Source organism: Peromyscus eremicus, chromosome 10, assembly GCF_949786415.1.
Source record: "Peromyscus eremicus chromosome 10, PerEre_H2_v1, whole genome shotgun sequence".
In the NCBI taxonomy this organism is placed as follows: domain Eukaryota; kingdom Metazoa; phylum Chordata; class Mammalia; order Rodentia; family Cricetidae; genus Peromyscus; species Peromyscus eremicus.
In genome coordinates this window covers 71,243,063-71,315,151 of record NC_081426.1, presented here as the reverse complement: position 1 = coordinate 71,315,151, position 72,089 = coordinate 71,243,063, and the positions used below count along the sequence as shown (strand labels likewise).

At 37.4% G+C, this 72,089-nt stretch overlaps 1 protein-coding gene across 1 annotated transcript; it reads right to left on the bottom strand.

Moving 5' to 3' along the window:
- Window positions 1-34,961: 34,961 nt before the first annotated feature.
- Window positions 34,962-58,510, bottom strand: LOC131920416 (glutathione S-transferase alpha-4-like). Its single transcript, XM_059274749.1, has 2 exons — window positions 58,005-58,510; window positions 34,962-35,124 (listed from the first exon to the last, which is right to left on the bottom strand). Exons 1-2 carry the CDS (start codon window positions 58,508-58,510, stop codon window positions 34,962-34,964), a joined length of 669 nt encoding a protein of 222 aa, XP_059130732.1.
- Between the last annotated feature and the right edge of the window lie 13,579 nt (window positions 58,511-72,089).

Sequence of the window (72,089 nt, the reverse complement as noted above, 5' to 3'; positions counted from 1 at the left end):
TCTAAGTAAAAAAAAAAAAAACATACAAAAGGTTTATCCACAGCATTGAAGGATTTTAAAAGGATGATTACTTTGTAGAAATTTGGCAAGGTTGTCTTTGAGATGGAAAACAGCATAAACCTGTGTATGAATAAGACCACCATTGATGAGTTTTGGAAAATATTCTTGATGACATGGCTGGGAAGCTTTGGGGATTAGACCAGAAACACATACCTGAAGAAGAGGCCAAAGCAAAGGAACCTCCAAAAGATGGACAAAGGAAGTAACCCCCCAAATTCATTGAGGTCAGTTGGACCAATGCTTTTGTTGACCAGAAGTCCTTCTCAAGCTGAGAAATAAGTAAATTAGACCTGAAAGGTTATCATTAATAAAAGGGGTGCACTCATTTTCTTACATACAAATTTGTGGTAAAACAAATAAAATCAAAGAGTCACTTGAGAAGAATCGCAAGTACTCAGTGGCCCTCAGCAATTTCCCTCAGAGGAGTGCAGAAGGAGACAGCAGCTCCATCTATCTATGCTGCTTTTCCAGAACCTCTTAAGAACACCAAGCCATGAAGGTAAAGGATGCTCATGTAGATACCCCAGACTTTGTAGAGGTCTAGACTAATAATATAATTTAAAGTTTTAGATTTCAAGAAAGAAATATTTCTACCCACAAAAGAACAATTTTTAAATTAGAGAAAATGTACAAAACAAGGATATAAAAGCACAGAATTTTAATACAGCTCTACAAGGTTCTTGTATTTTAATTTCAGTGTGACTACAAGAGTGAAACATTAAGGCCAGGCGGTGGTGGCACACGCCTTTAATCCCAGCACTCAGGAGGCAGAGCCAGGCGTATCTCTGTGAGTTCAAGGCCAGCCTGGGCTACCAAGTGAGTTCCAGGAAAGGCGCAAAAGCTACACAGAGAAACCCTGTCTCAAAAAACCAAAAAAAAAAAAAAAAACATAAAAAAAAACCAACAAACAAAAAAAAGAGTGAAACATTAAACAAGTGAAGTTACAAAGTAAATGTTACAGTCATATAGGGTCAATTTCTAGAGAAAGAATCCCTTCATGCATTGCTGTAGCTTAGTCATATAATGTATACAAAGTTTCCAGTGATATACAGCAGTGCAGTAGATGTATGATTACTGATTTAACTCCAGCAATGTCAAACCTACCCATTTGTTAGTAAAGCTCTTTACTAACATGCAAGTGTTCACCCTTTAGGCTGTATTTTACAGTCCTTCTATTAAAGACATATCTATATACATAAATGCTTTGCATCATGCTGTGATTAACTATATTGTTTGGTGTGGCTATATGCTACACACTTTTGTAGTCTAGGAGCAGTAAACTATACCATATTGTCTAGGTGTGTAATAAGCAAAACAACCTAATTTTGAGAAAATATGTATTCAAGGATGTTTTCACAGAAACAGGACCTCTAATGATGCATGTTTCAGACAGTGTCACTGTTATTATGCAATAAATAGTCTTTTGTTCATTTTCTAATGGACTCATTTCCTTCAACCAAGGAAGTATATTTGCCTCAATGAATTATGTAAGTGAATCTTTCTTCCTTCCTTTCTTTCTTTTTTCTTACTTTCTTTCTTTTTTCTTTTCTTTCTTTCTTTTTTCTTTTCTTTCTTTCTCTCTCTCTCCTTTTTTCTCTCATTCTTTCTTTTCTGAACACAGGTTGAGAAACTAAGCCCCCAAATTCCATCAGACATTCATTTTATAAAGTTTTACTGGAATAGCCAAACCTGTTCACTTCAAAAGTGTTGCTAGGTAACTTTTCTGCTACAAAGAGAGAATCAAGAGAATATATTGAATAAAGACAAAAATATGTGACATATTCATGTTTACAGAAAGTGTGTATGCTAGTCCTTAGTTTTCAAAATTTCCCTCAGTTACCTGAAATATCCAAAATTCAAAAGTGTGGATTCAAATTTCAAAAGGTAATTTCCAGAAGATGGAATAAAGCTGTATTATTTTAAGGTAGTATGCCCCAGTTTTACCTTGTCTAGCTATGGAAACCTATTTCAGTTACTGCTTGAGTTCTGGCCTCAATAATTCTTAGGTAATAATAATAAGTGGTTGAACAGAATGGACACAAGTATGTCTTACAACATTTAGAAAATGCTAGCAATGTTTTCAAGGGAGTATTTTTGTGCTTGAGATGGCACTGTTCATGTTGAAAGCTTTTCTAAATATTAAAAAGGCCAGAGTTACTTCTCTCAAGCTTCGAAAAATATATCCTTGGAACAAACTACTAAATTATGCAAACTGTGTGGGTTTTACAGTGTGACCAGATAGGCTGTTAGAAAATTAACTCTCAACTAGTTTTCCAGTTGAAGCAACTTATGCCTTTTAATGGCAAACTCACCACATCCCACTATATTTTGCATAGAGAATAATGAATTCAATAATTTTGGCTTCAAAGGCTAATGTGGTCATGAAAATTCAGTGTTTGTAGCCACTCAAACTAATTGTTCCATTGAAAATATAATGAAGAAGCCATAAAGGAATTTCATAGATTTTTCAAAGTACTGGAGCAATAAATGATCCCTTGTGGTTCCTCTTTGAAACGCTATTTTCTGTGCTTCACAGCTCTTACCGAACGAATGAGAAAAATTCAAGATGTATGTATATATTAAAGGACTATGGACATTCCTGGCCAACACACAGATGGTGAGAATTCAAGTTCATTCCCAGGGACACAATTCAATATATGAAGATAGAGAAGCTGATAAATGATGTTAAAGAAGCTGACTGTGGACTGTGAAATTTTTTAAGAAAAATGTGGAGCTACTGCAGCATTAGCAAGTGACTCTCCAAATACGCTTTCACATACCTTTTAAAGGATGGGTAACTTCTATTTTAACCTATAAGATTCTAATGTTTATCCTGTGCTATTTAGAATGCAAAGGAAAGTGCACACTAGGCAATATGAAACCAGGTATAAAAGCTGAACTGTATGGAGATAAGGGGTTATAATCCAGTTGGTGCTTTAGTGAAGCAGTTGTGGAAACCAGATATTAACAGTCTTCATTTAGTCAGCCTGATCAATTGGTAGAATCTTGTTTGTGGTCAAAGCATCCTCTTTTTTTCTGGCAACAAGTAAGGTGAGGCATAATGGTCTGATTATATTTTTCTTTGTTTACCAATTAGTAATGAAGTTGATTTGGCACTTTTGTATAAAATAAAATGAAAAGTACACAGCACTTATTTTTTTCAGATTATACACATGCATTATGCATCAGCTACATATTTAGCAAAGTGGTTTTTTATAAAGGAACAATAGCACTTATAATAACTGTAATATAATGATGTCCTCAAAGACAAATGTGCTTGAAAAACTGGTTGGATTTGATATACTCAAAAGTACTAAACAGAATAGCATATAATTCCAGTGATAAATTTATGTTTCTTGGTATAGTACTCTTTAGAAAAGAAGATGATATTTTAGTAACCCTGATTTAACCAAGAAAAATATTAAAAGAATATACTCTGGCCATCAAGATAGTTCAATGAATAAAGGCATTTGTGGTCAATTTTCTGGATCTGAGTTCAATCCCCAGGATTCACATGGCAAAAAAAAAGAGAAATAACTTCTTCTATATATTTTGCTTTGACCTCCACGTAGAAGGCATTCCACATAACCCCAGTATATACATAAAATAATTATGAAAAAGCAAATGTACCATCCAAAAGAAAAACAAAACAAAGATTACTAACCATAAAAGACTAAACAGGTTGTATTTATGTATTTAGGAAAATGTATGTGTATACTTATAAATACACATATGTTACAACAATTAATGAAAAAGGAGGCCATAAATTTTAAAGAGCGAGCAGAGGTTTGGGAGGGTTTGGAGGTTTGAATGGATGGGGCAAATAATGTAATTATAGTCTCGAAACATAAAATAAATAATTTTAAGTAAAAGAGCCTTTCTCAGTTAAGAGATATAAATCTGGAGAATTCAAATCATGAGAGAAAAATTTCCAGTTCTCTCTCTCTCTCTCTCTCTCTCTCTCTCTCTCTCTCTCTCTCTCTCTCTCTCTCTCTCTCTCTCTCTCACACACACACACACACACACACACACACACACACACACACATCTGTCTCTCCATACATACACACATACACACACACACACACACACACACACACACACACACACACGTAACATTCTTGCAGAAGACCTGCAGGTCTTTCTCATAAATACATCTGGTGGCTCACAAAAATCCTATAACTCTAGGTTCAAGAAATCTGCCTCCCTTCCTAGCCTCCATTCATTCTGAATATGTATGAATAACCAGTTGAACACAGTAATTTTCCTGGTTCAGTCTTGCTCACATATAGTTACTCTTCACCTATTCTTTGAGTTCCAAGTATCAGGGATCCTGTAATACTTACACCAGAAATCTCCTAAAATGACTGTCACTTTCAGCAAAGTGACAGGTTAAAAATCAAACCCTATTTTATTTTCAGTTCTAATAAATGATTTCTTATGATCAAAACTGTAAAATATAAACACATTTTTTATCTCTAGTTGTCAAATATGCCTTTTTCTCTGTTTGGTAAAAGCTAACAATCTTTGGAAGAGTTTCTGGAGTTTAGAAGACATAACTTTAAGGTTGAGATTCATGTGTCCTTTGCATAATAAAGTTTGCAGGAGAAAATGAAGAACAAGAGTGTTGGATTGTGGGCATGATTTTTCATACTGTGCTTGAGGGATTAAGAAGAAATTCCCTGGGTGAAAAGAGAACCTTTATTCAGTTATGGTTTGGTTGCAAACTGGTTCAGATACTCTGGAATCAGAATGGAGAATTCTCAGAAAGTTAAAATTCTACCACATCACCCACCTATATGATCCCTTGGCATATCTCTGAAAGATTCCACATTGTACTGAAATATATGCTCAACTACATCCCTTGATTTTCTAGTCACAATAGTTAGGAAATGGAAGCTATCTAAATGTCCTTCAACAGAAATGAACAATGAAAACATGGTACATACAAAAATGGAATAATATTCAGCCTTAAAGAAATACAAAATCTTGAAATTTGCATGCAAATTGGTGGAACTAGAAAAGACCATATTGAGTGAGGTAACTCAGCTCTGATTCAGAAAGACAAACTTTACATGTTATCTCTCATCTGACTCTCCTAGCTCCAAATCTTCAGAAATGAGTGAATACATATTGTGAGGCTACTTTAGAAATCAGAAAAGTAAAAAAAAAAGGTCCATAACAGGGATGGAGTAGTTGAAAAATAGAGAGGAACAGCACAGTATGAAGTATGAGTTATCAGATGGGGTAAATGCAATAAGTGGAGGGAGGTATAATTTGGGAAGGATGCTGTGTCCCTGGGAGTGAGAGAAGTAAGGTAATGAGGAAAGGACAGACATGTACAATGCAACTGAATATATATATACATATGGAAACTGATCATATGGGCTTCTCTAACCACCACAAGCCAGAATGCCACCATGTTTATTAGGAACAGCAGCTAATCTGGGTAGGAGCTGTCTTTAGCTAAGTAGTCTCAGGATCTAAATACCCAAGGGGAGAAAGCTGCAGTTGCTAGTCTTGGTATGCACTGAATAATAAACCTGAATAAATAAACAAATAAATAAATAAGTACATAAATAAAAAATAAATACATAAAGCACAATCAACCTGAACTCTCAGATTCCCAAAGAAAGCTTTACTATACTTTTAGAACCTTATCCATACAAGTAAAATTTGGCAATTTGACATGGATCAGGTGGTTTTAGAGACCTCTACAAAGTTTGTTCATGCAAAAATACACATTTACTCAAGTCTTCCCTCATTTAGGGATTTCTGTTTGCTACAAAGGCTTGAAGGATATAAATACAGAAGACAGTAAGAAGGATAAAATAACAAGAAAGATATATTTAAACAGTCATGAGAAATCATACTATTAACTATCTACCTAACAAAAACCATGAAATACACATAAATCGGTGTATAAATATACTTATATAATTTAAGTTAAATTTTATCATCTGAACTATCCATGTTCATGCCAAGAGACAAAGATAATCTAAGTAAACTCCCTGTACTGTGTGGTTTTGTGTGTCAACTTGACACAAGCTGTAGAGTCACCAGAGGAAGGCACCTCCACTGACAAAATGCCTCCTTGAGATCCAGCTGTAAAACATTTTCTCATTTAATGATCAATGGGGGAGGAAAGGCGCAAAGCTACACAGAGAAACCCTGTCTCGAAAAACCAAAAAAAAAAAAATTGAAATATTCATTTCCTCATTTTCATGTATGATCCTTCTTCCTCATTGTCAAATTATACTCTATATTCTCTATTTGTGCTCTAAGAAAAATCATTCTGACACTCTTAGTTATTATCTGCGTTATAACAGTTACGATTGTAAGTCCATTAGGTCACCAAATCTTTAAGATTTTTGTATAGTTTTGGAGTTAATAATTTCCAGTGCTGTTGGAGTTTTATATTTTAAGTCTTGGCCTTAATGGTGTATTGAATTTTAGAGACACCCCTGTGTTTGTTGTCCTCGGCCACACACAGTCACATAACTGTTTATAAAAGCTCAAATGTTGCTGGGCGGTGGTGGCGCACGCCTTTAATCCCAGCACTCGGGAGGCAGAGCCAGACGGATCTCTGTGAGTTCGAGGCCAGCCTGGACTACCAAGTGAGTTCCAGGAAAGGCGCAAAGCTACACAGAAAAACCCTGTCTCGAAAAACCAAAAAAAAAAAAAATAAATAAAGCTCAAATGTTAAAAATGTATTTGAACAATATGGGAGATATGAATGTCTCAGGGATGCAAATGATAGTTGTGAAGGTAGAGGGGAGAATGGAAACACAGATGCAAAAAGAAAAAGCCACATGCGGTTTCAGTGAGAGAGTAAAGGACTTCTTCAAATAATATGGTGTAGTGAGGTCATTGGAACTAAGGAGAAATTTCAAGGGGAAAGGTAAAAGGATAAAAGGGAGAGCCTGAGTGGCCTTCTGCATGCAAGTTCTCTTGGTAATCAGGAATCACAGTCCACGGGTCACCTATGAAGACTCAAATAGTGTCATTTGTAGACTTATTTGACTTTTTCTGGCAGGAGCCATGTGACTTCTTTGGGGAAAAAGGCCTGAGAACATAATCAGCTTTCCTTGTGGCAAAAACCTGGAGAACCTGATCCATAGTGGCAAGGACCTGTGGATAGTTTGATGCATAATTCAGAGCATAAACCCAGAAACGTGTATGCTATGTGCTCTCCCTGCATTCACTATGCTGGACTTACTGCTGGCCCGAATGAGTCAAAGTAGGTCATGAAGTTTAATATTACATATTTGAATACCTGTTCTGGAAAGAATGGTTTTAAACATAAGAGCTTTAAGGAGTTACTGGGAACATTCAAAGAATGTACAGGGAATGAAACAGAATCATAGAAACCCACAGTTCCCTCATTTCTAATAAATGTACCAATACATCCAGAAGTTAAGGGAGATAGACATAAGAACAAGGCATAAGCAATGCCAGTTATTAAGAGAAAGTTTCCAAGTTATGTTGCCTACAGGATGAATGGAAAAACCTGGTAAGCCCCTAGAGGAGATAGAATAGTCCAAAATGTAGAATGGTTTGATCCTGCTTTGGCTGGTAAGTTGATCTTGAAAATCCAGACCCTACTGGACAGTACAGATGTAAATATTAGTCACAAGAGACAAAACTGTCTCTTGCTGAATGACGTTGTAACCTCATGTGCTGTCAACTGTTCTACTGTAGATGTGCCTAGTTAGAAAAGTCCCTTTGTGGCTTGCAAAACTGTTTATGCTTCTGACGGTAGAGATAGAGGTAAAAAAGGTAATGGCTACTGGTGAAAGAGTTAGAAGAGGGAAAGACCAAACTGATAATTATTGTAACCATTTTTAGAAACTTAGGAAGTAAAAGCTCGTTGTAAAATTATTCATAAAAACTGTTGAAACTGTATAAATAAAGATGGTTCAAGCTATCAGTGGCAAACTTGCTTGAACAATAGGTGGCCATAGTCTCCTCATGGCACCAACTTTACACATCCCTCCCAGGTCACTGAACCTCCTGGAGCAGGCCTCCAGCATTTTACACTGAGACCAAAATTTCTTAGGACTTTTTAACTAAATCATAAGAAAATAGATATTTCCAGACTTCTTGAGTACTTGTGAAAGAACAATGTCTAATGCACTTGCATTTCAAGGCATCCGAATTTGCTTATGATATTAAGCATGTGGTAATTTCCAGTTTTAAGCTGTTTAAGTAAGGCTTTTGCAGACACAACTAAACATAGTAAATCTAATTCCACCCAGCATGCAGGTGCACTGAGGATTCTGTGAAAGGGCTGAGCAACTTGTCAAGGAGATCCAGAATGAAACACACTCTCAGCAACATTACTGAGGATATTTTAAGATCGAAGAATATAGTAAGTCCATATGCAAACATTACCTATGCCCAGAGGAAACATTATATAACAATTTATAGAAAAGGGAATTTTATGGAAGTGGAAATAGAAGGAAATACTATCATGTGGAACAAGGAGGCAAAGTCTGGCTCAGACCAGAGCTGTCTGCTCCCATTTAAAGCCTTGTAGAGATGTCCCTGACATTTACAGCAGTGTAATTTTAGAAAATCACTATAATTCAGATGTAGGCACCAGTTGACACAAATGTGGAAAAGTCATCAGAAAGCAGAGTCTATAAGATAACTGAATTCTAAATGTACTAATTCATTGTGACAAAATTAAAATCCTTGGACTAATTGGTTTGATGATAATGAATTAATCAATGAATCAGACAAATGGCACAAATAACCTGGAAACCAAAGCATTGGAACTCCTGGATTATGGGTAAAATCAGAGAGATGCGGGGGTGTCTCTGACTCTTTTGTCTGCTTATGGGACCTTTTCTTTCCTACTGAGTTTCCTTGTCCAGTTTTGGTATGAGGGTTTATGCCTAGTCATATCTCATCTTGTTATGCCCTGTTTGTTTGATATTACTGGGAGGCCTGCTCATTTCTGAAGGGATGAGGAAAAGCAGTGGATATCGGGGAGAGGAAAAGTGGGGAATACTGGGAGTAGGGGAGGCAGAGGAGACTGAATTTGGGATGTATTGTCTGAAAGAAGAATAAATATTAAAAACAGAAAGAAAGAAAAGAAAGAGTTGAAAGCATTCAATTAAAGGCACACACAAATTGCAACGTAGCAAAGGAAACTTTTCAAGATTGAAGCCATAGCACAAACAAGGAAGAAAATGCTGTTACAAGTGGCAGGGGATGGGGGTCGGGGCACATATTGAAACTTATACCAGTGCTTCCGTTATTATTTAGGACTTTGTTTTATGGAATTCAATTGAAACTGCAGGGGTGGGGGTGGGGTTTGAATTAGCAATCAAGAGTACATAGTGCTGTAGCAGAAAACCTGACTTCAATTACCAGCACACATATAAGGCAGCTAGCAACTGCCTATGACTCCACCTCCAGTGTATCAACACTAGCGTTTTGGATCTAAGGGCAAATCATTCACATATACATATCTATAAATAGACTCATTAAAATAATAACAATGAATATCATTAATATAGAAGGTACAGTTTGGTTGATAAAGATTAAAGCATGGAAAGTCCACCCAAAACTCTTTACACCCACAAAATCCACTGTTTTCTTTTTTCAAGAACCCCCAAATCTCACTTGTGCTACCTGGGTGTGGTTCCATCAACTAGAGCATGGTTGAACTCTCAAGAGCCATACCTTTAAAGAAATCTGACATTCCTTTCTCAAGAAACCGTAACTCCTTAGAGTTCGTGGGTCTCATACAGAACTTCCTGTTCCACGTGAGAATGGTGACTTTTTGAACTTGTTACACATCTTATTTAGGCATCTACAGCTGCTGTGAGATCGTGACTACAGCAGCCATGTCTTGGTCATAAGAAACTAGTTTGGTGCATTCCTAATTGACCTCTGTCTCTTGCAATCTTTCATTCCACTCTTGTGTAATGTCCTCTGATCAATGGTGAAGGGGTGCTCTGTAGATGCCCCATTTCTGGATGAGCACTCCATATATAAGAGTTATGTGCACTTTAACTTGTGTGTTGCTATTTTATGCATCATCTACTGAGAGGAAAAAGTCCCGGATAAAGTTAGAGACTTACAAAAATCTACAGGTAGAGGGAAATGAATCTCCAAGAAATGATGATAATTCGTGCATTTAGGAAAATGATAGTAGGTCTGTAAGCTCCAATTTTATTGGTTCTTGGTCACAGATGCAGTACCAGGAATGTTTCCTACTGTGGAGTAGGACTCAAATCCAATCAGAAAGCATCTGGTTAATCTCATTATAATCTATGTCAGTATTGTACTCATGGGTGTGTATTTCCATGGTAGACAATGTTTCACCTCATAAGGTTCGAGCCGGGCAAGACTATTGCTGAATTCCTTTCTCTTAGCAGCCTGTGTAGCACCATCAAATACTATGAGAAGTGGCAAGCAGGGAGGAAACTTCCTGTTCAGTACAGGCTTTAATCCTCCATGTTTTGTAACCTGTATTTGTTGTGTTTTTATCAATATGGTTTTGCCATCAAGTTCTGGTGGGCAAAAATGAGCAGTGGGTATAGTCTGAATTGTTCTGGGTGGTTTGTAGGACACATCTGATCAACAACTAGAGGAGAGAACCTATATCTTTTACCGAAAGTTTTATTTAGAAACCCTTGGGTTTTGAGAAGAATATATTTGTGCATGTAGCTCCAATTAAACACTTTTATATAAATCTATCTATATCTGTATCTCCCCTTTTATACATATATAAAGCTTATAAAGTAAGTTTCTATTTTGCTATTCAAGTATCCTTAGTGTTAATTACCCCCAAACCCTTCTTTATGCTCACATGCTTTTCCATACTTAAACTTCCTTTCCCATTATAATTCTTTCTCCCTTCATATTACCTACATTCTATTATCCTCTCTCTCATTTTAGATGCTTCTTCTGCCTCCTACAAATAGTCTATTTCTAGTGTAATATATTTAACAGATATCCTGAATTAAACACACAAGAGGATGGAGGACACCAGGAGAGCACAGGCCACTAAATCAACTAAGCATGGCTCATATAGGCTTACAGAGACTGCAGCAGCAACCGCAGCATCAACCGCAGCAGCAACCAGGGGGCCTGCATGGGTCTGCACCAACTTCTCCATAGATAAGTTACAGCTGTTAGCTTGGTATTTTGTGGAACTCCTAACAGTGGGAGAGGGTGTGTCCCTGATTCTTTTGCCTGCTCTTGGAACTCTTCGCGTCCTATTTGGTTGCTTTGTACAGCCTAAATATGAGGGCTTTTGCCTTGACATCTTGTATCATGTTTTGTCCTGTTTGTCTTCCCTTGGAGGTGTGCTCTTTTCTGAAGAGGAAATGGAGGTAGAGTGAATCTCCGGGAGAGGTGTGTTAGTGGGAGCTGGAAGGAGTGAAGGGAGGGGAAACTGTTGTGGGGATATATTGTAGGAGAGAAGAATCTATTTTTAATTAAAAAAAATTAAAAAAAAAACCATAATATTTTGACGCTAAGGTTCATGAGTGAGGCCATGAGATGTTTGCTTTTCTGGTGTTTATTACCTCACAAAGTCAAATGTTTGCTAGCTCCATCTGTTTACATGCAAATTTCACTTGTGCTTAGAGGTGTTTAAATCCCATTGTATACAGGAACCACATTTTCATTGTCTATTCATAGTGATGGGGAGCATTAAGAGCAAGAGCGAAGCTTTTAGGAAAACTATTTACAAGGAAGTCACTAGGAATTTAATTCGCTGCAGCAACTATTATATTCTGAAACACAGGATTGAGGAAACACGTATACTTTAAAATTTTGCCCTAACTTCCATGTTATAATTATATTTTGTATTCCTATAGCAGAAGTATCTGGACATCATTTTGCTAAAATTATTTTCTTTAATTTTAAATATCTTTTCTCTGGATGCATCCATTACTCAACTATTTATTGATGCCCATTTCATATGCACAATGAATGTGCCCACATGCATTTTCACAGTATATCATTTCCTTAAAGTTGACTTAAATTGGATCAATGAAATATTTTGTTGTTTAGCAGAACTCTCAACTATTGCTACGAAAGTGTCAGGAAAGCAATGACCTAGAAATTCTTAGTCTTAAACATATATTATCTTTGTTTTCATACTGATTAATTTATTAAAACAGTGGTTCATAAAGGTTAAGCTCAGCTGGACATGACTCCAAGCTAAAGGTTGTTACTTGTCTTTTCCTTAGGTAGATTACCTTTTCCAGACCATAGAGTAGACTTGCAATTGTAAGATGTAATTGAGAGATAGAGAGTGAGACATTGAAGAACATCCATGGGCATGGAATGATTTCACAAGAAACTACAAGATAAAAGGGTAGATTCTAGGTCTTTGGAAGGTCCATTGGTATAAGAAAGTGATAAATGTTATCTCAAATCAGTGAAGCAGTAATTGCATTCTATTTTTTTCTTTTCCTTTTATTGAAAATAGATTTTTTTCCCTTTACATAATATATCCTGATTACAGTTTCTCCTCCCTCTATTCCCAGTTCCTCTTCACATCTCCTTTCATTCAGATTCACCCCCTTCATGTCTCTCACTAGAAAACAAGCAGGCTTCTAAAAGATTATATATAATATAACATAGTATGATAAAATAAAAACTAATGTATTAGAATAGGACAGAACAAACAGAAGTAAAAGAACCCAAGAAAAAGCATAAGCAACAGAGACCAGTTGCTCTCACACTCATGAATGTCATAAACACACTAAACTAGAAGCCATAATATATTTGCAAAGGACCCATAAGAAAATGAGAGGAAAAATATACAATAAATTAAAAGATAAAATTTTAAAAAAGAAAAGAAAATCCCTGGCATGATATTACAAGAATAGGAATCTATAAAGATGTCCTTGGGTTCATTTTTTGTAAGTCTTCTACTGCTGAGCATCAAGCCCACCCTTCAGATTAGTTAGTTTCCCCAGTGTAAATTCCCCTGTAGTAAACTAAACTTCCATTTTCAAGTGGTTATGTATTGGAGATTGCTTCTGGGGTAGGGATGGGGCAAGGGGTCGACTTCTCCTTTCAGCTCTGGGACTCCATCTGGAATAGAGCTGTGAAGACCCTGTGCTTCATGCCTTCGTTTCTGTGAGTTCAGGTGTGCACTGAACTTTTTTATTTAGAGGGAGTTGATGGCCTCCATCCCTTCTGGTTCTTAAAAATCTTTCAGTATCCTGTTCATCAAGCTTCCCTGGAATTCATGGGTGTGGGGGTTGGGGGTTGATGGTAACATGTCATTTAAGGTTAAATACTCCAGTGTCTCTCAGTCTCTGCTTAATATCTGACTGTGGGTCTCTGCATTTATTCCCATTTGCTGTAGTAGGAAGCTTTTCTAATAATGGTTGAGCAAGTAAGGCACTGATCATGAGTATAGCAGAATGTCATTCTTGTTTTATTATAAGCTATTTTTTGTTTGTCTTTTTTTGTTTTGCAACAGTAGCATTTGGTTTTACCCTAGTTCCCCTGAGTATCTAGTCTAAGGTTCTTGGTGAGTCAAGCAGTATCAACCACGAGTTCAATCTCCTGGAGTAGAATTTAAGTTTTATCAGATATTAATTTGTTACTGCTAAAAGTTTGTGCCACCATTGCACTGGTATATCTGAAAATTCCAATACCATCCTAAAGTCAGAATACCTTTGTAGATCAAAGCATTTGTGGCTGCATTGCTAATGTTTGTAGTTGAAGGTTTTCCTGTGTCCTGCCTGGTCCTGTAGCTGCTCAGAACCAAATAAACACACAGAAGCTTATATTAATTATAACTGCTCAGCCATTAGCTCAGGCTTATTACTGACTAGCTCTTACACTTAAATTAACCCATAATTCTTATCTATGTTTAGCCACGTGGTTTGGTACCTTTCCTCAGTTCTGTCTTGTCGTCTTGCTACCTCTGTCTAGCTGGTGACTCCTGACTCAGCCCATCTTCTTCCCAGAATTCTCCTTATCTGCTTGTCCTGCCTGTACTTCCTGCCTGGCTACTGGCCAATCAGCATTTTGTGTATCACCCAACCAGAACAACATATATTCACAGCATACAGAATGACATCCCACAACAGATGTTGTTCCTCCTTTGATATAATGCAGAGTACCTTCCTTTTTCCAAAGATGCTAGTTCTTAGAGATGAAAGCTTGATTCAGGAACCTCATAGACATCTCCAAACTCAGTAAGTTTTGTAGGTGTTACTTTCGGTGATGACACCTTGCTGTCAGTGTGTGGTGAGTAACCTCTAGTCTTGGCAACAGCCAGAGTTGTTTGGGGATTCCCTTTGGATCCCTTTAGCCCAGATTTCAAATAGGTATAATCCAATCAACACTGGAAACTGCATTTGATGACAAGAGATGGCTGATTGTGGCTTTAACTCCCCCTAATTTGCCAATTTCATTTAGATTGGCTTGATATATGTACATATGTTAGAAAGCTCAGACTGTATTAGGTTTCCATGCTGCCACTCAAATGTACCTGGTTTTACCTGTCTGTCTTCATATCCCCTCCCTCCTCCAATTTTATGCTGCCCTTCTCCACTTAATCCTCCTTTCACAGTCCCTTCACCACCCATCCATAGCCATTGATTTCATTTCACTTCTGTAGGGAGATCTATGCCCCTTCCCCCACTCAGTCCTTTATTCTATAACTAACCTCTGTGTTTTAAGAGATTGAGGCTTGGTTATCATTGGAGTGCTGGCTAATATCCAAAAACAAGTGATTATACAAAATATTAATCCTTCTGTTTCTGGGTTATTTTGTGCAGGATGATTTTTCTTTAACTGAGAATTTCATGAACTCTCTTTTTTAAATGGATGTGTAAGAATCTGTTGTGCAAATGTAGCACTTATCCATTCTGTTGAGGGACATCAAGATAGATTGCAATATTACGATCTAATGAAAAGATCAGCAGGTAACATGGTTGAGCAGTGTCTTTGTGATAGGATAAAGCATCTTTTGTGTAATGACCAACAATTGTGTAGGTGGATCTTGATGTAGATTGATTCCAATCTTCCTGAAAAAAAAAAATGCCACACGGATTTCCACAGTAGGTATGCAAGTTTGTACTCCCACCAACAATGGAGTGGCCAACAGGAGTTGTCACTAGTTTTACTGATCTTAATCATTCTGACTGGTGTTAGAAGAAATCTCAAAGTAGTTCACATTTGCATTTCTCTAATGACTAAGAATGTTGAACATTTAAGTGTTTCAAGGCCATGCATTTTCTTCTTTAGAAAATTCTCTATGTATGTACCCCATTTTTAATTCACTTATTTGATATCATGAGATCTAGTTTATTAAATTATTTATTTTAGACAGTAGTCTTCCATTGGATGCATAAAGGATAAAATTTTTTGCCCATTCTATAGATTGTCACTTTATCCTTATGATGGTGTTCTTTTAGAGTCACTTATGTATACTATCATACAATTTGCAAATAAATATACTATCACTTCTTCCTTTTCAATTTGTATACTTTGATCTCCTTCAGTTGTCATATTGCTTTAAGACTTCAATTACTACACTGAATAGGTATGGACAGAGTGGATAACGTTGACTTGATCATGATTTTAGTGGAATTTCTTTGAGTTTCTATGCATGTAAGTTGATGTTGGCTATGATCCTGCTGTAAACAATGTTTGTTATGCTGAGGTATGGTCTGTGCATTCCTAATCTCTCCAGAACTTCTATCATGAAGAGGTGTTGATTTTGTCAAAGGCTGTGTCTGCATCTAATGAGATGTCCATATGTTTTTTCTTTTAGTTTGTGTGTGTGTATATATATAATATATTACATTCATCAATTTATATATGTTTAACCATCCCTGAATCTTTGGGAAGAAGCCTACTTAACCATGGTGGATGATTTTTTTTTTTGATGTGTTCTTCAGTTAGATTTTCAAGTATTTTATTGAGAAGTATTGCATCTATGTTTGTAAGCAAAGCTGGTCCGGGATTTTCTTTCTTTGTTGTGTCCAAATGTTGTTTAGGTATCAGAGCAGCTGTGGACTCATGTAACAAATTGGGCAATGGTTCTTTTGTTTTTATTTTGTGGAATATTTTGATTAGTACTGGCATTAACTCTCCTTTGAAAGTATGGTATAATTTTGCTTTAAAACCATCTGGTCTTGGACTTTTTGGTAGGGAGATTTTAATTACTGATTCTATTTCATTGGGGTTTATAGATCTGATTAAATTGCTTATCTGATTTTGATTTTACTTTGCTAAGATATTCATTGATAAAATTGTCCACTTTTTATATTTGCAAATTCAGTGGAGTATAGGTTTCTAAATTATTTCCTTATCATTCTCTGGATTTCTTTGGTGACTGAATTTACTTGGGTGACTTTGATCTGCTAGATTATGACCCCCTTTTCATGTTCAATTTTTTTTAAATTGCATATTTTCTTTCTGCCTTTTAGTTAATTTTGTTAAGGGCTTGTCAATCTTATTGATTATTGCAAAGAAGCAATTCTTTGTTAATTGATTCATAGAATCTTTTTGTTTCTATTTTATTGATTTGAGCCCTGAGTTTGATTATTTCTTGCCATCTACTCTTTTTGAGTGTGAATTCATCTTTTTGTTCTAGAGCTTTCATGTGTATGTTAAGATGCTAGTATGATGCCTTTTCAGTTTTTTTTTTAAATGTAGGTACTTAATTCTATGAGCAATAAACACCCTTCATTATATCCCCTAAGTTTTAATATGCCATGTGTTCATTTCTATTCAATTTATAAAGTCCTTAAATCCTTTCTTAATTTGTCTTGACCAATTTTTCATTTGATAGTGAGTCATTCAGTTTTCCTGAGTTTGAAGTTTTGTTGTTGTTGATATTCATCTTTAATCTGTGGTGGTCAGATAGAATGCAAGGTGTTATTTCAATTTTTTGGTATCTTTTTTATTTTATTTTACAATACAATTCAGTTCTACATATCAGTCATGGATTCCCTTGTTCTCCACCCTCCCGCCTCCCTCCCCTTCCCCCTAGACCACCCCCAGTTCCCATGTCCTCCAGGGCAAAGCCTCCCCAGAGGACTGAGATCAACATGGTATACTCAGTCCAGGCAGGCCCAGTGCCCTCCTCCCAGGCCGAGCCAAGCGACCCTGCATAGGCCCCCGGTTTCAAACAGCCAACTCATGCAATGAGCACAGAACCCGGTCCCACTGCCTGGATGCCTCCCAAACAGATCAAGCCAATCAACTGTCTTACCCATTCAGAGAACCTGATCCAGTTGGGGGCCCCTCAGCCATTGGTTCATAATTCATGTGTTTCCATTCGTTTGGCTATTTGTCCCTGTGCTTTATCCAACCTTGGTCTCAACAATTCTCCCTCATATAAACCCTCCTCTTTCTCGCTAACTGGACTCCCAGAGCTCCACCCAGAGCCTAGCCATGGATCTCTGCATCCAGATCCCTCAGTCATTGGATGGGGTTTCTAGCATGACAATTAGGGTGTTTAGCCATCCCACCACCACAGTAGGTTAGTTCGGGCTGTCTCTCGACCATTGCCAGCAGTCTATTGTAGGGGTATCTTTGTGGATTTCTGTGGGCCTCTCTAGCACTTTACTTCTTCCTATTCTCCTGTGGTCTTCATTTACCATGGTCTCCTATTCCTTGTTCTCCCTCTCTGTTCTTGATCCAGCTGGGATCTCCCGCTCACCCAAGCTCTCTTTCCCTCGACCCTCGCCCTTCACTACCCCCACTCATGTCCAGGCTGTTCATGTGATCTCATCCATTTCTCTGTCATTGGGCGATCCCCGTGTCTTTCTTGGGGTCCTGTTTTCCAGGTAGCCTCCCTAGTGATGTGAGTAGCAGTCCAGTCATCCTTGTTCCACATCTAGTATCCTCCTATGAGTGAGTACATACCATGTTTGGTATCTGTTCAGCCTTTCATTATGTCCCAGTATATGATCAATTTTTGAGAAATTTCAACTTCAAGAACAAGATACATTCTTGTGTGTTTTGGTGAAATGTTCAGTAATACCTGTTAGGTTTCTTTAATTTATAACTTCACTCAGCTCCAGCATTTCTCTGTTTAGTTTTTGTATGGATGACCTGCCTATTGGCAAAAGTGGGGTACTGAAGACTCCCCATATCAGTGTGTGAGGGTCAATGTGTGATTTAAGCTGTGGTAGTGTTTCTTTTATGAACTTGGGTGCCCTTGTATTTGGTGCATTGATGCTATGAACTGCAATATCCTTTTGGTGGAATATACTCTGATGAGTACATAGTGTCCTTCTCTATCTGTTCTGATTAGTTTTGAAGTCTGTTTTGTCAGATATGAAAATGGCTACACTTTTGTCTTCTATGATTAATCTTTAAGATTTAATCTTCTAAGATTGGTTCTTAGGTTCATTTGCTTGGAACATCCTTTTTCATCCTTTTATTCTGAGGTTATATCTATCCTTGATGATAAAGTATGTTTTTGGCTGTAGGAGAAAGATGGTTATTCTGTTAGTCAATGTCCTTTCATTTGGGAATTTCAGTCATTCACGTTGAGAGAAATCAATGAGCCATGTTTGTTGATTCCTTTTATTTTGTGCTGGTATTGGTGGTGGTACTAGTGTGTGTGTGTGTGTGTGTGTGTGTGTGTGTGTGTGTGTGTGGTGTGTGTTTTCCCTCCTTTGATTTGCTGGTCTTTGATTAATTATTCCTGATATTTTCTTGGGTGTGTTTAATCTCTTTTACTTTTTTTTTCCTTCTAGTGCCATCTGTAGGGCATTCCCACCTCCTCCAAGGCAAGGTCTCCCATGGGGAGTCAGCAGAGCCTGGTACATTCAGTTGAGGTAGGTCCAAGCCCCTCCTCCCTGCACAAAGGCTGTGCAAAGTGTCTCACCACAGGCACTATGCTCCATAAAGCCAGCTCATGAACTAGGGACAGGTCCTGATCTCACTATGTGGGGCCTCCTAAATAGTTCAAGCAACTGTCTTGCTTATCCAGAGGGCCTAGTCCAGTACCATAGGGGCTCCTTAGCTATTGGTCCACAGTTTATGTGTTTCCACTAGTTTGGCTAGTTGTCACTGTACTTTTTCCAGTCATGGTTTTGATATCCTTTGCTCATAGAATCCCTCCTCTCTCTCATTCATTGGACTCCTCAAGCTCTGCCTAGGACCAGGCTGTCGACCTCTGCATCTGCTTCCATCAGTCACTGGATGAGGGTTCTATGATGACAGATAGGGTATTTAGCCATCTAATCATCAGATTAGGCCAGCTCAGTCACCCTTTCAACTATTGCCAGTAATCTATGGTAGAGTCATCCTTTTGGATTCCTGGGAACCTCCCTAGCACTCTGCTTTTCCCTATTCCCATGGTGTCTTCATTTATCATGGTATCTCTTTCCTTGCTCTTCCACTCTGTTCCTGTTCCTGCTCGAACCTCCTGCTCCCCTAAGCTCTCATCCCCTGTCCCTTGCCCTCTATTACCCCCCTCACCCCCAGTTTTCTCATGTAGATCTCATCCATTTCTCCATCGCTGGGCAAGTCCTTCCTAGGGTCCTCCTTACTAGGTAGCCTCCCTGGAGCTGTGGGTTGCAGTCTGGTTATCCTTTGTTTTGTATCTAGTATCCACTTGTGATGAGTACATACCATGTTTGTCCTTCTGAGTCTAGGTTACCTCACTCAGCATGATATTTTTATCTCTGAGATTCCTGTTCATGTTACTAAAATTTTTGTTTCCAAATTTCTTTCAGGGTTTTTTTTAATTGATTTTGTTTTTAATTTCAGCTATTGAACTGTTTTATTCATTTACTTCCACTGTGCTTTCAAAGATTTCTTTAAATCAATTATCAATTTACTGTTAAAGAACTTCTTTCATATTTATAAACACTATTTTGATGTCTTTGGCTTGCATTCCAGATAGGTTCAATTCTCAGGACCTACTGTGAGTAAGGTTGCGGGGCTCCAGAGAAGAAATATTGTTATGGCTGTCAATGATTATGTTTTTATTCTGTTGTTTAGGTATCTGGGTTAAGGACAATTGTAAATAGAGTTACTGATATCTGGTCTTGTCTTTAATGGGTGGATATTCTGCTCATTTATTTTTGTTGTCCTCACTGGTCACTTAGGAGAGTGTGATAGCTGTGCATTGCCTGGTATGTGATCCTTCTGAGATCCTGATAGGTGTGGCCACTGGAAATTTGGGTAAAATGTTTTTAGGTATTGGGAGCTGATAAGTGGGAATGGTGATTGGCTGGGGAAGTGAAGAAGTCTAGAGGAGGGAGGAAAATCTGGGTTTTTTTCCACCAGGATCTGATTCTTCTCTCCAAGGAATGGGGACAGAGAACAAGGAGAGGCCACAACAGGTAGTCTGCTATAGCACTGGGAAAGGGACTGCTGTATAGGATATGGACAAAAAGAAAGAGAGTGAAGATCAGAGGCTAACCTACTTGCTTTTCTGACAGACTTGGCTGGTAAGTTTGCAGAGAATGCCTGCTGGTTTTGGGGACCGTAAGAACAACGTGAGTGGAGAGGAAGGTTGTAGAAGATCTACATGAACTATTGGATATAGGGGCAGAGAGGCAGTGGAGGCCACAGAAGGTGGTCTGCTACATAGCTGGCCATGGTACTGGGGTTTGGATTTTGAGGAGAGCAGGGAGAGGTGAAGATCTGCAGTTAGAATACCAACTTTTCTAATAAGAATTAAGTTCTATTTTTTTTCTCAAGACAGGGTTTCTCTGTGCAGCTTTGGAGCCTATCCTAGATCTCCCTTTGTAGACCATGCTGGCCTTGAACTTACAAAGATCTTCCTGGCCCTGCCTCCCGAGTGCTGGGGCCACCACTGCCCAGCAAGTTCTATTTCTAATGGGAAGAAAAACAATAACACAAATAGACCATAAGCATAGTGAAGTAATTCTAATTGTGACCAATGTTGTTAAGTTATAGTCATCAAGTGTCTTTTACTTGTGTGTGAAATACATGCATACATATATGTATATAAAGACACACACATACATACATGTATATATGGATCATATATATGTGGATTATGATATATAGATATAGATATAGATATAATTTCAGCAGCTCTCAGCTCATTTCCTTAGCCTTTATTCCAAATAAACTAGAAGGTTTATGTCTGAGATCATTTCTCCTCTCAGTGTTATTCACTGTGCCCTTCATACTAGCTGGCTGTAGCTGCCATTTTCCTTCACATTAGGTACGATTGTCTCAAGCTTGTTCTGTGTAGAGTTGATTTGTCTTTCCACACTATCGATTATCTCCTTTCTGCTTCATTTCCACTTTATGGCATTCAATTGTGTTATTTCTCCTTAATTTATTCCCTCAGTTCGCCTGCCTCACTTGTCATTATATTTAGCTGTCTTGTCCTATCTTTGATTTCAGGGTTGCTACTTTTAGTGCCTTGGGGAATGCATGTTAAATCCATACTAAATCATTTTGGCCTCAGGTTTTCTTTACTTTTACATGTTATCCATATTTTCTTTTGGATTACTTCATTTTATGTGCTGAATCACCTTCTACGCCTTGTTCTTTTTTATCAGGATTTATCTGGATGAGGATTGTTCTACCTATATCTAATTACAAATATTAAGTGTTTAGCATAATCAAAGATTCTTTCATGATATGGTTTTCAACTGGATAATTTCATGAGTCATATTTGTTAAAATCTCATAAAAATAGAGTGTTCTAGGTTCTGGTAATTTTTAAAAGAATTATTCAATTTTGTCATATTAAATTGCTAATACTACATAGTGAATTTATTGTCTAAACACTGTTGAGAACTTTCTATAAAAATGGAGGGTGTTTTTAAGCTTTTAACTTACTTCTCCTTCAGTCTGCCTATGTCATTAAACAGAAGTATTGCCACCTCAGAAACCAGATATGTTCTTTTAATTGTTATTGAACAACCATGAATTTGATAGACATTATTCTAATTGTTTAGTTGAAATTGCAACCATTGTCTATCAAGTCCTATAGTATAGATAATTCTTAACTTTTTTGTAATTTGCTGTCAATTTCACAAACAATATACAATAACTAAACTGCAGCTTACTTTTTCTTGCCTCAGTGGTTTTACTGTAACTTTTCTACATAAGCTCTGAGTTTGTCCTGAATATTTCAAGGTTAAGTTATTGGGCATCTCAGTTTTTTTTATAATTTATTCAAACAACCTTAGCTCTGTACAATGTTAAAATATGTTCTATATATGATTTCTGCATTAGGTTTATAGTTGCTGTTAGAGAATAACACAGACTGGGATATAATTGATCAAAAATGTGGTTCCAAGTGGAGCTTGGTAGAGGTTGGAAGCCTAATAAATAACTTGACTCTTCCAGCTCTAGCCAGTTGTGGACAATACTTCTCTTGTGCCTATATAAAAAATAGCTCAAAGCTGAAATTACTAAAAATACTTTTGTTTTCTATTTCCACATAGTCTTGTGTGTGTTTGCCCGAGTGAATATGCGTGGTGTGTGTCTGTCTGTTTTTTGTATGTATGTACGTGAAAACTCCAACTGTAAGTGGAGAACACTCATATGAAGATACAAAGCACAAATGAGAAAAAAAAAACTTTTGATGTTTGCTCTTCTACTTTTTGGTTAAGTCAGTCAGAATGACTGATTCCAGTTCCATCCAGTTAGCTGCAAATTTGATATTTGTCTTAATATCTGCATTATAATTTTTTGTGTAAATACCCTACATTTTCAGTACACTTTGATCAAGTGATGGACATCTAGGCTGTTTACAGTTACTGGCTACTGTAACTAAAGTAGATAACCCTGGAGGAGCAATTATCTCATAGTACGACATAGAATCCTTTGGTTATGTCCAAGGGTTGTAAAGCTGAACCTGTGGCAAATCTACTTCTTGCTTTTTAAGGTACCTCAGACTGGACTTCTATAGTGACTGCAAAATTTTGCATTGCCACCAGCAGTGAATAATGTTCCTCTTTCCTCACATCAATCAAGGGCAGGATATTTTGTCATTTTTGTTTGTTTGGGTGGGTGGGTATGTGGGTTTCTGTTGTTGTCCTTGATGTGTTTTTTTTTTTTTATTTTAGTCATTGTGACTGAGGTAAAACTAACTCTCAAAGCAGTTTGAATATTCATTTTAATGGCTAAGGGTATCAAACATTTTAAAAATGTTTTCTAGCCTTTCAATTTCATAGTTGACAACTTTGTTTTGTTCCTTACTCCATGTACTTACTGATGAAAGTATACTGAAAATATACTGCATTTCACAAAGAAATATGATACATATATTAAGGAAAAATATGAAATTTGCAGGATTTTTCTTTATGTTTAGTGGTTTTAGTTCTTTTTATTTTCTATACCTTAACCCCCTGTCGGATCTATAGGTGGTATGGATTTGTTTCCTTTCTAGAGGCTACCTGTTCCACTCAAATGATGTTATCTGTGGCTGTACAGAAGCTTTTCAGTTTCATTAGTTCCCATTCATTAAGGGTTGGTGTGGTTGTGTGTACTACCAGTGCCCTGTTAAATTAAGCATTTTCCTGTACCAACAAATTCAAGAATATCTCCTACTTTCTTCTCTAACAGATTCAAAAGATTATGTCTTATGTTGAAGACCCTGTTAAGTCTGGTATCCAGTCTTGTTCAGGGTGAGAAATAAAGATCTAGTTTCATTCTTCTACATGGAGCTATCTAGAGTGTGTGTTCCATTAAGGATATCCATAATGTTCAGGACGTTAGTAGGGGGCCTTAGGAACATGGATAGAAAAACAGTGATATAAATGGTTAAAGGTGAATATTGGATTAGGAAGGGTTAAATGAATGGAGGATGGGGGTGCAGAGAAGATGGAATGTTGAAAGGGGTAAGTAAGAATAAAACATTTCAAAAATAATCTGGAAACCTATTACTACTCTAGTATATTCTATATATATGGAAGATACATGCATACACATATATATTTCATACATTGTAGCAGGAATCTTAGAGAGTCTTATTAATAAAATCAAACCTGAGCCAGGTAATGGGGTGAACGCTGGAAGGTCAGAGAGACAGAACAAGCCACAGCTAACCTCACCTGGCCTACTTGTCAGCTGGTCTTGTTTCCTCAGACTGGAAGCCTCTGTGTCCTCATCCCAATGGCTCTTAGCTGAACTGTGCTTCTCGAAAGCCTGAAAGCTTAACCAGACAAATGCTTCTAGTTTCTGGTCTCCACGCCTTACATATCTTGCCCTTCTGCCATCACTCCCTGGGATTAAAGACTCACTTCTTGGGATTAAAGGCGTGTGTCACCATGCCTGGCTGTTTCCAATGTGGCCTTGAACTCACAGAGATCCAGAGGGATTTGTCTCTGGAATGCTAGGATTAAAGGTGTGAGTACCACCATTTTCTAGCCTCTGTATCTAGTGGCTGTCTGTTCTCTGACCCCAGATAAATTTATTAGGGTACACAATATTTGGGGGAATACAATACCACCACAATACATACATGAAAAGCTTAAATATAATTACTCTATAAGGGTTTAAAACCTTCCTAACAGACACTACAAAGTAACAAATAAGAAACCCATCACCAAGAATAGGCTGCCTCTTTTGGATGTGTTGACTACCCCCAAATAGTACAGGATATCGCTAATGCAGACACTGTTGCTGAAGACACTATATACTTGAGTCATAAAACTTGGAGAAATCAATCCACTGTAGGCCTGTAAGCTTCATCCCCTACTGATTTTCTTTGATACTTCTGAAAGTGCTTCATTTGGTATTTGCCAAAAAAGAATAACCACCCCATAAGTCCTACGAGCTACAGTAACAACTGGCCTGTAAATCTTGTGAACAGGTGAAATAATGACGTAAATGCAATAAGAGTAAACAATCCCTTTTTAATTGGATTCAAGGCCCAGTCCATCAATTGAAACCCCTTAATGACACCAATATCAGGGCAAAAATCCTACGAATAGACAGGTAATAGGCCAATGGGAGAATCTATTATTATTGCAATTCTAAACAGGAATGAGTACTAAAGTGACTCTCGATGCCTTATTTACATATTCATAGATTAATGCATCTCATAAGCCTCATCCAATAATCCTGTTTTGCCAGTAGATTGTGAACAACCCAGAGGCCAAAAGCTGCTCAAGGTACAAAAAATACGAGAGGATGAATCGGGAAGGCAATGATGTATCTGGAAAGAACTGGAGAAATCATTATCATAAAAATGTACTTTCCAAAATCTTCAAAGAATAAATAAATTTATACAATAGAGCCTATGACTCCCTTCAATTAGAATATCTGTATTTTATTGAAGATCCATCCTTATAATTCAGCATGTGTCCTTATAATTCAGCATGTTCTTTTTAAGTCTAGATCCTTAAATCAATAACACTTCCAAAGATACTTTATTGTATTTATTTGCAGCATGTGAAAGTTCAGAGGATTGGTATCTAAAACCATTGGGAGGGCATTTCTCAGGCATGTATGTCTTGCCTTTGCCACTCCCTGTAACTGAAGTAAGGCCAGATGTCTTCTAAGCTTTCCCCTTTGGACACTAGCTTTCTGTATATGAAAGGTCAGATTTACCTTGTTGTCCTTTGAGACAATGAATGAAAACAAACTGGCTCAGCCAGCCTTAAACTTATTTAGAAATCCTTTTTTTCACAACTATATCATTATCCTAAATGTAGTGCTTAAAATAATGTTATTCTAAGTTTAGGCCATTATATTGAATAAAATGATGCCATATATCAGCTCTTATAGATACACTATACATAATTTATTTATTTTTGGACTTATGTCATTTTTCATAAAATTAATAATATGTTTATCACTTTATATGTAACATTTGGTTTTGTAACTGAGTACTTTAAAATGTGGATATGCTTGTTTACTTTGCTACTACTGGATTAATTTAAAAGTGAGAGAAATAAGGTTTATACTCAAAGATGAAAGACTCTGTCAAAAATAATTGCCATAAATGACTATATTTCTTATATAGATGTTTGTCTTGTTGATTTCCTTTAAAGACATAATATAGATTTTAAAAAAATGTATCTAAGATATCAACTTTTCAGACAAAATATCAAGTGTTTTTAATTTAACCAAAGCACACAAGAAAGACCAAAGATAATATGTAGTTGGTGAAAATGTGCATTCTGTTTTTTTTCTTAAATTGCAATTATCATGAATTTCTAAGGATATATTTTAGAATTGCTTATGAATGTTTAAATATTATAATACATAACCAGGGAGGTAGTGAATGTGCTTCTAAGATTTTGTACTTCCATTTCCTTTAATCTACCTCTCTCATTAGTGTTCATGTGTCTGTTCAAATCTGTTATTTTTCCATTGTCATCTCTACTCTAAATAATAAACTGAAGACTCAGTAAAGACAAAAATTCTATCCATTCTGTGTCAATAATAAAGATTTGGTTAAAATAAATGTAATACTTTAATAAGAAATCAGTTCTATACCACTGCCATGAACACCAACCTCCAGCAGCTCACGGTTTGAGAGAGAGCCATGCAGTCAGAGAATTAATCACTCAACTTGACTTTTCTATGTGAGAGAGTAAAATTAGACTCCATGGGGGCCAGCAAAAAAGGGAAACACACACACACACACACACACACATACACACACACACACACACACACACACACACACATCAACATGTCAGGATCTCACCTAGGATACTGATGAATGGCAAGCCTTCAGCAGGTCAGAGAAACTGAAGAGGAGATGCAGAGCAGGTGAATTACTGGACAGACAAACAGACACATGAGGACTTTTCTGGGGGCTAAAGCTTAGTTCTTCATTTTATTATTTTTACTGTTGCTTGTTCTTCTGATGTTTCCTTTCTGTCTATCTTGATGTCTTCTTTCTACATCTATTCTATTGTTTTCTTTCTCTCAGATCTTTATTTTTTCCCTTCCAGCTTATGTACCCCAGTAGAATCTTTCAAGCAATATAAAAAATATAATGTGGTTACAATCTACTTTTTTTATTAAGACAAATTCTTTATTCATTTTGCATATCAATCACAGTGCCACCTCTTCCCTCCTCCCACCCCTCCAGCCTCTCCCCCTACCCACCCACCCCCATTCCCTCCTACAAGAAGGTAAGGCCTCCTATGGGGAATCAGCAGAACCTGATATATTCAGTAGACGCAGGTCCAAGCCCCTTCCCCTGCCTCAAGGTTGTGCAAGGGGTCCAACTGTAGGTAGTGGTCGCCAAATGTTTTCTTTAAGATATAGAGTTGAGAGACTCATGACATAATTTAACTATTTAGTCAACAATCATTTTTTTTTTTCTTTTTGGTTTTTCAAGACAAGATCTCTCTATTTAGTCCTGGCTGACCTGGAACTCACTTGGTAAGCAATGTTGGCCTTGAACTCACAGAGATCTGCTTGCCTCTCACTCCAGAATACTGGGATTAAAGGCCTGTGCCACCATGCCCAGCCAAATGGTTATGTCTTAAAAATATTTTTTAGGCTTGGTCTACTCATTATCCCGTCACTTAATTTTTTTATTAAGAATTTTTTTTCATTCATTTTACATACCAATCAAAGATTCCCCTCTTCCTTCCTCTTGCCTCCCAGCTTCCCCCTCCCAACCCAACCCCCATTTCTCCAACAAGAAGGCAAGGCCTCCCATGGGGAGGCACATCCAGTAGAGGCAAGTCCAAGCCCTTCCCTCTTCCTCAAGGATACAGGCGGTGTCCCATCATAGATGGTGGGCTCCAATAATCCCACTCATGCACCAGAGATAGATTCTGATTCTACCACCAGGGAGTCCCCCAAGCAGAAAAAGCTACACAACTGTCTCCCTTCACTTTGTTAATGTAATTTATCAGAAATATTGAATAGCTCCCTCTTCTGGCCTGAATGTCCCACCCCATTTTCAAACCAATTATGAGCTTGATCTGATTTAATGCTCAGAAAAAAGTTAATTTGCAACAACTTTGGGTTTCGACATTTCATAAAATCGTAACTTGATGACTCAAGGACACTGAAGAAGGATATCGCGCTATACTGCTTGCTTTATGTTAGCTTGACACAAGCTAGAGTCCTTTTAGAAAATGGAGCCTCAGTTGAGGAAACCCTCCCAGTAGACTGATATGTGGACAAGACTGTGGGGCACTTTATTGATTGATAATTGATATAGGAGGGTTCCACTCACTGTGCAATGCCACTTCTGTGCTGTTGGTCCTCAGTGCTACATGAAAGCACTATGAGCAAGCTGTGAAATTCAAGCCACTAAGCAGCGCTTCTCCATGACCTCTGTCTCAGCTCCTGCTTCCAGGTTCCTGCTTTTTTTGTATTGTTTTGTTTATTTATTTAAATTCATGTCCTGGACTCCCTCAGTGGTGCACCAAGATGTGGCTATATAAGTGATATAAATCCTTTCCTAACCAAGTTGCTTCTGGACATGTTTTTTGTTTTATGTTTTTTTGTTGTTGTTGGTGGTGGTGTTGTTGTTGTTTTGTTTTTGAGAGGACTTTTTTCTTTTTCTTTTTTCATTTAAATGGCAACTTGTGTTGACTACCCAAGGGAGGCCTTACCCCCTATGAGGAGGGGATGGGAGGATAGGTGGGGGGGATGGGAGAAGAGGAGATAGGGGAAACAGGGATTGGTATGTAAAATAAAATAATAGCTAAAATAAGAGATATAAAAATGAAGTAATGTCACTTTCAGGAGAATGGATGCAACTGGAGACATTTATATTAAATGATTATGTTAGTCTCAGAGAGTCAAAGATTTTATGTTTACTCTCATTTGTTGATATTTTGTAGATACATAAACTCACATATGTACTTAGAAGTAGAAGTGAAACTAGGGTAACAATAGGACCAATGTGAGAGGAGGAAGAGGGAATGTAAAGTAGCAGAGTTTGAGAGATATGTTTAAATCAAATTAAGTAATTGCATGAAAATAGTCTCATACAATCCAACATAATAAAAGAATTAAAAAGAAAAAAATATTTATTTTACATACCAACCACAGATCCCCCTCTCATCCCTCCTTCTACTCCCCATTCTGCCCCTCTGCCCTGCCTTCCCTTGTGACCCACCTTCCATCCCCTCCTCCAAAGGCGTAAGTTCTCCCATGAGGGACAGGAAAGCTTGGTACATTTGGTTGAGGCAGGACTGTAGCTTGAGTTTTCCTGCCTGGCCCACAGTCAGGGCAAATCTCTGTCACCTGCCAGTCCCACAGCCACTCAGACCCGACCAAGTAAACACAGAGACTTATATTGCTTACAAACTATATGGCCATGGCAGGCTTCTTGCTAACTGTTCTTACAGCTTAAATTAATCCATTTCCATTTATCTATACCTTGCCACAGGGCTCGTGGCTTACTGGTATCTTCACATGCTGTTTGTCATCATGGTGGCGGCTGGCAGTGTCTCTCTGACTCAGCCTTCCACTTCCCAGCTTTATTCTCCTCCTTGTCCCGCCTACACTTCCTGCCTAGCCAATGGCCAATCAGTGTTTTATTTATTGACTAATTAGCAACACATTTGCCATACAGAACATCCCACAGCACAGGACCAAGCCCCTCCCCATTGCATCAAGTGTGAGCAAGGTGTCTCATGATAGGTAATAGGATCCAGAAAGCTAGCACATGTACCAGGGATAGATCCTGGCCCCACTGCAAGGAGCCCCTCAAACAGACCAAGCTACACAACTATCTCCTGTATGCACAGGGCCTAGTCAGGTCTCATGCAAATTCCACAGCTGTTGGTTTAAAGTTCATGAGTTCCTTTGAGCTTGGTTCAGTTGTCTCTGTAGATTTCCCCATCATGATCTTGAACCCCCACCTTGCTCAAATAATCCCTCCTTGCTCTCCTCGACTGGACTCTTCCTGGAGCTCGGCCTGGTGTTTGGCTGCAGATCTCTGCATCTGCTTTCATCAGTTATCTTCCTTCCTCCCTCTCCCCACCCCAGCATTCCCCCCTAGCCCACCTCCTAGTCCTTCCTCCAAAAAGGTAATCATATCACAACCATAGAAACCCTAACTAAGAAAGCCATGGTGAAAATGAAAACCAAACACATAGTAAAAGTATGTATGAATGGATCATAGATTGTAAATATAACTGATTATTCAATGACTCAGACAAGAATGCTACAGGATGCCATATCAGATAAGAAATCCAGGAAAAGCCTTAGAGTGAGTCGCTTATTAGTAAATGCACAAGAGAGATTTGAGAACTGGCAAGGCTGACGTATTTAGAATGACAAATTCAAATGAAAACAAATAACAAGTACCCTGAAGGAAAAGACTGCCGGGAGTTTTAGAGAAACTTCAGCAAACGTAATGAGTCAATGGCCATGGGAAATGGAGGGCTTATAATACAGTAGATAAGGCCATGAGTTAGAAAACATCACTGTGGGCAAATCATCTTGGATCTTATAATAAGGGTTTGGCTTTTACTACAAATGGAAGCTTCTGAGTGGCGTTTAACTAGAGATGGACATGTATTTTCTCCTTTATAGACAGTATCATAGTGGCTTCTCTATGAAGAGTAGACAGAAGGAAGCCAAGGTAAAGTGACAGAGAAGTTGGGGGCTGAAGTAGTAATCCAGAAGGGAGATAAAGATGGATCAGCTATCATATCTGAGTATCCAATATTAAACAAATACATGACTAGCTTTGACAACTGAATCATAAAATGGACTTTGATTGATATCATTTCAAAATTTCCTTTTGCATTTTGAGCAGCATCTGACAGATTTGTTTGAAGTCAAAGCCAATATTTCTGAGATCTCTTCTTCCTTATCTACAAGATGATTTAGTCTACAAATTTATTTTTGCTGTCATACAACTGTTTTGAGCAACATTTAGAATTTGGAAAAAATATGTAAAATAGGGTTTTTTTCTGGTTATCTGGAAATAGCAGGTATGGGAAATATCTGGCTAGCTTCAACAAAGGCAACTGAGTAGTCCAAATTAAATTTACATAATGCAATGATCTTTCTACTTTGCTACAGTCCTTGACTTATTGTAGACTTTATCAGAGATATGTAACACAAAGACGAGAGAAGAATAAATTATAATGTCACATTTACACTGTTTAATTTCTTAGAACTCAGAAAGATTCCCCCAGTTCTATTTTCTGAATGTATAGACTGCTTAGCTTTCTTTGAGTTGGGACAGCAGAATCCAGAATCTGTGAGACTAGGTAATTTAATGTGAACATAAATGTATTGTGCCACATACACTAGAAGTTTGGAAGTCCAAACTTGAGTGGCAATGTCTGTTTGGCATGATATTGTATACTTGTCATTACACAGTGGGAGGCAAGATAAAGAGAGACAGAGGTTTCCCTGACAGCTCTGTGTGTGTGTGTGTGTGTGTGTGTGTGTGTGTGTGTGTGTTGTAGTTGTTGTTAGTGGTGCTGTGTGTGTTGTTGCTGTTGTTGCTGTTTAAACAATGCCTCACTATATAGTTGGCTAGACTAGACTAGAACTCTCTGTGGAAGGTAGACTGGTTTCAAAATTTCACCTGTCCCAGTGTTTCTATCTCCCCAGTGCTGTGATTAATGGGGTGGGGTGGGGATGCCTCCCATGCCCAGGTGAAAAGCCAGCTTTTGAAAAAAGGCACGCATGAAGCAGAGCTCACAGCTTTCTTGGCATAATGAACTCATATAGGTCTTTCCTACAAACATGGTACATTGTTATTATGAACATTTGACAGGACCAAAATTCAAATCATAGCATGGATGTTTGACTATGACTTATAGATGTTTTATGTAATTTATCTACTTTTAATGTTAAAATTATATATATATATATATATATATATATATATATACATACATACTTGACTTATGCTTTCATATTTGGAAAAAACAAAATTTTATTTTCAAAAGAAGATGCTTTATAACATTTCCTTGTATAAATTCTGAATGAGTAATGAGGGAATTTGCCATGGGCACAGAGAGGTTTTCACATGTCTAGGGATGTTGAATTCCATAACTCTGTCTGAATCCATTCTTATATGTATAAACCTACTGTTTTCCCCAACATTTAGTCATCTCTGATTCAGTATTTTCCATTTAGAAGAAATGCCTATAAGCTAGTATATTTGTGAAAAAATATTTATTTATTATAAATGATATTATCTGATTGCAAAGAACCCACATGCTTACATTTATTTTGCTTTAATAATATTTATCCTTTTAAAAATGGGGCATGAGGGGAAATGAAAAGATACGAGTTTCTCAAATAATAGGATGTGTTTCTTTGATTAGTTTTCAGCATGAGTAGCAGAGCAGGTTATAACGATGAAAACAAACTTAGGACCCAGAAGAAACTAGGGATGCATAAGCTGCAGGTTGGGGTAGGAGCATCCGTAATTTATAAAGGAACTGCAAAGGCAGCTCTGGATTCCATGTGAAGAAAATATGAGTTCCAATTTCCAAATTTACCCAGATATCTAAATGATAGTTATTATTCATATTGGCTAAAACCTTGGAAATACTATGAGTAATTTCATAAAATTGTTCCATCTTTTGTAAGTAAATGAGTCAAATAATGATTTAAATGACATCCACTTTACCTTTTATAAACATGAATATTTAAAAAGTAAATATATTAACTTCTCCTTGGATAGGATTTTTAGTTGATCTAGAGTTTAATAGTTATCATAGCTCTTAGTTTGTACCAGTTAATCACAAAATATTGTGCAGTTATCTTCCTGTGAGTTGCTGTGAGACATTCTTGAAGGTCTTTGGAAGGGTCTCTGGAGTCTTTTACACACCCATTTTTACTCATTTTCTTCTTTGAAAATTTCTAGCTCTCATCTGAATCTCTAGGTATCCTCTGACAGCACAACCTCCTATACTGGCAATGGTGTTCCAAAGGAAATCAATATTCTAAAGGTTACATTACTTGGCCTTCATTTCATCATTCTTTAAAACACAGAAATCCAAAAATAGGACATAGGATTAAAGTCTCCTAGCCAATGTCTCCCAAGAAATTTAAAGGTTTCTTTATTCCCACTAACCGACTGCCTCAATAGGAAAGGAAGCAAATCAGAATAAAGTTTCTTTTAACACCATTCGAAAACACATATTTTATTATCTGTCATGTAGGAGATGGAGCATCAGTGCCCCAGGACTCATGGAGGTTAGAGGACACTAGTAGGAGGCAATTCTTTCTTTTCTCCTGTGTGTCAAATGACTTTCTTTGAGCCATTCAGCCAGCCCAAGACTAAAATGTCTTGTTCCATGCTGGGGACAGCATATAAGATGCCTGACATGCTGACAGCAGAGATTGGAGAAAAGGGGAACCAAGACTGTGGACCATCAACACTCCATGTGTTCCCCTCCAGATCTTCTGCTTAGCATGTCTCTAGAGGGCCAAGGCAGAAATACCTATGTGTCTGGAAGTCATGCTTTATGGCATACACATGTCATGGTCTCATCCATATAATTACTTCTTGTAATGCTAGTCTTTTTCTTCTATCTGATCTTCATGTTTTGTGTTCCTAGATCAATGGTGATTTCTGTGATACAAGAAAGGAGTGAAGTAAATTTCATAGGAAATTATACAGAGATTATCACCCAGGCTGGGGTCAAGGCAATTTATGCAGGTCATGGGAAAGAACCTGCAGCCTGGGGAAGCTTTTCAGGATTGGATAAACTGTACCAAATGTGTGGTCAACTATAGCACATGGTATGATGTATATCAACACACTGGATTCAAATTGGCCATGATGAATAATTCAGTTTCTAAAGGTATTCCAAGGGCATTGTGTAAAACTTGAGACCCTAAGGTGTATTGGCTGAACACTGTGGATGGAATAACATATAGATGGGTTGACAAACTAGAAGTGTGGGAACAGAATAGGAGGAAAATAGTGGCCTCCACCAAGAAAGGGAGATGGCAACTTTAATCCTGATATTTTGATTCCTCCTGAAGGAGTGTGGAAACAATGTGACAATTGATGGAGTGATTGTTGCAAGTTTTATTGGGTTCCTAGACTGAAAAGAGCTGCCAGGAAAGGTGAGCTTCCTTTCATGGAAGCTCTGAAAATTGGATCAGGTCTTCCTTGGAATTGTTGGGATAAGAAGGATTAGGCCCTCTGAGTGGGTGAGACAGTTGATTGGCCTGATCTGTTTGGGAGGCATCCAGGCAGTGGCACTGGGTCCTGTGCTCACTGCATGAGTCGGCTGTTTGAAACCTGGGGCCTATGCAGGGTCCCTTGGCTCAGCATGGGAGGAGGGGACTGGACCTACCTGGACTGAGTCCACCAGGTTGATCTCAGTCTGTGGGGAAGGCTTTGCCCTGGAGGAGATTGGAATGGGGGGGCGGGCTGGGGGGAAGGTGAGGGGGGTGGGAGGGGGGAGAACAAGGCAATCTGTGGCTGATATGTAGAACTGAATTGTATTGCAAAATAAAAATTTAAAAAAAAATAAAAATAAAAATAAAAAAAAAAATAAAAAGATAAGATCAATATAAAAAAAAAAAAAAAAAAAAAAAAAAAAAAAAAAAAAAAAAAAAAAAAAAAGAAGGACAAAAGTTGCTGACTTACACGGGCAGATTTCTTGTCTGAGGTCATTGTGACTTGGTGTTTACAGAGGGCTGAAGAGGAACTTAGGCAGCTGCAGGGGTCTTGAGGTCTGAGCAGATTACATGAGAAGGAAATGACTGTCTGGTATATTAACCACTGTTCTTATTTTTACCTTTTTTGTGAAATTGCATGTTTCTAGCCTCTGGGTCAAGTGCTCAGAAGATTGTATAATCATTAATAATAAAAATAGATTATGCTTGCATTGGTGTTAAGTCTGGGATAGTTCCTGTGATGATGAAGAATATATTGGTGATTTTCTAAGAATAACCTTTGGAATCATGAGAATATTTTGTATTGTGTGATTTCCCCTTTTCTTTTCTGATTCCCCTTGTTTATGATAACAAAAGACTGAGGTCACCAAGGCAAAAGCAGAAGCTAAAGAAGCTATAGAAAAGAAGCTACTTAGCAACTGCAGAAGCCAGAAGTGACCTGTCAGCTTGCAAGAGCACTGTCTCTGAATCATTACTGTGTCTTCCGGGTATCCCGTCCTTCGAACCCCCGAAACTGCTCAGGCTGGTCCCCAGCAGTTCTAGAACCAATTTGTTTCCTGGTGTCATTGGCCTAAAAAGATGAACATTAGGAAGAATACCACTGATTGTGTAACTACACAGAAAGAATTAATGAAATAATTATTCAAGCCTTGTAATCATTAAGGTAGGGCAAAAAAAGATGATGAAAATGAGATTGAGAAAAAGAGAAATCATACAGATCTGAAAACATTTTAACAAATGTCTTGATTTTAAATAAGAATATCTCCTTTGTAGAATTCTTCGTTTTCTGAATTTTCAGAAATTCCTTTTAATGAAAAGATAAGTACAAATAACTTTTTTTTTCCTAAACTTGGTGGCCCAGGAGAGATGGAAAACACTACAGTTTCAGATTGTTTTATGATATGGGTTTTTCAGAGAAGGATGTCTGCAGTTATTAGGGTTTTACATTTGACAACAGTACTTTGGCACTCACCCCCACTCTTGTACATAATGACAGCCCTGCATACGTGACTCTGGAATAGAAGCTGCTTTCCAGGTTACTTTCAGCTCACAGTTCATTAAGGGGAACCAACTGTTTGTATAATAAATGGGAAAGCAAAGCAACGACCAGCAGTGTGTTCCATCTGCTTGAGCCTGATTACTAATAAATTTAGTGGCCAAGAGTGGCTGGTCTGTAGTACTTCTTTCGATTGGGGTATTTCTATGCCGGCTAATGCTCAGGGTTCAGATTGCTTCTTTATTGGTTTAAACATAGAGGGAATTGTTTCCAGTTATTTTATTTACTTTACTCCCTCACTACCCACAAAATTTCAAAATTAGAAAACACAATGTGTGATGCCACTGGAATATCCCTTCACCCCAAAGAGAAATATTTACTGTTGTTTAGAGGTATCATCACCAAGAAACGACAGTGTTAAGTAGCCATTAAAAATGATAAGGGAAAAATCTCTGGACAAGTAGAAAATGTTATGTGTTAGTTGCTGATTCAACTCTGTCATGAATATAATGATTCTCAAAATTCAAAAACATGCCAACCCTTAAAACATATTAATTCAGTATCAGAAATTATCAGTGGATATTAATCAGCCAGAATGAGAGTTTAATGTTATATTTAAATAGACTCACTAAGCAAGAATTTTAATTCAGCACAAGAATAATAAATCATCTGTTATCTTAATGACAGGGAAATATGTTATTATAGTTAATCAAATATTTGGATTAATGCCATTGTGCATATCATTTTTAAAAATCTGAATACACCGTATAAAATGTGTTAAAATCATGCTGAATAGAATTTAATGGATAATGAGTAAGAAAAAATCAAGGTGTTCACATACTTATCAGTTTAGAAACATCCTGAAATTCTTGTTAATAAAGACCTGATACCTCTAACAGTAGAATAAGGAAAAGTGAAGAAAATTCCTTCATATTTAATGCTAAGCACAAGCTTTTCAGAATCTTCTTTACATCAGCCAACTTTTAAGGAATCTAAAGAAACAGTTATTTATTTGCTCATTCATCAAATGCTCATTGAATATCAATACTGGCTTAGTTAGTTGGGGAGGCCTATAAATACAACATAAGATAAAAAACAACCATAGCTCACCAGAAACAAAAAGACTAAAGCTTTGACTGAAGCAGATAAACATATTGCTTATGAAATAAAGAATCCTATTCAAAATTTCAGGGTCATGCAAAGATCCATGCAGTGGAGACACGAGAAGCTTAAGAGAATTTTAGACATCACACTTATCAAGAGTGAATGGCCAGTGATGGGGGAAAAAAAAGTTGAGCAAAACCAAGGTTTACTATAAGAAGATTACAACTCACACAAAATTATCATCAATTAGACAATTACTTTTGTTCATATAAAAGTATTGTGTAATTTAAAACTTAAGTGAGTGGTCTTGCAGAGATATGATACCTTAAGTATGGAAGAAGTAATATCCCTTAATTATAGCTGAAAAAAGATAGTTGCATTTCATACAATTGCAAGTTCTACCTCTGATGGTGATTCTTTATTCTGATCTCATTCTACACTTAAAAGCTCCCTGAGTTGACTAAAGAGCAGCACAAAATTTGCTAAGGATGTGTCATGAACACTTAAGGAACTCATTAAAAACATGCTGAGTATATATAAGAAGCTATGTGGGAAATTTCCTTTTTTTAAAGCTGGCATACAAAAGTTATGTGTGAACTAAAGTTTTATAGCTATATGCCATGCTCTACTGTACATGATCACTGACTTAATAATTATACTTACCCCGATATTTATTTCACCAATATTCAAACCAATAAAGACATATTCAGTACTCTCATTGCACTAATTCTTGGCTGTTAGAAATGATGAGAAGTATAGGCTGCATCTGCCTGTATGAACAAACATTTTGGGGATTAAAAGTTTTATTCTAGATCTTAGACCACAGACATCTGAAATGGTAAAAGTAACAAGTAGTCAGTATTTGCTTAGTTAGCAATTTTAAAAGATTACATTTAAAATCATAAAGGGATGACACAGCAAACTATAATAAACATTGTCTATGAAGAGGAGGCTGTCATCCTTGAATCATGCATTTTTAGCTTTCAATGTATTTTTATATTTGACAATTGTTAGTCAAGACTGAAAACAGTTTTTTTCACACATAATTCACATACTTTTTAATGGTAATGTTAAATTCAGTAAATATGTCATATAAATTGTACTCAAGGTTATCTAGCTATCCATTGATTATGAATTTTGGCCATTTATGTTTATGAGAAATCTTGTAATAGATTTAAATGATAACATCAGTATAACCCTGAAATTAAATGCTAACAATAAACTATTGAACCCATTTCCTAAAAGGAACAGTTTGTTTATTTTTCCATATAATTTAGAAAGAGTTAAATCCAGGACATCAAAGTTCAGAGTGTCAAAACAATGAAAACACCAAATTCTTTTTTTACATTTTTGCAGGTTGTGTTTGGTTGTACCCTACGTCTCTGGTTCCTGGCCATCCAGGCAGTGTAGGGAATGGGTTCCCTCTTGGAGAGTGAGCCTCAAGTTAAACTAGACATTGACTGGCCACTCCTACAAGTTCTGCATCCCAGGATATCTTGAAGATAAGGCAGATTATAGGTCAGGGGATGAGGCAGGAGCCTGGGATGGTTCTCTTTTGTGGCTGAGCAGATTTCTCTTTCCATCACCTCCAGGATACCTTCCCTTACAAAAGAGACTACTAGGAAGTAGGGATGATGGCTTCATGCAAGCACCAGCTCTAATTCTCCATGTTCAGTGGGCCGTGTGGATGCTGTAATGAAATAATTCCTGAAGTTATTCTGCTATACTCCTAGATCAGTACCTTGTCCAGCCCTCATCAGAGAGGCTTCCTCCGGCAGCAGTTGGGAGTGGATGGCAGAGACCCCCGCAGCTAGATATTATGTAGAGAGTCTAACTTGGAAGTCTCAATCTGGTCTCTCACTTTGTATATCGGGGAACCATTATGAAGAGGAACAGGAAAGGGTGTAAAAGTCAGAGGGGATGGGGGACATCAGGAGAACAAGCCCACCAAATCAACTAAGCAAGGCTCATAAGGGCTCATAAAGACTGAAGCAGCAAGCACAGGGCCTGCATTGATCTGTACCAGGTCCTCAGCACATATGTTATAGTTGTTAGCTTATGTTTTCCTGGGACTCCTAACAGTGGGAGCTGTTAGGACTCTGGCTTGCTCTTGAGTTTCCTTTTTTCCTTTTATTTTGTTGCCTTCTGTAGCCTCCATACGAGGACTTGCACCTTTTTTTCTTGTATCGTTTTTCTCCTGTCTGACTGTTGTCTCTTGGAGAGCTGTCCTCTTCATGCAGATGGTCATGGATTATGTTAGGAAAATAGAAAGCCATTAGCCTGTGCAAACCAGAGAGCGAGCTAAGAAGAAGCTTTTCTTCGTTATTCCTGCCACTGGTCCCACTTGACATCCTGCCTTCCCTTCACTTAATGAACAAGTATAACAACCCATAAGATACATAAATCCTCAAAGTTGCTTTGGGTCATAGCATTTATCACAGCAGCAGGAAATCAAAGCAGAACAAAACCATTCTGCCTGTATCTAGTACTAAACCACAGCATGAAGTCCCACATCTCACCAGCCATGTTCGTGTGGATGAGTTTCATATACTTCATATTTAAATCCAAGGACAAGACAAAGTTGTCTCTTCTCTATTTCTTTTGATATATAACTTTCATTCTGTTGTCCTCTTCATCATGAAACACAGAGTCTTTTAGGGATTTATATTTGAGTGTGCCCACTCTAACTACATACTTTTTCAAGGACAAAGATGTGATCGTTGTTCTCTAAGAGCTTTCAATATGTTTTTCAGTTATAAGGATAAGTGCCCATTGACAAACATCTCCTAGATAGCTGCGAATACATACACTCTCATTTTACTAATTTTCTTTGTGTTCTTTCATTGTGTCTACTATATGTTCATTGAACTTTCGTAATTTTCATATGCCTTCTATGAAGTATCATTTATGTGTGGTAGGAGACAGTTTAATATTCAGTTGTGAAATAATTCTCAAATCATAGAATTATCAGATTTAATATTTAGAAAAATATTTGAAATTGGGGTGTACACACAGAATAAGATAAGAACAATGTCAAAGTAACAAAATGTGAAGCTATTCCTCCAGCCCTAGTGTAAGAGAATGCTGTATTGAATTAGTCTTAAGAGACTAGATGATTAAGAATTATTAAGTAAAGAAAATGGGGAGATAGCCCAGTTAGTAAAGGACTTATCATGCAAGTATAAAAATCTGAATTTGGTCTTCCAGAGCTCATTTGAAAAAGCCTGGTAGAGCAGCATGTTCATAAAATTCCAGAACTGGAAACAGAAGACAATCAGGTCACAAGGGATCACAAAAAGCCAGCCTAGTCTATTTGATGAGCTTCAGAGCAATAAGAGACTGACTGAAAAATAAGGTGTATGCTTGTGTCCACTTCCCCTATCAGCCTGGGAGTTCATTTGTTTTGTTCTATTTTGATTCTTCTTCTTCTTCTTCTTCTTCTTCTTCTTCTTCTTCTTCTTCTTCTTCTTCTTCTTCTTCTTCTACTATTATTATGAGATGCCTGCTTTTTCTTTGTTCTAAATAGAAAGAAGATGTGGTTTTGAGTGAATGGTGAGATGGGAATTATCTGGGAAGAGTTGAGGGTGCAGAAAAACTGTTTTCATTGTGTGTGTGTGTGTGTGTGTGTGTGTGTGTGTGTGTGTGTACATCCATATATATATGGAATCTGAAAATTGACACCTAAGATGGTTTTGCACACTTTACATATATACCTCCATCTGAGTAAACCCATACATTCACACACCAAGGAAATCATTAAAAATGTGGCCAAACTGAACCTTCAAGTTAGAAGCAGGTCTTACAAGAGTCGCCAAAAGACTTCTACAAATCATTGAGAAAATAATAGAAAAGAGAAATAATTTCTGTGATTTTTAAACTAATATCTGTGTTGGAACTTAAAGAAGTCAATAAGCTTTGTATATGTGTAAATGATAAAAGATTTTTTCATTCTATTTATATGTGAATGTGTGATAATTGAGATAATTTCATATATTAGTCTGGGGGTGCTTACAGTAAGGAGGCTCCATTTCTCTTATGCTTTTGTACTGGGAGAAATCTTGAATAGATAGAAACTGACCTGTATTTCTCTAGCCTGAACTCAGATTATATAATGAAAATAGATTGCTTTTCTGCACCCTCAAGTCTTCTCAGATAATCCTCATCTTACCACCCACTCAAATCCACATTTTTTTCTCTTTAGAAAAACAAAACAAAACAAAAAAAAGGCATTTCTTAATAATAGTGGAAGAAGAGGAAGAAGGAGGAGGAGGAGGAGAAGAGAAAATAAGGAGCATTTGCTACTACTTCCTCTCTTAAATTCTTTGGGTAAGCGCAAATTTCAAGAGATCTTATTACCGTATGTATGTCAACAGATAGCAAATGCTCACAAAGTTGTGGTAAAAAAAAACTCTTGCATATTATTGAAGTGAATGCACATTTATACAGTCATTGCAAAAATAATGTAACTATTCTAAAGAAACTAAACACAGAGAGATTATAGGATTTAGCCCTACTTTTCCTGGATATATACCCAAAGGAAGCCAAATCAAGTCCTCATCAAGTTACCTACACTTCCATTTTACTGAGACATTGTTCAGATTACCCAATGTATGGTACTGTGTTATCAGTCAGTGAGTGGACAGACACTGAAATTAAGGTGTATAAGTACAGTGAAAACTATAAAACATATTTCTAAAACTTTTTCTCAAAGTGCAGACCAATTACTTAAGGGAAGACAGGGTAATCTTTGAGAGCACAGCAGTGACAGTGATGTGTTTTGAGAAGTGTTGCAGTGCTGTTCAAAATGTAGGCAATAAGGATCAAGAGAGAAAGTGGCCCAAAGGAGCCAACGCTTCATTGCAGATAATTAAGATACTGGGAGGGACAGGAGTAGAGCATGCAAATGGAATGCTGTCACTAAAATTATAAAGGATTCTGAACTCAAGATGTTTATGAGAAAATTGCATGACTATATCCCCAAGACAATTTAAAAAAAAATTGAATATATCAATTAAGGTTTTAAGTTAAAAATTTAGTAGGTATCTTTATGTTAATTATTTCATTGTACACCCTTAATAATATATGAACTTTCTGAGTGTTATTGAGTAACACATAAAATAGCAAACATACTTTGGTATTAGTAATATTGGAACACTCTCTTCATGTTCTGGATACATTTCCCCTTTAGTTTAGTTTTATTTGTTTGTTATAGCTATGCTTTGAAATAACAAACTCATTAATAAGTGTTTAGATTTTCAACCTTGATTTCAAACACTATTCTTCTGTGAGAAGCTGATTAAGGTTAAGGCCCAAAGATTCCTTTACCAGTCTGCTGTTGAGCTGTATATCTTCCATTTCTTGTATTGTGTAAAGATGCTTCCAGGCTAAAAACTGCAAACACCTACAGTACAGTAGCTGAACTTTGGCCCAAACACAAAAATGTATTTTAATGATTCTCCTATTTTCAAATTCTTCACTTGAAGCATAGGCTATTCTCTAGGGAGAAGAATCAATAAACCTTGAAGAATGCATATGGAACTTTATTTAAAACAGAAGCTGTAGGCAAGGTAGCAGATGCTAAGGAGCACTAGGGGTGAGCTGCAGAAGTCTACCAGAGACAATGCACACATAAATGAAACATGCATCCATAAGGCAGTACCACAGCACAGTGAGAGAAGGGAGGGGAGAGGAAGACAGAGCAAAGCAGGTCCAGGCCAGGACAATAAAGTCCCTATACAACTACATGGCCACAAAACTCTTTTTTCATTCACTCAATAAACATAATGGTTGAACATCCCAGAGTTGTGCTTACTTCTAAGATAATGGAGATAAATAAAGTTCTGTACAGAGTATTGATCATTATTTATAGCGTTTATGAACGCATGGCGGTGAGCAGTGGTGCAGTGTGATGCCATAGGGAAGATATTTGATTCAAACAAATTGGCTAGGGATCCCCTAGAAGCTTAACTAAAATGAAAAAGAAAACCTGCAGATGAAAGACAATACATAATCCTAGGATTTGGGTTATTCAGTGTGTATTTAATATAGACAAAAGGTAGATGACTGAGGAAATGTACTTAGAGGTTAAAATCAAGCTGAGAGCATGGGATACTGACTGGCCAGTGAGCTTACATCTTTATTTAAAGTCATGAAGGATCTCTGACTGCAATAAAGACTTTATCAGCAGGGTTCAAAAACTATGAAGTGAAGTGAATCCATATTATAGTCTATCATTGATACTAGCAATGAGCAAACCATGAAGAAAGAAATATAGAGAGGAGTTTCAAATAAGAAATTAATTAGCAAACAATAAATTGTGATTTTTAAAATTCACTCATGGCATTTAGATATTTTTTCCTAAGATTCATGTATATTACTTATGAGTCTAAATCAGAATCTAAATAAAAAATTAGTCTTAAATTTTTGGCTCTATTTTTGAATGAATAGCTACATAAAGTTGAATGATAACTATACTATGTAAAAATTATATCTCAAATACTCCTTTTCTACTAACTGCTCCAAAGTGAAATGTTAGTAGAGAGAATATATTTTGGTACTTAACAAAATTAATAAATGAGTTGTCAATCTACTTTATGGGTTTAGATTACTGAAAAAAAATGATGTATGCTGCTGTGTCTCACAAAACTTTCAAGACACGTGTCATTTTTATTTGCTTTCAAATTATAACCTGGCAGGAATGACAGCTACAGAGCATTTGACAATAGCTAAATACGTGCAGGTAACTATCACTGCTCTTTGTCCTGCCCAGTAATGTTGTAGGTCACCCTCTCTGGACACCCCTTGGGGGAGAGGGTGAGAAGGCCCGGTGTCAATGACACAGACACCAGGAGTCAGGTGGAAGGAAGCAGTGGACATGTTTATTGCATATATGGTGAGAACCTAAATACCCCGACCCCAATCTCCCATTGGCGTCCGGAGACTCTCTTAGCTATGTTGTCTCTTTCTCATTGGCCCCAGCATTCTGATGACCATGCACCACCAATGATCAGGTGCAGCTGTAGACTCTAAGTTGTCTCAGTGGGAACAGCTGTGGTTTTATCAGGCTAGTTGACTGCACTCCTTTATTGGTGAAATTATTAAGGCCACTCCACGTAGTTAAAAAGGAGATTTATTTAATGGCATAATTTACAAATTAAGGGATAGGTAGGTCGCGAGGTCTGGGGAAGGTGTATCGCAGTCCAGCGGTGTTCTCTGGAGCTCTGCTTGGCCCACCTCCACCATCCAGGGTCCCGGAACCGAGCGAGCGCTCGCCAATCCAGATCTTGGGTCTCCAGGCGCCTCCCTTTGCCCTGCCTTGTAGTCGTGACAGTTGCCGAAGTCTCAATGGGGGTTGGAACTTCCAGATCAAAACTGGAATGGCTACCCACTACATCTCCCCATTTTTGTCTAAATAAGAAAGTTCTAACCCAATACAAGACTATATACAAAGGAATGGTTATCAAAAATTGTCCAGGAATAATGAGGGATAATCACCTAGATAAGATGGAACTACAACCAATGCAAATGATATCAAGCAAAAAACACATACTAAAATCCAGAGAAGTATAGAGCATAGGTAAATGGCATGTTACAAAGATCATTCCAAAAGGTGTCCTATCCTAAAGAACCTGAATCTAATACTTAATATGTTCTATCTACTAAGTTGTAACTATAACTGCTAGTCTTCAATCCCATCAAAGACATGAGAAAGAATATAATGGTACCTGAGAAATGGTAGATGGATGCAAGCCACTTTCAGGAATCTTGCAAGAGTAGACCGAGACAGCTGGGAGCCTGGACAGTCACCTAATGTTTCTCAGCATTGTTGGTGCATTCAAATTGACTACAGGCCTAAAGTATCTGACAGACCATTTTCAGAAGCAGGAATTCTGAACGACCATCTTACCTTGTCTTGGTAGAGTACAGTGGTCGCTCTCCTTGTGTCCCGCTTGTCCAGAAAGGACAGCATTGCATTTGTACTGTCAGCCATTGAGGAAAGGGCAGTTCTTTGCCCAGTAGGCCATTTTGTGCCAAGAAGACAAACTTCCAAATGGAAATGTCTTAGAAGCCCAACATTCTCTCGGGATCAAATTGGTGCAGCCAGGAGCAATTGTGTCTCACATCAACAGAATTCTAAGTTATTTAAATGCCATATTTTCTAGGTCTATGAAGTGTTTGAAGATTACCTGTCCATCTGACCTATGTATCTGTAAATCTGGATAACCTAACTAACGTAACTATAGAGATGACAAGCATAGGTGACTATAATTCTTTAAGTCTTATCTACCGAAATAACCTAAGGACTAAGGCTTCACGTAAACAAGGTAAACAGTCTATAAGCAAATGTATGGTAAAGAACGATGACTTCAAAATTGTGACAATACACAAGGTATTTATAACAGAGGTAGGAATATATAGTGCGATATGCAATATGACAATAATCTTAAATATATATCAATATACCGAATATCCTAAACAGAAGTACAACATACATAAAGTATGACAGATATAAATTTACATTTGTATCATTATACAAATATTTCAAATAAGAGTAGAAATATATGTAAATTATTAACAAATATAGTTCTGTATTTGTATCAATATACAAATTATCTTAAACAGGAATATAAAAATAGTTTACATCTGTATCAACATATAAGAATCCATAACAGTGCAAATTACAGTGCAAATTATCTAAGGCTGCTATTTTACTAAATTTGTATACTGTATACTGGTATATACAATAATCTACCATAATATCTTATACCTATCCATTCCATTTCTTCTTTTCCCTTTTCTCTCTCTCTTTTTTTTTTAGAATACTGAGTCTAATATTTTCTTCTACCCCCAACCCTATAACCATCATCCATAACCCTGAGAATTATGAAACCTAAGGGAGAAGGGGTGTCGTTTTCTTAGAATTGCTTCCTGCTGTTTAGGGGGTGATGTTATCTCTGTTGGGTGCTGTGAGAAAGCTCAGATAGTTAAATCTCAGTTAGACTAACTGTAGGTTCTGCAGCAAGTCTTAGAGTAATAGGTAAGATTGTCTGAAATTCTGGCAAGAAGTGTAGTATGATGATGATTACCATGACATTATTCTGGATTGAGTAGAGTTGCTGTTGTTGGGGCCCCATCTTCCTTCTGGAGACTTCCAAGGTTGCTATTGGAAAAACTTATTTGTTATCAAAATGGAAGGTTTGGATTTAAAGAGGACATAGCATGTAAGAAAGGATTCTGAGAAATCAAGAGTAAGCATGGAGAGAATTAGAATCTAGAAGACAATGGTCCCTTTTTATTGGTTTCCTTCTGTCCCACACCAGAGGGCTCTTCTGATATGGGACTGAAGAATCTCTCAAACTTTTCTTTTAGCAATATGCTTAGGTTTAGAGAAGGAGTGAGCCAATTCCATCTCCAAAGCCAGATTGGTTTATAATTGAATTGGAACCACAACTTTCCTAGATTGATAGAGAAATAGATGTTAGACAGTGAGATTTTACCATGTGTAGATTGGTACCAATAGATTCTTTCTTTCTGCTGTAAACATCCGGATATCTAAGGCCTTATGATTTTTGGAAGATGGGTATTTCCATTATCCTGGAAAGACAAAAACAGAACCCTACCTCAACTTTTGATTGTTAAATTTTTCTTACAACTTGTAGAGATGTCACATTGGTGGATGATCTTTTACTTCTCCTCATCAAGGGGTTTTTCCTGTTCAAATTGAATTTTTATTAATTTTGTTGGTGTCCATAGCTTTTCTTCTCCTGCAGAAACAAAGGCAAAACCCCTTCCCCAACGTAGAAAATATCCAGGTTTCCATTCTGAGGTCAGCACATCCTTGAAACAAACCGGTTGGTTTAGCTCAGGAGTTTTGTCTGTCGTCCAATGGCTCTCTGCAGCTGTTGTTCCTTTCTCATCAGCATTGAGAAAATTCAAGGTTAATAAAGCATTATGCAATCTATTTCTAGTAGTCATTGTTACCTGTTGCTGTTTATTTAGCATATCCTTTAAAGTTTGATTGGATCTTTCTATGACTGCTTGGCCTGTGGGATTGTGTGGTATACCTGTAACATGCTTTATATTGTAATAAGCAAAGAATTGTCTCATTTTATTGGAGACATATGCTGGGGCATTATCTGTCTTAATTTGTACAGGTATTCCCATTATGGCCTTAACTTCTAATAGGTGTGTAATCACAGAATCAGCCTTTTCAAAACTCATAGCAGTTGCCCATTGAAAGCCTGAATAGGTGTCAATGGTATGATGTACATACTTTAATCTTCCAAATTCTACAAAATGAAACACATCCATCTGCCAAGTTTCATTTCTTTGTATACCTTTTGGATTGCTCCCTGCAGGTAATGGAATTTGGTTATAGATGGAACAAGTAGGACATTTTTTTACAATATCCTTAGCTTGTTGCCAAGTGATGGAGAAACGCTTCTTCAAACCTTTGCTATTTACATGGTATTTCTTATGAAATTCTGAGGCTTCTAGCACATTACCTATTAGTAACTGATCAATCTCATCATTACCTTGTGCTAGAGGTCCTGGCAGACCTGTATGTGATCTGATATGTGTTATATATATAGGATGTTCCCTTTTTCTGGTGATTTCCTGCAATTGTATGAATAATGACATTAATTCTGTATTATCAGGAATAAATTCAGCAGTTTTAATATGTAAAACAACTCTCTCTGCATATTGAGAGTCAGTGACTATATTGAGGGGTTCTGTGAAGTCCATCAGTACCATAGAATGGCATACAGTTCTGCCTTTTGTACAGAGCTGTTTGGACTTTGTACCACTTTACTTAAGTCTCCTGATTTATATCCTGCTTTCCCTGATTTATTTGCATCAGTATAGAATGTGAGGACTCCAGATATTGGCTTTTGTCGTACAATGTGAGGAAGGACCCATTCAGTCTTCTTTATGAATTTTATTCTCTTGCTTTTTGGATAGTGGTTGTTAATCTCTCCCAAAAAGTTACTGCAGGTTCTCTGCCAGTATTCATTATATTTCCATAGTGATGAAATTTCCTCATTAGTTAAAGGTACTACAATTTATGCTGGGTCCATTCCTGTCAACTGGCAAAGTCTTAGTTTACCTTTTTGAATCAAATCAGAGATCTTTTCTGTATAAGTCTTTAATTTCTTATTTGGTTTACATGGTAGGAATATCCATTCCAATATAATATCTTCCCTCTGCAACAAAATACCTGTTGGGGAATGTCTGGAGGGGAATATGACAAGAATGCATTTAAGTTCTGGATCCACACGATCCACATGTGCTTCTTGAATTGTCTTTACTACTAGAGCCAATTCCTTCTCAGCTTCGGCTGATAATTCTCTTGGACTATTTAATTCTTTGTCCCCTTCTAGAGTATTAGCCAAATTTTGTAGTCCATCTTTGGGTATTCCCATGATACCCAGTAAGTTGGAAATGCTTCCTAATAACATTTGAAAATCATTAAGAGTCTTTAATCGATCTCTCCTTAGTTATACCTTTTGGGGTCTAATTTTTTGTAGCTCTATCTTATATCCTAAGTAGTTAATAGAATCTCCTCTTTGTATTTTTTCAGGAGCAATTAGCAGTCCCCAGTGAGGCAAAACTTTTTTTACTTCTTCAAACATGCTTTCTAATGTATCTAACTTTGGGTCAACTAATAGGATATCATCCATATAGTGATAAATTATGGATTGTGAAAACTTTACACGAATTATCTCCAATGGTTTCTGCACAAAGTATTGGCACAAAGTAGGGCTGTTTAACATTCCCTGTGGGAGGACCTTCCATTGATATCTCTTGACTGGCTGAGAATTGTTATAATTAGGTGCTGTGAAGGCAAATTTTTCTCTATCATTTTCTTGTAAGGGTATGGTAAAGAAACAGTCTTTTAAGTCAATAACTATTATAGGCCATTCTTTAGGTAGCAGAGAGGGCAAGGGCATCCCAGTCTGTAGGGAGCCCATTGGCTGAATTACTTTATTAAAAGCTCTCAGATCTGTCAGCATTCTCCAATTACCAGACTTTTTTTTTTTTTAATAACAAATACAGGAGAATTCCAAGGGCTGGTAGATTCTTCAATGTGTTGAGCAATTAACTGCTCTTGAACCAGCTGTTCTAAAGCTTGTAGCTTCTCTTTTGTCAAAGGCCATTGTCTAACCCAGACAGGTTTATTAGTTAGCCATTTTAAAGGTAAGGCAGTTGGTACTTCTGAGAGTTCAACAGCAGTTGTGCTCTGTTTGTGAACAGCCTGAATGGTTGGTGCCTGATTTTTATAGCATGTCATGATATTATTCCTAGAAACATGCATTGGTCTGTATTCTTTTTCTGAAAGTGTAGGAATTTTAATCTTGGTATTCCACTGTTGTAACAGATCTCAGCCCCAAAGATTTACTGCTACATTTGCTACATATGGCTTCAGTCTTCCTCTCTGTCCTTCTGGCCCTATGCATTCAACCCATCTCGAACTCTGTTTTATCTGAGATAGGGTGCCAATCCCTAAAAGTTGGACATCTACCTCTTGAAGAGGCCAATTCGGATGCCATGATTTTGGTGTAATTATAATCACATCTGCACCTGTGTCTACCAGGCCCTCCATAACCAGGCCATTAATTCGAATTCTAAGCTTTGGTCTTTGATCATTTATGGAAGTCTGCCAAAATATTTGTTTTATAGTGTTCTTTGTAAACTGTGATCCACCCATCAGAGCTGTTTTATCATCCATTGCAGTATTGGTTTTTACATTAGGCATTGGTTTATTCAGTTGTCCTGGAGAGGAATTTCTTCCACAGTGGCTGGGAATGTTCATACTACATTTGATTTGGGGGCCTGCAAGAGGCCCCCTGAGGCATTTCCCACCAGTAAAGGGTTGCCTCATATATCTATTTTTGATCTGCACTCTCTGGTCCAATGTTGGCCTTTGCCACACCTTCTACATAATTGGGAGGTGGTTGGGGTCTCCTGTTTAGGCTATTCCTAAAAGGAGTATTACTTCTAGGAGTACACCACGTACAGTTTTTACTTATACGACCTGGTGTACCACATTTAAAACATTTGGTAACATGGGGCTTCCTTTCACCTCTGGGATTTGTCTCTCTTATCCAAGCCTCATTACTGTAGTTATGAGACTCAATACCATTAGTATACTGAATCCATTCTTCCAAAGGAGCTGATATGATCTTTAATGGTGTAAGTATTCTTCTGCATTCTGTCAAATGCCAAGGACTCAATTAATACTTTTCTTAATTCTTTATCTGATACAGCTCTTGTTATAGCTGTGTTCAGTCTTTGTAAAAAATCAGTGAAGGGTTCGTGTGGTCCCTGAAATACCTTTGTGTATACCTCAGTTGGTTTTCCAGGTTCTGGAATTTTTTCCCAAGCATTTAGAGCTGCTGTACGGCATAGGGATATTATATGCTCATCATAAATGTCTTGTACATTCCTGTCAGCGAAACATCCCTCACCAAGTATTTGATCTTGGGAGATCACAAAACCTCTGAGTTTACCTTGTTGTTCTAAATTTTTTGCCTCTTCTCTCAACCAGCTTTTCCACTGTAGCTGCTGGTTATATTCTAGAACAGCTGAAATTAACTGATGCCAGTCATCTGGGATGATTCTATGTGAGGTAGACTACGAATTTAACAACTGTTTTAAGTATGTGGAGTGTATCCCATACATAACTACTGCTTCCTTTATATTTTTAAAGTCCCTTGTTGAAATTGGTTGTAATGTATATGTATTATATGGCTCGGGGTGTGTGTCACCCACTGGCTTCTCATGGATGATAACAGGATAAGCCATTGTGTGAGAGCCATTTGGAGATGTTACAACCTCTATGGTCTTGCCCTTCTGCTTATTAGGTCCCTTGTCATGTTTACTGAGAGTTTCTTCTAAGGCCTGCAAACGAGCACCTAGGGTGCTATGGAGTGAACCTCCTCTCTGGCAAGGGACTCCAGATTTCTCATGGAATCATAGAAGTTTTTATGTTCCTCAGAAACACATGATTCTATGGACCTTATCTTATCAATTAATGATAATCTTTCTTCCTTATATAGTGTCTGGAGAGTTAGTGTTCTGTCCATTAAATATTCACATTTATTATCAATAAGATCAATTTTCGGTACAAGCCTGTTTTGTAAATCCTGATCAGCAGATTCCAGAGAAAGAATCTTTTTCTCTAAGCTCTCATTGCTGTCCTTTAAAGCAGATTCCAGAGAAAGAATCTTTTTCTGTAAGCCTTCAATGTTAGTTTTGAAAGCCTGTAAATCCTGATTAGCAGATTCCAGAGAGAGAATCTTTTTCTGTAAGCCTTCATTGCTCTCGCTTAAAGCCTGTATCAGTCCCAATAATGACTCATCTTTGTTCTTGTTATTAAAGCAGTGTTTGAACACTGTGTGGATTATTACAATGAATGCCAAAATGGTACAGGCCAGATATGCCTTAGGAAGGTCGTATATTTCCAGGAAGATGTCATTCATCATACAGGCAAAAAGGTTTTCAAATTCTTGTGAGGTAATGTTGTCAGCCATATTACAAGAATTACTCAAAATTTGTTAGTCAATTTTAAGGTGAAAATTATCAAGTACTTTTACTTGAGACAATATGCTTACCTTTTGTGGTTTTGGGGGGTGTAGTAGCACTTTTCAGCCAACAGGTGGCATTGGTACAGCTCCAAAGCAGGGCCTGCTGGTGATCTTGGCTGACTGCAGATCACTGGAGTCAAGATGGCAGGAGCCGCCTGAGCCTGTGCCGGCTGGCCTCGGGCTAAGCTAGGGAAATGAGACCAGACTAGCTGCTCCCTTTTTCGGGAATGGAACCGTGTAGGCGTTCCCTGGTTATATGGAACTTTGCAGGCAGGTTTAGGTACCTGCTAGCCGGGGAGCAGGTTGAGGGGGGGAGCCACCCAGGCCTTTGGAATTTGCCCCACTTGAGCGCCAGATATTGGTGAAATTATTAAGGCCACTCCACGTAGTTAAAAGGAGATTTATTTAATGGCTTAACTTACAAATTAATGGATAGGTAGGTCACGGGGTCTGGGGAAGGTGTATCGCAGTCCAGCAGTGTTCTCTGGAGCTCTGCTTGGCCCACCTCCACCATCCAGGATCCCGGAACTGAACAAGCACTCACCTATCCAGATCTCGGGTCTCCAGGCGCCTCCCTTGGCCCCGCCTTGTAGGCGTGACAGTTGCCGAAGTCTCAATGGGGGTTGGAACTTCCAGATCAAAGCTGGAATGACTACCCACTACACACTCCTTCTATATAGAAACAGACAAAACCTCTTGTTTTCTTTTCTTTCTTTCTTTCTTTCTTTCTTTCTTTCTTTCTTTCTTTTTTTTTTTTTGTTGTTTCAGAGCTGAGGACTGAACCCAGGGCCTTGCGCTTGCCTCGCTAAAATTGAATAAGCATCATTTCATTTTGTTAATTTTATGTTAATTAATATTTTAGAGAATTCCTGTAAGGGATGCTATGGGGCTAGAAATCAGAGACATGAAGAAAAATGAATTGAAGTATAAAGTGTAGGCATTTAGTTGCAGAAAAACCATAACACCACAGCTACAATTAAATACTATTAACATGATAACATGGTGCAAGTATATGCTCTGGCATTGTTAGGAAAAGCCTGTGTGAAGAAAGATGGTAGGATGGGAGTCAGAATGTGCTTTTTTGGCAAGAGTTCATGCCTACAATATATAAATATAAAGATAGGCATACAAAATGTGTTAAAAATTTGATCAAAAGTACATTAAATGGTTAAAATGAAAAGCATGTCTGATATACATATTTATCTAAACTTGCAAAATAGACTGGAAATGAATATGTTAAAAGGGAGTGGCTCTATGAATGTTTTTCTTTCCTTCTTTTATTGGCAGTGGGAAGAATGGATTGGAAGATTACAAGTCAGAAAGTTATTCAAGTCCTACCAGCATCCAGAGACTAAATCTAACAATGGGTCCAAGAAGGCCTTATGGAGTCAGTGAAATGAATTTGAACAGTTGAACTAGGGGCATAAAGATGGAAACAACCACTGTGTGTGTGTGTGTGTGTGTGTGTGTGTGTGTGTGTGTGTGTCCTCATAATTCAAGCAGATACATGACAATACACATGAAAAACCCAGGGAATGCATGTATTTCTATGAAAATATACATGAAGACTCGTCCATGGCCTAAGAGTGATGGGTAATTCATAGGTGCTAGAAGTGGGAGGCTAAATTTTCTTTAAGAGTAGAGTCCCTGATAGGTGGATAGAAGGCCATTCATTGAAGAAATATGGACAGCACAAACTGGACTTGTTGAGTGAATAAAAAAGTAAATAAAAAGGGCACAATGTTGGGTGGTAGGATAGGGGAAGTGCATCTCAGAGAAATTGGGTAAGCTTGTGAATATGATAAAAGCACATTGTAAAAAATATTCAGAAAACCAAAAAATAAGTAATCCAAGAAGACTCCGAATAGACATAACATGGTATATAATCACTCATTCATGTATTTATTAATTCACTTTTTCTGGTCCTTGGGGTGGAGAATATACTTTTCTGCATACTAGACAAATGCCTTGCTAATGAGCTGTGTCTCCAGCCTGAACTGTCTGTCAAAATTTAATCCCTCATTTAAAATATTCCCATGAAAACATCTCTAACTATACATGATTATACTGTAAATTGCAACAAAAATTCCATATGTTAGGAAGATGTGTCCACAAGAGCATACATGTCCAAAGGAACAGATAGCTAAGAAATCACATCTTTTGCTGTAAACACAAAGCAGAGACAGAGAGAGGGTTTGGGGAAAACTGAGAGTAGGGTGAGGCTCTGTACTCTTAAAGACTGCTTTCAGTGGCATACATCCTCCAGCAAAGCAACAATTTTTAACCGCCTCTAGCAGCACCACCAGCTGGAGATGAATTGTCATTGATTATGAGGGGCATTCTCCTACTCAAACCACAACACTTCATTCCTTGGCCTGCATAAGCCCATAGCCATATTATAAAGCAAAATGCATGTATTCCATATCTACAGATCTCTACAGTTTTTAACATTTTTAACATTACTTAAAAGTACAAAGTTTTTTTCTGAGACTCAAGGTAATAATTTTATCATAGACACCGTGAAAAAAATAAAATAAATAAAACTTCAACTAACATAATTCCAACATCCACTGACATAGGATGTTCATTATAACTCCAAGAGGAGGGACTGAATGAGGGAATACTGAAGCAAAGCAAGACTGAAATCTGGCAGGGTAAACACTAAATCTTGTAGCTTCCTGTTTTGTATCAGGAACTTTTACTTTAAAGGGCTCAGATGGCTCAGCCTCTCCAACTATAGTACTGATAACATACACCTCTCTCCTGAGTTGATTCTCTTAAATTTATTCAGTTCTCCTTGACTTGTAAGGATCTAGAATCTCTAACAACTTAATGTCTCTATCAGAACCTAGGCTTTACTTCCACAGCTTTGTACAATGACATCTCAAGACTCAATCCCTCTCAGGGCCTCCACACTGTGACTCTTCTGCCCTACACTGTCTGGGCACAGAACCTCTCTGAAATCACAGAGGAAGAATCTATGAACCCTCTCCTGTTGCATACTTCCTGTCTCTAAACTGAGCACCATGTGCATGGTACCACTAAATTTAACTATCAACTTAGGATGAGCCCCTTGAACAATAATTATAGCAACTTTTGCTCAGAAAACCCCTTATGTTCTGGTTCACAAATTGGAGGATTAGCTTGGTGCAGTCTTGCTCTGAGAGTGCCCTTTCCCTTTGTTTTGTTCCAGTAGAGATCAGGATTCACCTTAATGGTGCTAATATCCTTAAGAATTTCAGCCCCTACACATTCTTCCTGTAACTCTAGGCTTCATAGTCTTCCATTTTTCTCTCCAAATTGTGTTTTACATTTTTCTATCCCATTGTTTTCTTTTACAAGGTAGTATAGCAGCAATAACCATACTGCAGACTCAATATTATAAAGTCCTGAAATTTTCTTCATCAAAGAAATTTGTCTATTATTTTAAATAATGCCTCATACAAGTTCTGAGGATAATGGCAGAAGACAGACAGATTCTTTCACAAAACTAACACAGTAATATTCTCTAACCCAGTTGCTAATATTGTTCTCTTCTTAAATCTTTTAAGCTTTGTTTCTATAATCCATGTTGTTTTCACCACTACTGTCTCCCAGCCTCCTGCTATAATTAAACTCAACATGTTCAACCATTTTTCTAGTCCAAAGTTTCAAAGTCTTCTGCATTGTTACAAAACCAACATGGTCAGAATTTTCACAACATCCTACACTCTGGCAACAAGCACTGTATTTTTTTTATTAGTAAGACAAAACATGACTAAAAGCAACTTATGGAAGAAAGAGTTTATTTTGCCCATCATGGTGAGGAGGTATGGCAAAAGGTGAATGGAATCAGCAGGGACAAAAATGTGAGATATTGCAACTCTAATAGGAAGCATAAAGATGAGGATAACAAAGAGTAATATGAAAATAGGGCAAAGATATGCACTGTCCAATTCTACACCTAGTGACAAAAGTCTGTTATCAAGTACTTATGGTAACTCCTAAATCTCAAAAGCAGTGCCACCATCTAAAGACCAAGTATTCAAATGCCTGATACTATGAAGGAATTACTCATTGAAACTGCCCTACTAGTCTTCTTGGTAAGCAGTTATCTTAAATGTAGAGCATTGTGGGCCTTTGCCTTTGCTATTGTGCAAAAATATTTAGCTCATTTATTCCAACTGGTATCGAAGTGGAATACAGAACTCATAACAGAAATTTTAGCAATAAGGTTATATAATGAGGTCAAAATAATATATAATGGAGTTTTCATTTATGAATTATTAAATAATAGAACACAAATCAAATTGATTTTATGACTCCCTAGGAGACGTTTCAGAGGGCACAGTTAAGCATTTTGTTTTTATACTTTCCTATGTTTGGCATTTTAAATGAATTTCCTAGAACATGAAATAAGCAGAATTCTCATGCAGTCCTTACAGGAAAAATGAAGTACAGAAATAATAACTAATATAGGTAGAACCTACATTTTTGCAGAATAGAAAAAAAATTAAAATACAGATTAATAAGTGGAAAGTATGGAGGCTTGTTGTTATAATTCATTTCACAATCCAATCTCCTTTATGCCAAACACAAATGTCCAATAGGTGTATTAAATATATCGTTTGAATAAAAGTGTACAGAGGCAGTTCCTTAAGAATATTTATATTATTTATTAGGGTTAAAGAGCTGATTTGACTGTTGACAAGTGTCAATGTACATTTCAGCTCTATGAGTAGATTTGCTGCCAGGTTGTAGAGGTTTTTAAAGTGAATAAAACTATTTAGTTTAGAGTGAATAAAACTACTACTAGCATTGGCATGTTAGAAAAAAGCAGGTAGCATAGCAAAGGGTCAGTCATAACACTTAATAGTTGTTCAGAGCATCAAATATTATTCTCATAGAAGACAGGGACATAAGATGACCAGATGGTCTATTATTTTAAGCTCTTGAAAGTTCATTTTACACAACACTAGATTAGATTTGCATGAATTAGAATTTGTGTTTTTAGGTAGATCCCTTGTAAGCTTAAATATACCACTGAGTAAGTCATATTAAATAATAATAGAGTATCTTTTAAGAACTGTTCCAGGTCCAGGAACAATAGAGAATAAAATAATTATTTTATTAATAGCAACAAAAAATCTAGCTACAATAAAAAAGCATAATTTCCTGTGACATTCTCAATCGATGTTATTGTAGTACTACTAGAGGTGGGAGATCATGACATCAGAAACGAGAGACAGCCAATATAAACAACCACTACAGTTTTTATCACAGGTTCAGTTGACTGTAAACTGGATTTCACTAGTACCAATATTTAATATTTAAGTCACACTGATGATTAGTATCAGATCTTATGCAGAAATTTGGTAGCTTGGAGAAATGTCAATCAATAATTAATGACAGTGTTGAAAAATCACACACACACACACACACACACACACATACTATAAATGATTCAAGACAAATGGTTTTATCTCTAGTTCAGAAGTACTCTCGTTTATACAGTACTAGGAAAAAAAGAAAAGGTGCTCTGGTAAACTTTTACAAAGTTCACAGCTACTCACACTAGTGTGGCTCCTTGTACCTGAATGCTTCATGTTATTAAATCAGAAGGTAAAATCCAAACAGTTCAAGGGTTGATACAAATAGTGCAAAAAAAAAAATCAAAGAAATTAATCATCAGGAATTACATCTTGGCCAGATGTGATGGCATATGCCTTTAATCCTAGCACTGGGGAGGCAGAGGCAGGAAGAACTCTGTGAGTTCGAGGCCAGCCTGGTTTACAGAACAAGTTTCAGGATAGGCTCCAAAGCTACACAGAGGAAACCTGTCTTGAAAAAAAAAATAAAAAAGAAAAGAATTACATCAGATGGAGTTGTGCAAACCATAAGAAAACTTGGTAATACTGAGGTCTAGTTTAAAACCAAGTTGAACCTTGATAAAACTGTATTGGCCATTTATACGAGCTACTGAAACTATGACAAAACCTGTGTTCTGTGCCTGCTTGCATAATAAAGGAAATAAAATCAAGTTTTAATTTTCTTTCATAAAATATGAAATAATTAGTAAATATACATCAAAGTAAATATCTAGGAGACCAAATTAAAAAGAAAACAAAAAGACGGACAACAAACCAAATAAAGAACTCTGAGTCTTAAAACATCCTTTACTATATGTAAAAATATTCACAAATAGGACATTAAACATGATAATAATGGGAAACAAAAATCAAAATAAAACTCAAAATCAGAAAAGCAAATAGCATCATTTATATGTAGTAATTATCCATCTCTGAGAGATAGCGCACTTTGAAACCCCAGAAATAACAAATCTGAAGCAGGAAGATAGGAAGCTGTAAAGATCAAGGTGAGGTCATGCTGTGGGATGGTCTATATGTCAAATGCTCTAATTGGTCAATAAATAAAACACTGATTGGCCAGTGGCCAGGCAGGAAGTATAGGCAGGACTAACAGAGAGGAGAATTGAGAGAACAGGAAGGTGGGAAGAGACCTGCCAGCCACCACCATGACAAGCAAGGTGAAAGGTACCGGTAAGCCACGAGCCACGTGGCAACTTATAGATTAATAAAAACAGGTTAATTTAAGATAGAAGAACTAATGCCAGGAGGTGGTGGTGAATGCCTTTAATCCCAGCACTCGGGAGGCAGAGCCAGGCAGATCTCTGTGAGTGTGAGGCCAGCCTGGGCTACCAAGTGAGTTCCAGGAGAGGCGCAAAGCTACACAGAGAAACCCTGTCTCAAAAAAACACAAAACCAAAAAAAAAAAAAAATGGCTTCTAACAGCTGAATGTCTGCCCAGCTGAGCTGGTTGCCAACAAGAAAAGCTTCCCGGTGGTCTTTTAAAATCTTTTCAAAGACTGGGAAGTAACGGGTTTCAGCTCTCTTCACAATTAAAGCATAGTTCTCCTCTTTTTCCTCAGGGGGTTTGAATGGAGCAGAGGTGATCATTATCATCAGGTCCAGGGTGTCATCAGTATACATGTCAATTCTGGCTCTCTCCTTCAGGTCCTTCCCATACAAGTTGTACTTCACAGCAAGGTAGCTGAAGATGGCTCTAGACTGTGTCAGCAGCATTCCATCCATTTCAACCAAAGGTACCTGGTCAAAAAGCAGGCACCCATCCTTTTGCAACTTCTCATACTGTTCTCTTGTCTCAAGAAATTCTTCTTCAAACTCCATTCCTGCTGCAGCCAGCAGCCTGCGGATGGACTCCATCCTGCCTCTGCCGCAAAAGTAATAGAGTTGGGGTTTGGCTTCCATGACTCCTGGTTCAGAGCTCCCTTATTCTTCTACAATCCGGTCTCCCATTTTGATGGTGGAAGAACTCAGCCCTCCCGTGCTGTCAGACTTCCCTCTGCTACAGGCATTTAAGACAAGAATCAGCAACATTCCTGCAATTAAGAAGTTTCTGCAGCCTGGGAGTCAGAGGAAGCCACCTCCAGATGACCACTATGTTAAGGTGGTCAGAAACGTCCTGAAGTTCTAGTGGCAGCAGGTGTTAAGGAGGCTACAGCAAGGATCCAATCACAGCATCCCCATAGGCCAGCTACGGAGCAATCCAGAAGCAAAGGATGGGTCCCAGAAGTCTTCAGCTGCAGTAGAATATTTTTAAGGGGTGTTACTTTTGTTTATGTTGCATTTGTTTAACTCTATGAAGCTCTGTTACTGTGCCTGTCTAAAACACCTGATGGTCTAATAAAACTGGCCAATAGCAAGGCAGGAGAAAGGAGAGGTGGGGCTGGTAGGCAGAATGTATAGAGGGAAAATCTGGGAGGAGAGCTAGATCTAGCAGCCAGAGGAGGAGGAGGAGGACTCCAGGGGCCAGCCACCCAGCTACACAGCAAGCCACAGAGAAAGAGTAAGATTTACAGAAGTTAGAGAATGGGAAAAAGCTCAGAGGCAAAAGATAAACCAGTTAATTTAAGGAAAGCTGGCTAGAAACTAAAACAAGCTAAGGCCAGGCATTCATAAGTAAGAAAAAAAAAAAGATAGAAGAACTAGAAAGCTAGAAGCCTGAGCCATTAGGCCAAACAGTTTAAATAATATAAGAGTCTATGTGTTTATTTTATAAGTGGGCTCTGGGACTGGCGGGGTTGGCGGGAGCTGGAGAGTAAACTCTCCAGCTACAAATGGCGCCCAACGTGTCGGCAAGAGTTTCTACCTAAAACCTGAGTAAAAAGATTCTAAAATGGAGCTAAAAACAGTTCCTAGTTGTCTCTTTCAAGTTAGCTGCAGTCTGCGTGTTTGAGCTACTATGTACTATGGCAGATTCCTGGTGTGTGTGCTCCACCTGCACTATGGGAGGAATGAGGCCTCTACAAGTGGCACATTAAGCTACGTGGTGGATTTTGCCTTTGCTAGTACAAAACAAAAAGAGGTTTCTGGGCTACATGCTGCTTTGATAGAAGCATAGACCCACTATTTCTGAGAGTTGATGGCTCCCAGAGCTGGCAGAAAACATACCACCACCATGTTGGGAAACTGAAGTGGGCAGAGCCAGCAGCCACTGTGCCATTTCAGTCTTAGAATGTTGCAGTTTAAAGCAATAGGTTCAAGGTAATATAAAAAATAAGCCACGTAAAGAGGGCTATCACACAGAGAATCTGGATTATGTTCTCTTTGATATTTGTAACTGAAGAAAAACATTTGATTGTAAAAGCTGTTGAGTTATGCCAAAATGTATATTTTAAAGATACCTTGACTTCAAAATTTGGATATAAGGATATGTTGCTTCGGAAAAGAGGCTCTGCTTTTGTTTCCACAGAAAGCAAGAGGCTATGGATTTGTTCCAGATTAAGATACATCAGAGATACATGACTAGGCCCCGGGTGGATCTCTGGGAGTCCAATTAGCGAGAATTGTTGAGACCAAGGTTGGATAAAGCACAGAGACAAATAGCCAAACGAACCGAAACACATGAAATATGAACCAATGGCTGAGGGGTCACCAACTGGATCAGGCCCTCTGAGTGGGTGAGACAGTTGATTGGCCTGATCTGTTTGGGAGGCATCCAGGCAGTGGCACTGGGTCCTGTGCTCATTGCATGAGTCGGCTGTTTGAAACCTGGGGCCTATGCAGGGTCGCTTGGCTCGGCCTGGGAGGAGGGGACTGGACCTACCTGGACTGAGTCTACCAGGTTGATGTCAGTCTGCAGGGAAGGCTTTGCCCTGGAGGAGATGGGAATGGGGGGCGGGCTGGGGGGAAGGTGAGGGGGGCGGGAGGGGGGAGAACAAGGGAATCTGTGGCAGATATGTAGAACTGAATTGTATTGCAAAATAAAAATAAAAAAAAAACAAACAAAAAAAACAACAAAAAAAAGATACATCAGGTATGACCAGCCAAGACCCCCTGAAAGGTCTCTGATGACACAAAGGCCCAGATGATCCAACATTTCAAGGCAACTGGCTCAGATGATATACCGTCACGGACTACTCCATTATCCTAAAATTTTCTTTGTGTCCCAATAAGTCACAGCACCCCCCTCCAACAGGAAGTAGTAAGAGAAGCTACGCCCAAATTCCGAAATATACCAAGCTGGCTTTGGAGATGTGTAAAAGTTAAAACCTTCCTCTTTTAAAAAAGAAAAAGAAAAGGGGGAGTGCTGTGGGATGGTCTGTATGTCAAATGCTCTGATTGGTCAATAAATAAAACACTGATTGGCCAGTGGCCAGGCAGGAAGTATAGGCAGGACTAACAGAGAGGAGAATTGAGAGAACAGGAAGGTGGGAAGAGACCTGCCAGCCGCCGCCATGACAAGCAAGATGAAAGGTACCTGTAAGCCACAAGCCACATGGCAACTTATAGATTAATAAAAACGAGTTAATTTAAGATAGAAGAATTAGATAGCTAGAAGCCTGAGCCATTAGGCCTAACAGTTTGAATAATATAAGAGTCTGTGTGTTTATTTTATAAGTGGGCTCCGGGACTGGTGGGAGCTGGAGAGAAAACTCTCCAGCTACAAGGTCACCATTGTCCTGTATAGCAAGGTCAAAGAAAAGCTGAGCTACAATGCCCCTTCTCAGATAGCCAGAATGTCTTTATAGTCAGTGGAGGAGCACTAGTCTAACATATACCATCACTAGATTGGATCCCTAGAAATGACAATGGAGATAGATAAATGACAGATGGCAGCTAGATAACTGACAAACAGTCAATGCAGACATACATAGATATAGATTTATAGATGATAGATAGATAGATAGATAAATAGATAGATAGATAGATAGATAGACAGATCATAGATATAGATTGATCATATAACCACAAATACACACACATACAGAGATAGGTAATATGAGCAATAGCAAGACTAGCAATAGATTGATCATACAACCACAAATACACACACATACAGAGGTAGGTAATATGAACAATAACAAGACTAGCAATAAATACTAACTGTTCAAGAGACAATGCCAAGCAAAAAATAACGGGATATTTTCATGTGATGAAAACCCCTATTAATATATAATGCTTTATATATTAATAAAATAATATATAAATAATATATGGAACTAACTGTTAGAAAGACAAAATAAAAATAATCGAAGTTAACAATTCACATAAATTATACCAGTAAAACTAGTCATATTAAGGCTTTGTATAAAAAAGAGATAAATAATACTTTTAAAACATAAAGTAAAATTAATGGAAAAAAAAGTATAGTCATTTAAACAAATAAGGCTGGAAACACTACATATTTCAGGCAAAAAAAACAAATATTAATTCTTCTACATATATATTTCTCTTCTAATCTTAAGTGGTTTATAAATCTACAAATACAATTTACTGAACATTTATGTAAAGTAAAGTTGCACCCAAATATGTATGCCTTTTTTTACATTATCTTGATTGGCAAGTAGATAAAGACTACTTAATAACAAGCATAAATCATAGTTTCTTGATGTCTAATACTTCATAATTTAAACAACCTAGTCCATTAACTAGTGAAAATATTCATAGCTATACTGGCTTAAGGGCATGAAATTTTCACATCTGGTCCAACAATTATCCCTCCAAGACCAAAGACAATCTAAGAGAAACTTCAACACTATGCATGAGTTATTGATCATAGTTGCCACAAAGACTCCTAAAACATTGCAAGCTACTGCTATTGCTCATGGTTTCCCTCGTTGCAGTAGTGGTAGGCAAGTCCCTATTGCTGACTGACAGTCTCATGCACTTCAGCCACAGGGTCCAGATGTCTCTGAGCTGGAAGTGATTTTAAAGCCTTCTTCCTGCATAATGGTACTAGAAGATGAGATGAAATCTTCAAAGAAGAGAAGCAACCAACTGTCCTATTCAACTATGATGCCCATGAAATACAACAATCAAAATGCATGGCCAGTTCCACAAAAGGAAAATCATGCCTGGCCATAGAAACATAGCCAATTACTGAGGTATAATGAAGTCATGTATCTTGGAGGAGAACCACAACCCCCACTTTACTGAATAGGCATAATACCTAAGTACATTCAATATACCTGTTCTTAAACATATAGGTGTAGTCCTAACCATTCATCAAGGAAATTTCTTCTTGTAACAGCTAGAAATCATTACATAAAACTACAACTAATCAAAATGCAGAACTATAGAGCCTATTCCCAAATAGACAGATTTACAAAACATCCCCAAACCTGTGGCTCAAGGATAATTGTGGAAGAGTTGGCAGAAAGATTGTAAGAGCCAGTAGATAAAAGAGAGTGCTATGAGATTATGTATCCTAGCATAATACATATCCTTGTCAGAAGCGATGCATGTAATATCTCATCAATATGACTGCCTAAATATGAGCTGAAGAAGGACAACAACAGACATCCCCAAAGCAGACAGAGGAACTCTGACGGGGACTCAAGCCTACATGAAGTACTATAAGCAACTGAGGAATTCTGAGAGCAGGAGTCATAGTCTGCACCAAGGAAGAATTTACTAATTGATTACCTAATACCAAATGGTGAATTCTGAAAACATGTGCAAATAACACTATACAGACAGGGAAGGCTGTATTTATGTATTTTGGGATATGTATGTACATATATGCATAGAACAACAATTAAGTTGTTTTCTTCTGCTTCATCTGCATTGAAACGTCCAGGTCTTGCTGTTGTAGGACCTCTGGGTTCTGGTGATGCCATAATGCACTTTATGTTGTTTAATATGTTCTTATATGTCGTTTACCCATATGCTCTTCCAACTGGTGTAGGCGGTGCTTGTGCCTGTAGGGGCCTCTGCACTTCCAATTGGTGTGAGTGACACTTGTGCCTATTATAGGGGTTGTTGATATTGCTGGAGAGGGCTGTCTGCAGAGAGGATGCTGGCTGTGGTTGGGAGGCAGAGTGGGTCTTGTGGGAGCAGAGTCCAATGGGTAGCAGCAGTGGTATTGTGGCCTGCTCTTAGGTCTCTTACCTGCTGGCCCACTGCTGCTGAAGTCAGCACTAGAGCAGTGGGGGTCCAGAAGAGTTGGGGCTGAGATGGGAGTGGGAGGGGAACAGGATGTGCTCTGGAGTTTAGGGCATAGATATCTGGGCAGTTTAGCTGGGAGAGGAGTCACTCACCTGCTCTTCCAACTGGTGTAGGTGGTGCTTCTGCCTTTGGGGCTGCTGATGTTGTGGGGGATGGTTGGCCAAGGGGAGGATGATGGGGTAGGTGGGGGTGGGTGGTGGCGTGAGTCTTGTGAGACCAGAGTTCAGTGAGTGGCAGCAATGGTAGTGCAGCTGCCTTGCATATCTCTCACCCGCTGACTGGTTGCTGAGGTCTGCACCACAGCAGTGGGGTTCCACCAGAGTTGGGGCCCAGAAAGACAAACATAGTATGTACTAACTCATAAATGGATACCCACAGCCCCATAGAGCCTAGATAGCAGAGGGCCCAAAGAGGAATACATGGATTTCCCTGGTAAAGGGAAATAGAAGAGATCTCCTGGGTAAATTGGAGATGTGTATAGGGGGAGATGGGTGGATAGGACTTGAGAGAGTGTGTTGGGGTCAAGGCAGAAGTAAAGACTAACAAAAGAGACATTTTGATGAGGGGGGACATTTAGGGGTTAGGGGAAAACCTGGTGCCAGAAAAACTCCTAGGGATCCACAACGATGACCCCAACTAAGACTCCTAGCAATAGTGGAGAGGGTGCCTGGACTGGCCATCTACTGTAATTAGATTGGTGACTACCCTAATTGTCATCAGAGAACCTTCATCCAGTAACTGATGGAAGCAAATGCAGAGATTCACAGCCAAGCACTGTGCCAGGTTCCAGGAGTCTTCCTGAAGAAAGGGAAGAGGAATCATATGAGCCAGGGGAGTCAAGGTCATGGTGGAGGATCCCACAGAGCCAGCTGACCTGAGCTCTTGGGAGTATATAAGCTCTGGACCAGTAGTTAGAGATCCTGCATGGTACCGATCTACGCCCTCTGTATGTGTGTGACAGTTGTATAGCTTGGTCTGTTTGTAAGGCTCCTAGCTGTGAGATCAGGACCTGTTCCTGGCACTTAAGTGGCTTTTGGAACCTGTTCCCCATGCTGGATTACCTCACTAAGCCTTAATGCAGGGGGAGGAGCTCGGTCCTATTTCAACTTGATGTGCCATGTTTTGTTCAAGCCCATGGCAGGTATGTCTCTTTCTGAAGGGAGGCAGAGGAGGAGTGGATGAGGAGGGGGATAGATGGGAGTCAGGGGGAGAGGATGGGAGGAAAGGAGAGAGGGTAAACTGTGATCAGCATGTAAAATAAATGAAAACAAAAGTTAATTACATAAAATAAAATTTAAAAAATATTTCCTAGGGGAAAAAAGAACAACAATTAATGAAAAAGAGATCATGAATTTGAAAGAGAGCAAGGAGAGGTATATGGGATGGTCTAGAAGAAAGTAAAGGGAGTAGTGAATGAAGTAATTGGTGATATTATAATCACAAAAAATTAAATTATTTTTAAAAGGATGAATAATTTTAATTATATATTATATTGTGTCTCAACAGTAATACCAATCTAACTTGCTTTGTAAAATGTATCCTGAAACTGAAATGCCTCTGATAAAAATGAATGATAAAGAAATATGACTTTTAATTTTTAATTAAAAATAGATTTTTCTCTTAATCAGTAAATCTCAACTACAGTTTCCTCTGTGTCCACTTCTAGATCCAGCCCAACCTCCTCTCTTTCCCAGACCTACCTCCCCTCTGTTTACTCTTCAGAAAAGAACAAGTTTCTGAGACACAACAACCAGATTGAATTTAAATAATGCCATAATCAAAATAAAGTACACAATCCATAATCCAAAAGTAATGGCCAAACACAAGACATACAAACAATACACAAACACACACAGAGACACACAAGCACAGGCAAACACAAAACCGCACACATTAACCATGTGGAAGAATCTGAAAACATTAACTTCAATGGACTCAAAACACAAATATCTATTATTTAGTTTTAATCATATGGAGGCAGACTAATGTATTGATAGTACTGGGGCACAACATACTTTTTAGGGTAGAAGGGACAAGGTTAGACTTTTGTACATTTCAGTGTCCAATTACTCCCAGACAAAACAGAATTTCTCTTGTTTCATGGACACATCAAAACAGATACTGAAGCCAACTGAAGACATGAAAGGCTGACTTAGACTTGAAACAAGAAGCATTGACATCTACTCTCTTACACCTGTCCAAAACCTGGAAAGAAATGTTTCTTCCAATTTAGGAAAATCACAAAACTTTGACTGGGGATATATTTTAGGATATACTCATGAAAACAGTGGTATTATAAATATTTATTGAATAAGGAGAATTCTAGACCATGGTGTAAAAACTAAAAACATGTAGTTTGAAAGAGGGATATGTATATATGTGTAATGAATTACATATTATGTGTAATTTATAAATATCAAACACAGTATTTCAAGAAAGACAACATGTCTTTAAGATGTGCTAGTGTGTTCAGTCAAGAATGGATATTGGCAGAAACCTGAGGTGCTTCCTCAGCAAACTGGAAAGATGGGTCATTTATAGACAACCAGAACTTTGAAACTTCTGAGCCAAACAAAAAGTTTATGTGTGTGAGCAGCAACAATGAATGCAACCAAAAACACACACACAGAGAGAGAGGCTAATCATGGGAAAATTATTTCTGAAGTCAGAACACCACACTGCGCTAAATTATCTTTTCTGGTTGCTGTGTAATGAATTTTAAATCAATATTTCTAGTGTATACTTATATATAAAATTTTCAGTAAATGCATTTTACTTTTTAACATTGTGGATAAAGCTGCTCTACCAGAAAATTGCAAATGACTCAGAAATGGAAAAGAACAGATGAGAATTCTTTCAAAAAAATGCTGACAAAAATAAGGTAAATGGACTTTAGTTGAATGTTGTCAAAAGAATTTTTGTGCAAAGACACATTACTTTTGGAGCATACATATCACTCATGATGTTTGAGTCCTAAAATGTTTCTCTCTAATTTCTTCCCTCTCTGTTTAGTACAGAGCTGCCTATGTATGCATTTGCTCAAAGATAAGTGAGATTTTTTCCTCTCATGATTTTTGCTCGTTTCCTCTGCAAAGTGCATGACTCTGTGGGAGCCTCTGTTTCAAATCCTTTCTCGCACTTGTAGAAAACATGCTTGAAGTCTTTTCCATAGTATTAAAAGCACAGTACTAAATACTTTAGGCAACATTGAGGAATGGGATGTCTGGAAGCCTATAACCTTCCAGGAAGTGGAAGACTGAAGGCAGGAGGATTGAGTGCTGATTGAACTGACCACAGTATGAGAGAAATTCTTAAACTGACTAACCAACCAACATAACAAAAATAAATAGATAGGGAACACAAGCTTGAAAAACAGCAGCTTTATACAGATTTTTAATCCATCATTTCTCACACTGATACATTTCATATTTTTTGTTTGTGTGAATATTTTATGTCTACGTGCATGATTGATCATATACTTTGTCTTTGGTTACATCTACATGGAATTATACTCAGTATCTGTCATATGGAAAATGTGTGAAACGTATTTGTGGTACACCAAATTTCTAAATCACAGCAGAGTGATGTCAATTCATTTTTCTTTCTGACCAATAGGCCTATGGCAGCAACATTATTCACTCTTTGGAACAAATTAATCATCATCTTCCCTTTTTGTTCCTCTGGGTTCATTAAGATTCGTAAACATCATATTTGAATGACTGTTGGTAAATTATCTTAGAAACTGCAGGTTCCAAGTGCACAGGAGTCTCAACTCCTTTGTGATTGGTCCAGTGAGAACATGTTTACGAAATAGTGTTCAACTGACTCTTTTGTCTCTAGTCATGTTGTAGTGTGCAAACAATCTCAGGTGTGTAAACCCTGCAGTTCAGTCACAAATCACATTCTTTCAAGGGGACAGTTTCGGACAGTCTCCAAAATTCCAGCTGTATTGTTGACAACAAAAGTGGACTGTTGCCATCCAAACATGCATGCTTGTGCATCTTTCTAGTTTCTGCATCACTAGAGTTTGCTTGTGTTTGGAATTCACATCATAATATATGGCTTTTATAACACCCAAAATAATTTTTCTTCTTAAATAAAAAAAAACAGCATTTAAAATTGATTAGAACTGAAGATAAATGGAAATGTACAATAATGTAAACCAAAACTGTGTTCAGAGAGATAAAGTGGAAAGAAGTACTCTAATGCACCTTTTCTATTGGTGCCTTTCAGGACTATGGCTTCATTTTAGTGTGGCTAATCTCTTTATCAATTACAGTCTTTTTTTTTTTTTTTTTGTCTATAGCTATCTTTCAAGGAAATTTAAACTATCATATAAAAACTACTTTCAATCCCAAACTCTCATTTTCATATAATGTTTCTGTTCTCTTTCACCATAGAAAGCCAAGATTGGCAGACAGTATCTTTGTCACAATTTGTATGTTAAACTGTCTTGAAATTATATATACAAATGTCCAGTCTTGAATTACTCACTCAATTTCTCAAAACATAATCAAAATGTGTGTGGCAGATTGTTTATAGAATATAACATGAATGGTATTCATCGCAGGACTTGATAAGGGTCTTTGTTCCCTCTGAAATCTAATGAACCTGGTTTTCACTCTCCAAAACTCTCTTATACTCTGGTCTTCTAAGCTATCACTGGAGTTAACCCTCTCCTTCTAGCATTCTAGAACTTCTCTATTCTGAAGACCTAAACACTTCCACATTCCTCCAACCAAACAGTCCTGAATGTAGTAGAACCAAATAAGAGGGTTTATTATAACAACAGTTCAGGTGCTTATACCAGTTCACTATCATTTTAATACTTTTTCAATGACAAAATACCTAACAAAGCAACTTAAGTAAGAGAGTATTATTGTTTGTCTCCTTGTTTGTTTTTTATCTTATAGTTAGAAGCAATATCATAGGGACAGGAATATGAGGTGGCTGGTCATACTATGTGCCCTCTAAAGTAGCAGGTATAAATAAATACTGTTTCTGGGCTTGGTTTCTTCTTTTGCCCCTTGGTTCAGTCTATTAGCCCTGTCTAAGATATTGTGCCACTCATATTCATGTATGTCATCCTTTTTTATTTAAACCTTTTTGGAAATGTTCTCAGACACACTATAAGTGTCTGTGCTGTATGATTCTGAGTCCATTAAAGTTTAAAGTGAAGATTACCCATCTTATGTGATATCATAATTTATAAATGAATGTTTAGATGGAGAAGAATTGGAAAATAAATCAACAGGTTTTGATACTATTGTTCAGTTTAGCACAGCTTGACAGCTCTATGAAGAGGCAATGAGTCTGTCGTTAGTGTGCAACCAAAGGATGTATACAGGGAACAGAAACAAAATCTTCAATCAGAGTTATTTTACTTAGGGTCTTGAATCTCAGGATAATTTATGTTTGGTAATTTAACACATTCATTCTCAATCTATTTTGTCCTATTATGAAATAATTTGATTTGCCAAGGAAACTCACCTCTGACATTGTCTGTAGACATTTGTAGTTTTTGTTATTTTATTTTTCACTGTAACCAGGCAGACAAGACCTATGTTGAAGGTGAAAAACACCATCTGATAGACCAGGGTTCTGGAGTGAGTAGAAAGAGGAAGAAAAAAAAAAGGGAAAAAGAAAGAGGAAGAAAGCTAAGCGTCAGCATTATCTTTCCCTGCTGCCTCCTGTCACCCACAAGATATCAATCCACCTTACACCCTTGACAATATGATTTCTCCATGATGGTAACTGTATCTTAGGTCTGTGAACCATCTTCTCCAAAATTTAGTTCCTTCAGTTAAATATTTTGGGGTGGCAACCAAAAACATATAAATAATACTGAATTGGACAGTCCTGGTGATAAGCCTAGCTGTGTGCTTCCTAGGCCTTTAAAACAGTTTGGGGAAGAATATAGAAGAGTTCAAAGTTCAGGTTAGAGTATCCCTGCAATATTGTAAGCAAAAAAAGTGGCCCTTTTAGTAGTACTTTGAAAGACAAGAAGGGCAAGAGAAGTGCAGAGTAGAGATCTAGCTATTAGGCTTCAGAGAGAAGAAGGGACAGGGGGCAGACTTGTGATGGTTAAGCTACACTGTCAAGTCTCAAAGTTTAGGATCACACATTGCTTATTAAGAGTTTTGAAAAGTATGGGCATGGTGATGTTAACAAAACAGTATATTAAACTGGAAGTTTACAAATTAACAATCTATATAACTTTTTAAATATATGTGACAACAATTTGATAAAGAAATTTTATTTTAAGGTTTTCATTATGTCCTGTTGTTCTTACTTCATTCAAATGTTGCTCTCAAAAATATTTAAAAATTCAAGTGTTAACTGATTGTTAATAATAATGAATTGACCTCACAAGCAAATATGTGTATGTGTTTGTAGATTGATCTTAGGAATCTTAATATGAGAGACATCTTTATCCTACTGTTTAAAATTAAAACAAAGAGCTATTTGAAATGTGGGCATGTTGTCAAAATGAGTTTTTTTTACATGCTATTTCTTTAGCTTAAGCATTAAATTCCCTCATTAGTTATCAGATACTTAAAAAACATCCTCTAATTGTATCAAAACATGATGAATTATAAAGCCCCAGAGATTGGTGAATCCTCACACTGATTCTGACCATGATCTGTGAATTCCACTCCCAACTTTTTCATTAAATTCTGTTACTTCTTTTATAGATTCCTGTTTTTAAATAATGCAAGTGTTTAAGTATAGTGATCTTCATTTAAATCAGTTTCAGGGAAAATCTTACAATTAATAAAACTATGACAATTATATTAATTGGCCTGTGCATTAAATAATTCATGAGAGGTTTATTTAATGGTTTTAATAATTTACATTATTTGCTACACAGATCATTATAGATAATTTATTTTTATAAAAAACCAATTTAGTTTAAATTTATTTAAATCAATGATTTCTTTCTTTATTAATAAGTATATATTTACTTTATTTCAGTGTATTACTTTACATTAGGAAACTAATTTATAAAAATTGCAGCATGGATTTTATGTCAAATTTTTTAGGAAAAATTTTTTCAACCCTTAAAGTTTTATTGTCAAAAGAAATTTACTGAACCACTATTGGGAATTTAGAAAGCATAAGTTAAATAATTTTCACAGAAAATCTTCTATTAGTATCATGTCCTTTATAACAAGAATGTCTCGGTTTGTTGGCAATGGTGATATAGATACCACAAGAAGAGATTCAAGTTAATTAAAAGCAAATAAAAATTGACTAAAATATTTACTTGAATGAAAGAGAGAAAATAATAATTTGTTAGGTAAGATTTTATACATATTTGTGAGAAATCCAAGTTTGTTGTTTCAGATTTACGGTGAGATTTGACCACTTTTTTAAAAAAAAATATTTTAACTATAGTTTATTTCCATGTTAGACATCTTATGACAATATTAAATATAAATACAATTTCAACACTCTGCTTGGCTATCATAGGTAATGAAGTTAGATAAATACCCCCAAGTTCATTTTTAGTACTTTCAGATTCACAAGAAAAAAACCACAAACCCTCTTTATTATTCATTTAAAGTTGCCTAAGTTATTTAAAATAATAAGGAAAAAACATAATCAAAATGCTTACAAATAATTCTGGGCAATCTATGAAGGGCAAACAGAACTTCAGAAACAAATCAATACACTGTCCATTGATAAAACTGAGTTTTATCTGGAACATAAAAAACCATGAAATTCCTCTCTACCATCCTTCTTTGTAAGTGAGGGACCAGAGGAAAGCCATGAAGGCACGCAGGAAATGGGACTAGGCATGGCCTCGAGGTGATGGGAGCTGTTTCTGTTCAATGACACTACCAATGGGAAGCAGTTAGTGACAGTCAGGTCCTGTGCCTCATTTAAGCAGATGCTTTGTAAGAACCTGCTTTGACAGACATGTGCCCCTGTGTAGTGATAAAATTGAAGAATAGACTCCTTAAGGTATTGGACATAAGGAAGACTCTAGAGAATATACATCCAGGGAATTTGATCATGAGGAATTAGACAGCAGAGATGTCTTTTAAGAAGAGAACAGTCCACAGGTTCATAAGTTAGTAGAGATGTTGACCACAGTTTTTAAGTTGTTATCTTCAATGCCATTTACCTAATTCACTTCAAAAGATGCTTTCAGTGAAAAAAGCCTGGAGTAAATTAATGAAGTGTAAAGGAGTTAGAAGTTGTATAACATGAAATGAAATACTCTTTTCAGTAATAACAACATTTGAACTCTACCTGAAACATATTTAAAGTAAGTTATTCTTTTAGAGCGCACACACACACACACACACACACACACACACATATATATTTGTATATATATATATATATATATATATATATATATATATAT

Coding starts and splice junctions, on each gene's coding strand:
- LOC131920416 (XM_059274749.1), bottom strand. CDS start 58,510: ATGGAAGCCAAACCCCAACTCTATTACTTTTGCGGCAGAGGCAGGATG. Junction 35,125..58,004: donor GCCATTTTTTTTTTTTTTTG/GTTTTGTGTTTT, acceptor TCATCTTTTTAG/GCCAATGACACCAGGAAACA.